The 72,089-nt window shown below is 39.8% G+C and overlaps 1 protein-coding gene across 1 annotated transcript; it reads right to left on the reverse strand.

The window, feature by feature from the left end:
- Window positions 1-10,194: 10,194 nt before the first annotated feature.
- LOC145073293 (endo-1,4-beta-xylanase 1-like) lies at window positions 10,195-18,385 on the reverse strand. The gene is made up of 8 exons (XM_079019843.1): window positions 18,166-18,385; window positions 17,989-18,075; window positions 15,269-15,645; window positions 14,312-14,453; window positions 13,839-14,191; window positions 13,331-13,508; window positions 12,242-12,781; window positions 10,195-11,518 (listed from the first exon to the last, which is right to left on the reverse strand). Exons 1-8 carry the CDS (start codon window positions 18,229-18,231, stop codon window positions 10,403-10,405), a joined length of 2,859 nt encoding a protein of 952 aa, XP_078875969.1. The 5' UTR covers window positions 18,232-18,385; the 3' UTR covers window positions 10,195-10,402.
- Window positions 18,386-72,089: the final 53,704 nt, after the last annotated feature.

Raw genomic sequence — 72,089 nt, forward strand, 5'->3', positions numbered from 1 at the left:
TTCGCATAGAGTTTCTCCCTTCGCAGTGTTTCTAGGACTTTTCGTAGGTGCTGACTATGCTCTTCCTCACTTCGAGAGTAGATAAGTATATCATCGATAAAGACGATGACGAACTGATCCAAGTAAGGGCGGCATACCCTATTCATTAGGTCCATAAATACTGCTGGTGCATTGGTTAATCCGAACGGCATCACTACAAATTCGTAGTGTCCATAACGAGTTCGGAAAGCTGTCTTTGGAATGTCCCCCTCTAGAACTCGTAATTGGTGATATTCGGATCGTAGGTCTATCTTTGAGAAGTAGTTCGCTCCTTGAAGTTGATCGAATAGGTCGTCAATGCGGGGTAGAGGATAGCGGTTCTTGACAGTAAGTTTGTTCAGCTCTCTGTAGTCGATGCACATACGGAACGATCCGTCTTTCTTCTTTACAAACAAGACCGGTGCTCCCCAAGGTGAGAAACTTGGTCTTATGAATCCTTTTTGAAGGAGTTCATTAAGTTGACTGGAAAGTTCCTGCATCTCTGCTGGTGCGAGACGTTAAGGCAACTTCGCTACTGGGGTAGCTCCTGGAACTAAGTCGATTCTGAACTCAACTTGGCGTTGCGGTGGTAATCCTGGTAGTTCTTCTAGAAAGATATCGGGAAAGTCACGTACTACCGAGATGCTCTTGATGTCCTTCAGTTCTTGACTTGTATCAACGATGTGCGCTAGGAATGCTCGACAATCCTTCCGCAAGCACTTTCGAGCTTGGATGCACGAAATGATGTGAAGGTTTGTACTAGATTTGTCGCCGTAGATAACTAAGGTTTCGTTGTTAGGGAGATTAAGACGGACTGCTTTCTCAAAGCACATGATGTCGGCGCGAAGAAGACTCAACCAATCCATGTCGACTATGACGTCGAAACTTTTAATTTGGACCGGCATGAGATTGATTGGGAAAGAATGGCCGTCTAAAGTTAACGTACAGCCCATGTATATGCAATTAGTGTTTTCAGTTTTTCCATTGGCCATCTCTACAGTGAATGATTTTTCTAACTTGCTAGGTTTAGGTTTAAGTAAATGAATAAAGTTTTGACTCACGAAGCTTCTCTCCGCTCCACTATCGAATAATATGCATGCGTATTAATTATCGAGAAGGAACGTACCAGCAACTATAGTTGGGTCAGCTACAGCTTCGTCGTGGCCTATTGCCAAAACTCGTCCCACACCTCCGGTGCCTACTGCCTTAGGACAGTTTCTCTTGTAGTGGCCCACCTCGCCACAACCGTAGCAAGTCTGCCCTACACCCGCACCGGGAACTTGAGTGATAGGTTTTGTAGGGTCTTTGCAGAAACGGGCTATGTGTCCCTTCCTGTTGCAGTTGGCGCACTGCATTTCCCGACAAGGTCCATGGTGGTGGTAATTGCATTTGGTACACTTTGGGAGGTTACCTACATAAGGCTTTGTTGGGTAGGTATTTGTAGGAGCTGCAGTAGGTACAGTGGCAGCATTCACTGAAACTAGTTGTTTCTTTGCGGATTCTTGGGAAGACCCACCCTTCCCTTTATTCCACACTCTCTTTCTGCCATTGTTGTTGGTGTTGTTGTTGTTGTAGTTGTTGTTGTTGTTGTTGTTTCCTTTATGTGGTGTTGGTGCAGGAGTGGTTGAGTTCTGATGACCTCCGTAGTCAATCAGAGATTGTGCCAGTTCTTTAGCACTTTCAAAGGTGTCAGGTTTAGAAGCTAACACGCTTGATCGCATTTGGGGCGTCAGTCCCCAGATGTACCTTTCTATTTTCTTGCTCTCGGGAGCAATCATATCCGGACAAAGGATTGCCAGCTCGCAGAATCTGTTGGTATAAGTAGCGATGTCGGTACCAACCATTCCGAGATTCCATAGCTCGTGTTCAAGCTTTTGAATCTCTCCCCGTGGGCAGTATTCTCTCATCATCATGGCCTTCAGGCTCTCCCAGCTTATGGAGTTTGCCACAATTAGGGTAAGTACTTTAACGTGGCCATTCCACCAAGTTAAAGCTTTATCAAGAAGGGTGAAAGTTGCAAATTTGACTTTGCTGTGCTCGGGACAGGAGCAGATTTCAAAGACTGCCTCCGTCCTTTCAATCCACTGCCTCAGGGCCATTACACCACCAGTTCCATAAAACATCCGGGGCTTGGCATTAGTGAAGTCCTTATAGGTGCATTCTCGAGGTGGTCCATGACTCTCGCCATGGTTGGATAGGTGTGTGCCAGATCCCGAGCCATTAGTACTCGAGTTATTGATCTGTGACATGGCAGCTGCCACCGCTGCGGTGACTGCTGCTTGAAACATAACAGCATCAAATTGAGGTGGTGGAGGTGGTGGTGGTACAGGTGCTTCCTCACCGTTGTTTCGCCTTGGATTCCTACGTGGAGGCATCCTTCAACTATAGGTTGAAAAGACAAGGATAAGAATTTCATAGAATAGAAAATGTATGTGTCTCATGAACTAAATCGCTATAGATCAACAACAGATGATAGTATGAGTCTTAAAATAGAAGAATGAAAGTTATTTGTAAGACTGAAGGTATGAAACAAGTATTTGGCTTCCCAAAGACGATTCAAGGTTTGAACGAAATACTTAACATAGTAGTAATAGTGTCACTTATATTAATATAAAAGTTGTTACAACAATCATGAAAATTTGACCCCTATAAGGGTCTCCGGTTACAAAGTTCGAGAAATTTAAAGACTTTTAGCCGAGGTCCTAAACTATAACAAAATTTGAGTCCTTGACAAGCACTACTTGCGTCGTAGGTTGCGCCAGGAGCTTGACTCCGCATCTGATTGCTTCGACTCCATTAGACGCCTATCAAAAGCGGCTTGTTTTTCCCTTAGTTCACCGAGGGCTGCAATCATTTGCGCTTGAAATGCTTCGGTTTGGAGTTGAGCATTGTCTTGTATCTTGTCCAGCCTACGGATGTCAGAAGTGTGAACCTGCACTTCCACGTTGACATCCCGGAGTCGACTAGCTTGAACTCCAGACTGATAGGACTGATTGGCTAACTTACCCACCATTACCGGGAGTGCTCGATCAGCTGAACCTCCGCCTCGGACATCGTAGAAGTCCCGGCACATGCCGTAGGGAGGGCGTAGGTTTTGCTGTTGGCTCCAATGGTGGAGGTGACTTCCCCAGACGGGAGTCGGTCCTTGAAAGTTCCTTACGAAGATGGGAGGTTGAATGGGTGGTGGATCGATAACTTCCGGCTCTGAGTCGGTACCGGAGTCATCACCCACTTCTATGGGTTCCTCGTCCTCTTCGGGATCATCTTCGATCCATCCTCCGTTGCCTTGGTTGGGAAAGTAGGGGTCACCAGGGTGGTGAAATCCATCCATTTGACTGTACGAGAAATAGGGTTATAAGAATGGAATAAAGTTGAAACGTGGAAAACATGTAAGTTAAACTAGTTTAGGTAGCAAATACTCCTATAGTATTTAAATTCTTGTGTTTGATTCTAGTAATGATTTGGTAAGGTTTGACTTGTTGCCTACTACGATCATTCCTCGATATACGTTGGTCCAATCTCGGGAAAATATAGTTGATCACGCTATATTTTTTCAAAATCTGATTACATATATCGAGTCTCAATCGTAGTGTCAACTTGTCTATATACTTGTATAGTTGTATAACATGAAAATAATTTGTGGTATGCATGTAATTGTACTTAAATGAAGTATCAATTTAAGTTGAACGCAAAGCTGCTTACGCGTAAAAAGAAAATTTGTTTTGTCAGAGAGTATTAGTCCCTTAAGCATTTATAGTTTGTATATCTTATGTGGTTCGATATACTTAGTTCACTATAAACATTGCTCTGATACCAATCTGTCACACCCCCAAACCTGGACAGCGGAAACGTTCGGGGGCGGATGACTTCATGTGGTAACGTAACAAATGAATACATAGTAAAGAAAGCAATACAACCATCATATATATAATTGAAAGTTTACATTTGTCAAAAGTTACATGTTCAAAACCAATTACAATATGATGTCAAAATACGAGATTAAACTGGCGTCGCGGCATCCCTTCATCAAAAGCAAAATGAATACCTGAAATTTATTGATTTCCTGGGACATACAAGTAATTTTGAAAGAGTAGATCAGCATTTAAGCTGGTGAGTTTCATAAGTATTTAAATGACAATGTTTGAATGAAATGAAATGTTTTGTCCTTGTTTGTTTGTGTTTAGAAAATCCTATATTTTCTACTAGTATAATAGTAGCCTTCACTCAAGACCAATGTTTGTTTCTAAAATGTATGTAAGTGTAAAATAACCAATGAGTTTGAAAACCTTGTAAATCAATGCATTTTTAATACCCCTTGTGAGTTTTATAACCATACTATCGACTCGGAATGCCTATACACAACGTTCTTCAGGCGTTGGAATGTTATGACGTTTGTCACCCCAAACGGTGGACTGCAGCTAACAGTCAGGGCGCGGGTTGTCAAGCCCGTATAGATCTATACACAAACACCACGCTCCCCCTCCAAGGGATTCTGGTATATAATACAAGACTTGAAATGTGTACTCGAACGTACATGAAGTTAGTGTCTCACAAAACCGTGGTATAAAAACAGATCTACTTGTTAAAATGTTACGTTTGTTCTTGTATACGAAAGTAAACTTCTTGAAATTCATGTTTCTAGTACATAAGAGTTAGAAATTTCTTCGTAAAACTATACCTATTATAGTTTTCTAAAAGTGTGTCTTGTTTGTTTAGAAATACCTAGAAAAGGAATCACTTGTTTATGAAAGCATAGATTTTTGGTGTAGAGTCTAAGATAGACAAGAATAATCTAAGAAAAGTTTAGTTTATACATGCATTACAACAAATTTATATTTCAAAAGATAGAATGCTATTTTAACATATGTTATATATATGAAAGTTCCTTAAAGGTTTATAAATCGCATGTGATTTGGATATATAACAGCATATAAAAGAGTTTCTTTATGTAACACACGATAATACTCGTGTGTTTTACTTGTAATCCCCCCCCCCCTGAAAGCATATAAAAGAATTTATAAAATATTTAAAAGGTAAATTAAGGGGAATGAACTCACTTGAAAGTTTGAAGATAGCGAGATGGAAAACCGGGCAGAGTTTCGTCTCGGGAAACGAATTTTCCTCGGGATTCTCGGGAATCTCGGGAGTAAAATCGACCCTCGGGACTTGAGAAAAAAGACCAGAGCTTCGGGTTTGAACGGGCACGGAAAAGGAGGCAAGATTGTGAGAGAGAGGAGAGAAATGAGCCCTTTTCTCGGAAGCCCTCGCATCCTATTTATAGGAAGGCTGAACTGCCTCGGTACGCGGGGCGTACGCTCGTATGCAGCGCGTACGCGTACGTCATGCATGACCGAAGCCTCGACTGCCTCGGCTTCGGATGGGACGGGTTGCTGGGGAGGCGGATCGGATGGGACGGCGGGTCGGACGGGACAGCGGGTCGGACGGGTCGGACGCTTTGGACGGGTCGGACGCCTCGGATAGGGCGACGTGGACGATCAGAGGCCAAGTCTCTCGGGTACGCAGGGCGTACAGGGGTACGCAGCGCGTACCTCGGATGAGGACGCTGACTCCTCTTCGGATAAGGTCCGATTTTTGAATTAAATAAATATATAATTTATTTAATAAACTTCAAAAATTCATATCTTCTTCATACGAACTCCGTTTTCGATGGTCTTTATATCCACGCGTAGGTGAGACTACGCTCTACAACTTTCATTTAGACTCCGTCGGCACATTCCGAAATTATTTTTTTATTATTTATTTTAAACTCATCGTGTTTAAGGAATTTCTTTGAAAATTCATAACTTCTTTATCTGATGTCGGTTTTTGCTAGACTTTTTACCGCTGGAATACCATTGTCGAGACCTTCGATTCTCGTTTTGGTCATTCCGGCCAAAAGTCGCTCGATCTCCGATTCGAGTTTTTAGATGTCTGTTGCTAAGCCGAACTTGGAAAAATCATAACTTCGCTATATGAAGTCGGATTTGGGCGTTCTTTTCACGTACGATCATGGTTCAAAGACATTTAAACATAGAAGGAAATTAAATAGAACTATTTGTACATTTTATTATGAAAGTAAATTTTATTACTCAAAAGTGGTTACAATACTTGACCCTTTTTGGTCATTACAAAGAGTTGAAATATCGGGTTGTCACAGGATTGGATGGTCATCTTCGGGCTCTTCTTCATGCCATCCAGCATTGCCGTGGGGTGGGAAGTACGGGTCGCCATGATGAAATCCAACCATGATATCTAAACGAGAAAAGAGGTATATGAATCTTATATAAATAGACGTACTATTTAAGATAATTATAAGATGATCTTTATCGGTTATGTCAATACTTCTCAGTCTATTACACCTGAATTTCATATAACCTTAGAGTATCCACTTAACGACTATTGACCTACTTGATAGAGACCTATTTAGTTCTTAGATATGTAATTATAGTAACACAAAAATACTCCTATAGTATTTTAGACTTATGTTTTGTTCTAGTGTTTTCATTGTAGTAGTGTTGGTATGTTTTTAGACTTGTTGCCATATCACAACCATTTTAGGGCATATGCTAATCACTCCTCGGACTAGCATAGTTGATCAGGCTATGCCACTCCCAGAACTAACCATACATCCCTGAGCTGACTTGTGATATTCAACAATCGTAATACTTTTGTATTTATCATCGTGACACTGATTTTAGTATGAATGCAAGCTTGTATACATAGTTAAATATTTTATTATTTAAAAGTATAGACTCTTGGTCAGAGTGTTTTAATGCCATTGGGTTTATAGTTAGTGTATCTTGTATGGGTTGATATACTCAATTCACTATGAACAATGCTCTGATACCAATCTGTCACACCCCAAAACCGAGAACGGCGAAAACGTTCTGGGGCGGAGGACGTCATGTACAGTATCACACCACAGTATAATAGTAAACAAGTAAACAACATCATTAATTGCATTAAATATATAATTTTAATACAAGTGTGTTCTGTAGTATATAAGACACCAAAATATGAATCAAAATATAAGATGAGTCTTGCATGCGCTCCATCTCTTCAAAAGATGGCATCGGTACCTATCTACTGATGACCTGAGAATACAAGTTATTTTGAAAGAGTTTATCAGCATTAAAGCTGGTGAGTTCATAAGTATTTAGTGTCTATGTTTGTATCAAAGTGTTTAAACAGTGTTTGAAGTACGAATTTGTAAACGTTTGTAGTAAAAGTATGAATATGTTTGTGAGTGTTTGTAAAAGTGTGTAACTCCTAGAAAATCCTATATTTTCTACTAAAAGCAGTCTTCTACCAAGGCACAACTATTTTCTATGCTTGTTACTTGTTAAAGTGTGTAATTTTCCCAAGTGTAACTATCATTATCAAAATATAGTTTGTACAATTATGTTTAAGTGAAGTAATCACCAATTAAATGTAAAGGGTAAATTTATGTAGTATTGTAGTGTTGTATTATAGGAACAATTATAGTACTAAATACCTTAAACCGGATTTATATCAAGGTATTATGTGATTAATTGTACCATATTATCGACTATGAAACACGACAATGTAAGTCGTCAAAATGTATGACATTTGGCACCCGAAGACCTACCGGTCCCACTGTAGCTAGCAATAACGTGTAGGATAGTCAATCCAGTATAGATCTATATGCAAAGTGCACTCTCCCTCCAAGAGATTCTAGTTACACTCGGGCCATGATGATGAAGGCATGCTCCGATACAGTGGATCACATTTATGTTATAGTATACTTGTATATGTAATGTATGTACTTTTGTAATGAATGTATTGTTTCTCATCATAGTATTGTTGTATATGTTCTCATAGTAGTAAGTAATGACTCATGAATGAACTGACTCTTGTATGCTTCATTGAACTAGAAGTAGTAAGTAGTATAACCCTAAACTATACCTATTATAGTTTATTAGAAGACTTGTTTGTATGACTGAATGTATTGCACTGAGATAAAAGTCTTTATATCCATACATATATACATAAAATATAAATAAGGATTCAACGACACTCGGACAAACAACTGGGTACTTTAAGACCACAACCAAACAAGGACAGGAAGTAAAGTGGGTTATCAGTTCTAAGTCCTTCAAACATTATTTATATAACTATATATGTAGTAGACATGGTTTTAACAATATATAAGTTTGAAAACTATAAAAGAAAGGCTTAGTATAGAAAAGTGAAATTGATAAAGAGTTGATATGTAAAATTTGATAAGCAGTTTGAAGTCATTTGTTTGGTAAAACAGTTTAAAGTATAGAAAATCCATTTGTATGCTAGTTATTAATCATACGTGATTGATCTAATAACTAACATGATTCAACTTGTATTCCCCCCCCCCATAAAAGCTTTTAAAAACATTTAATAACATTTCAAAGGTTAATTAAGGGGTATAAACTCACCTGTAGTGAGTGGATTGTACGAAAGTGTTGAACAAGGTGCTAGGTGTCAAGTGAAGACTTGAACACACACAATGATCCTAGTTAACATATAATAAACATATATATATATATATATAATTAGTCAATTAACAACTAATTAATCAAGTTAAGACACCCTAGGACATGGAAACACTTTGATTCAAGTGCTATAGGTACCAACGGGTTGCATCTAAGGGTTGTATGGCATGACATTGGAGTTTATGGCCCAAGGACCACTCCTTATGGAGTTTACGGCCCATGACCATTTCCCCATAAGTTTATGGCCGTAAACTCATGGTATTAAGTGCCAAATTGTGTTTTGAGGTCTTACAAGTCTTGATTGAGCATCTGATGATCTAGTCCAATCCTTAGGAAATCATTAGGGGCACACTAACATTACCTTGTAGAGTTCACGGCCTAAGGACCACTTTCTTAGGTGTTTACGGCCGTAAACTCTTATGGGGACTTATTTGTATTGTTGTTTAAAGTCTTAAACACTTCTAGGAAGGATCAAGGTTGGCATCCAAGGCTTAGGAAGGAACTAGGGTCCATTTAGCCACCTTAAGAGGGGTTTACGGCCCAAGAACATCCTTGGCCATAAACTCCTTTGTTCTTATGATTCTTGTTGATTTTCAAGTGTTATCATGTTCATATTAAGCACACAAGAAGCTAGGGATAGTGTACTTACAAGATAGAAGCTCGATTGGGTGTTTAAGGTCCAAGAACACTAGTGTGTGTTCTTGGTGTTTTGAAGAACACTTGAAGATCTAGTTGAAAAGCAATAATGAATGGATGAAATGATGTATAACTACTAGATATTAGGTTATAACAACAAATCAAGTCGAGAAATACTTACGTTTTCGGAAGATCGAGTGAAGAACGAGATGATAGTTGAGAGAGAATGGGGAGTAAACTTGAGGGTGGAAGTAAGAAATGAGCAGTTTGGGGAGTAAACTCATGTCTAAGCCATGAGTTCATGGCCACATGGGAGTTTACGGCCCAAACTCTAAAAGTTTGGCCATGAACTCCTTATTAGGGTGGTATGTGTGGTTTTGCAACTCCAAGACCCGAGACGGTACTTCCTTTCCTCCGTTCGTTTGAAGAATAAATACTAAAAACACTCAAACGAACTTTAAATTGGCTAACAATTAGCAGAAATGTAATTGAATTTTAATTAAAGTGATTGACTTTAGAGTTTGTACGAATGAAATTTTGGGTTGTCATAATTGCCCAACTCCTCTACTCTTTTTCCTCAATTTTGGACAGCAGAATGTCTTCGTTTTGTCCTATTGCTTTAGCCTTCTAAATTACATACAATCTAATACTTTTAACTCCAACTATTAACATGTGATATCTACTGTGGTTTTTGGGTAATGACAACAAAAGATTGTAACTTAGTTTTGTTTCTAATTTCCTTGTTTAGTCTCTTGTTCATTTAGTAAATTTCGATGTTCACCTTAGGTACATTGTTAAGGATGCCCACAATACAAGTAGTATGGGTGATGACATGGTATGGAATTGGATGGAAGATTTCAATAATCTTTAACTATTCAATAGGGTTCGATAAAGAAAAATAAATGATTACTATTATTGAATAAGTGTTTAATGGAGTGTAGGTCTTAAAAATAAAGCTAAATATATATTTAATGGATCATGTAACAAAAAGATGACTATCTATTGAACTCTATAGAGTTTAGAGTTCAATGGATCGTAGATGCTATTTGGATTGAATGGAAAGATGTATAAAATTTATTCGTTTTCAAATTCCTCACTTCATATATCATATATATACATATATACTTATACAATGATAGTTTACAAGTGTTCCACTTCCACACACCAACTTGGACCAAACTTGAACTTAGAGCCTAAACACACCATGCCACGAGCCAACATATATTTCCTTCGTTTCCATAAAATATTTACTTTATCAATTAAAATTCTATTGGCACCACCAATGAAAGATCGCCCTTTTCAACAACAAACTTCTTCACAATTTTCTTGGAGCCAGTAACAACCACCACCTCATAAGTCCCCGGAAAACCTCGAAACCCAAACTCACTGACATCATCAACATGTCCATGAGCATGTGACAACCATTCTTTCTTGAGCTCAAGAAACCGATTCCCGGCTTCATTAATCTCACCTTCTGCATTCACCAAATGTGAGTTTTCACGGCTCATAAACAACTCCCAAAATCCCCAAATCATAATCCCCTCAACAGCAGGATGAGCTAAAGCTTCCCGAAACATAACCTCCAAATCATCTGCTCTAACATACTCATTAACCGAAGAAGCATCAAGTTCTGTAAACCAGATGGGAAGTCCAAGGGTCCCGAGTCTGTCGAGAGCCGAACAGACAACGGGACCCACTGGACTGTCTATATGTCCTTGAATCCCTATCCCACCAACCGGTGCGCCTTGTTGTACAAGATCAAGAATTTGTGTCATGTATTTCTCCGGGGAAGATCTCGGATCGCACCCATCCTCGATGTGGTAATCGTTAACGAACATTGTAGCAGACGGGTCCAGCTGGTTCGCGGTTTTGAACATATCCGCTCGTGAACCCGGACCTAACCGGTCAGGGTAAAAAGATCCATGAAGCATTTCGTTGTTCACATCATAATGCTTGAACCGACCTTTGTATTGGTTCAACAAACCAGTTAACCGATTTTGTATAGCCGTGGTTAGGTCTTGTTTGTTGAGCTTCTTGACCCAATCTTGAACCGTCGATTCCACATCCCAAAAGATACAGTGTCCGCGAACCATGATGTTGTTATCGTTACATAATTTTAGAAGCTCGTCGGCATCTTTGTAGTTTAGGTTTCCTTGTTGTGGTTCAGTCCAATACCATTTTAGTTCATTTCCAAAAACAGCCCAATTAAAGTTCTTAATAAAAAATGAGACGAAATCTTCGTTGTCAATATTGGAGCGACTAATGCATGATCCGATCGGGAAACTGTTTTGGGTTTGTTTGACGATTACTGTTGCACCGTGGATACTACTCGAGTCCGAGGTGGAAAATTTTAGTGTGACATCTCGTTTACGAATCTGGAGAGTAATGAGAATTCAAAAAACATACGTTATTTCTTTTTTTCCATTTTGAGTATTCTATAAGTAAAATGTTGAATACATAAATAATGTGTTTTCAGAACATATTTCAGCAGCACATACAAAGATTATTTTTTATTTTTATTTTTTTGGACTAAATGAACCATCTATGTATTTTTAATTAAAATCAATGAAATCCTGATTTAGAAAAATAAACAAAATTGTAACTTAACTAAATTTTAATGGTGAAATGTCTTAAAAATTCAGTGTGTTAGATTTAAATTATTGAAAAAAAAATCCATGAAAAGATCGAGGAATCATAATTAACCGGAAGAATCGCATTCCTTTAACAATGATCTGTTCTTTTCTACCCAGCAAAATAAATAGTATTTTTTTCCTATTCTATTCATTGGCTCAAATGATGTCCGTATTGAAGAAATGTTGTATGTCTAAGACTTTTATATTTTAAATCGAATGAACCGTTTCAATGAACATGAACACAAAAGGTGACACACAGTACAGTTCATTCAACACAAGAAAAGAAACCGGTTTTGTTCATACACAGCACTTGTTTCAAACACTTGATTATATATATATATATATATATATATATATATATATATATATATATATATATATATATATATATATATATATATATATATATATATATATATATATACCCGAAACAACGAAACAAACCCTGAGCCAAGAATATATTACCTTATCCGTCTGACGTTTCAAATGTCGGAATCTGGCCTGCCGGTCCACTGCAAAGATCTGAAGTCCAGCCAACATGAAACTAATTCCGGCAGCCGGGCCTTGAATATAAACCATGACTTTAGCAGGCTGTTTCTCAACTCTAAAAGATCCACAAACCTCATGCCACCTGTCAGCATCATTGAGCTCCACCTGACCACCATTGACCCACTGGCTATCAACCCCGAGAGCAATGTTTACATTCTGTGGACCGGTGGCTCCAGGACCGAGTCGAACCCAAGCAGAAACCTGGTAAGTTACAAAGAGTTTGACTTTATCTGTTATCATCTGAGCCGGACCCATCCACGTCTGGGTGCGGTTAGTGGTGTGTATACAACGGCCACTTAGTGGCTCATGGGGGCCGAGGGTGTCTCTTGCCGCCGGTGGGAGTATACGAGGTGAACCAGTCACGACATTTAATGTGCAATTACCGAGGGGAAACCACCCGTTTGTCCCATCGCTAAGATTGCTATTCGCAATAATGTTAACTCCATATTCTGGATTCTGTAGATTAAAAACAAAAACTTACGGTAAATGTAACAAATAACAACATATTTTTATTGATTTGTTTTTACTTTAATTTTTTCCTATTACAACGTCAACATCGTATTTTGAAAAATCTACTTAATTATTGTGTAAATCCAGTTACAAAACAATTTCATTGCTATAAATAATTGGGTTGATTTTTCAAAGTATGGTAATGTAATGAGCAAAAAATAAACTATAATGCTATAAATGGTTAAATCTTTCAAAATACTATGATATTTTAATAGAAAGAGTTGAAAACTACAATATTGCATCAGAACTATGAAAGTGAGATATTGTTATAATAAGGCTAGTTCTATCCATCATTGTACTTTCATAATCTACGCCTGACTTAATAAAAAGAAGTAAATACCAGAAATAAATAAAAGTAGGATCCTATAATACATAAATAATGAAACTATCCTGTAAACTCTTGCATTTAGCCAAAACAATTAAAGTAATTTAATCGAATACCAAGTTATTACTCAATTAAGCTGAAAAGAGAAATTTTAAAGTTTAGCGAAGAACCTCAATAACAGGTCGAGGCGAGGGAGGTATTTTCTCGGCATGCTTAACCATTAAGCCGTCAAGGAGAATATCAGTACCCGGAGGCGGACCTTCTAAATAAATCACTACTTTTGAAGGCGAACCGTTTAAAAGAAACTTCCCTTGCAGTTGTACCCAATCTGAATCCGTTGCTTGTGAGCTTCAATCCCAAAGAAACAAAGATAAGCAAAATTATAAATTCACACCTAGGGGATAGTACAACTTATAGTGCATTAGACTAGGATGGGTGTAAATGGGATAAAATATGTAATTTTTCATCTCATCCAATTTGGTAAAACAGGGACACCTATGCACCCTTTGTTTGTACAAAATACATAAATAATGCCTGCCTATATATCCTCGGCATTAAAATTGAAATAGCCTAAAAATGTTTGCCCAACCAAGTACAGTATCATGTCCATGATACGACAAGATAGGACGAGACATGTAACAAACACAGTTTTAAGAGAGATTGAGAGAAGAAACCAACTTAGCAATGCCTATGTATTGTTCATGGGAATCGGGGCCTTGGACCCACAACGTAGCTCGGACACTGGAGCTAGTAACATTATTGCCAAAGATTCTAACAAAGGCGGTAACTTGGTAAGCAAGCTTTCGTTGAATTTTTCCACTAATATCTTGTTGAATCCCATTCCAATATTGAGTTCGTTCTGTTGCAGATGCAAAGAACTTTCCAGATTTAGGAAGGACTTTGCCATCTCCCATGGAGTCATGTAATGCAATCTTGCACCCTCTTCCGGACCAGTTATTAACTCCATCCTCAAACTCAGGGTTCAATATGATATTTCCTTCTTGATTATATACACATGGTGCAATTTCCCCCTATATATAATTACAAGACCACAATATCAAAAGTGAAGACATGTATTCATATATGAAAATTGTTACTTTAGAAATGTTAGATATTACAAAAATTGGAACGTAGAAAAAAGGTAGACTTACATCACCAAAGATTGAGACCGATTCTATGAGAAGGTTTACACCAGGAGCCGGTCCTTCTATGTAAAACACAACACGGTCAGGTTTGTCCGACAATACAAATGTACCTTCCAAATCCTCCCATTTTTCTTTTGAAACAGTAGTCCTGCAACAACACCTCGCAAAGGAAATAAAAACAAATGCGAAAAGGAAGCGATAGAAATGCATCTACTTTCATTCATTTATGTATCATAACATCTTACTACATTTATTTCTATTACAACATTAAACTTTTATTTTATTTTATTTTTTCTTTTTAAGGTAATTTTACCGCCATTATAATGTTGTTCTTTCATTTTTTTCTTATTAAGTCAGTATATTTTGTTAAATTTACCTTATTAAACAAATGATTTTTTTTTGTTTTTTTGTTTTTTTTTTTTTTTTTTTTGCATTTGAATGAAATTTCTAGATTTAGGTAGAATTTTCAAAGGAGAAATTCTTAACAGAAAGAAATGTAGGTAAGATCAAATCAATAAAACTAAGTTGTTATTTCTCACATTTAACCCAAAACCGATTAAAGCAATAGCAACATAGGTTCATTGATTTGTTTATTATGATATCTTACTTTCATTTTACAACATCCTACTATGATCGAATCTACACATTATAGTCTTGTCATCTTAGTACAAAGCAATTTTCATTGTTATAGTTATGTAAATTTTTCAGAATATAATGTCTAGATAAGAAAAGAAAATATGAAGATATAATGCTACAATCCGGTAGATAGATTTTTCAAAGTACAATGTCTTAAGAAGAAAAAAACAAGGAAAAACAAAAGTCTTTTTTTGGAAAGATGAAAGTAGAATGTTGTAACACAAAGAAATGAAAGTAGGATGCATAATAAACAAAATCAAAAATGAAAGTAAGTTGCAATTTATTACATTTATCCAAAAATGAATAGGGGAAAGGGAAAGAACGTACTTTGTGATGAACAAATACTTGGTTTCTGATTGTTGATATTCAAGTTTAAGGGTCGCAATGACATTAGCCTCCTTTTCAAGATGCATACCAGAAACTCCAACACGAGCAAAAACTGTGTAAGTGGAACCTGAAGAAACTCTGGTTGTGATGTCTTGTTCCAAGCCTTGCCAATGTTGGTTTCTGTTTGTAATGACTGCATGATGCTTCTTCTTACATGGGTTTTGTGTGTGATCATCAAAAGTCTCAACCGAAGGTGAAACTAGGAAGACATCACAACAGTTTGCATGCCACGAATGCAAACCGTTAGAGAAGTTGTGGTTATGTATGATGTTACAAGTAAGTTTGCTCTTTGATATGTTTAAGTCATCGGGTGGTATCTGTAAGGGAAACAGTTAATACAGCCGAAAACATTAAGACAATGTTTGATGTGATGAATCTTAGAAATTGGCATGAAAAAAGAAAATGTTTGTTTGTTTTGTACGATGGAATGAGATGAATTGAAGAAATATGATTCCTTCTATTTTGTTAATTTTTGTTTCTTACACATGGTTGTGTTCTTTTTTTCCTTCAAATTTGAATTAAAAATTGTAACATGATTGCCATTAATGTAATTTTACATGACGCAAAACTTTTTTAAAAAATTCACGATTTTAGTTAAATTACAATTTATATTCTAAATACTAGAAAGTAAAATATACTTTTATTATATTGCTGTTTTGTGCTTTCATCAGTCTTTATTACGTGTAATTTTTTTTTTAAGTTTATTAATTATAACTAACGAATGTAAGTAGTAGAGTTAAAACTATATATTATATATATACAAGTAATTATTACTCATTTAATTACATTGTGTATTCTCTCCATTTTATTCGTTGGTTATGGTCATGACCCTAGCTCATTCAGTTCCATTATTTTAAGTTTTTATTATGCATAGAAGAAGAGAAGATCGATGTTGACTGGATTCTGTTTGGTGGGGATTTGGCGCCATTCCAAAGAAGGGAGTATTTGACTTTTTTCAGGTCAACCAGATTAATTTTCATCTTTACAAGTAATGTGGCTTGTAAATCTTTCAATCATAAGGCTCAAAGGAGTGGTGCGTTTTTACCGCACTTTTTGCCACATAGGCAAGGCAACACCACCCTCTCTATGCGGTTTTGAGTGCGGTTAGGCCGCACCTCATCCATTTTTAGCGGTGTATTCTAATTGGTTAATGGTAAATGATGACCGTTGAACGGTCAAATATGTTACGATTTATTTTATTTTTCTTTCTTTCATATAAATTAAACAATCTAATTCATTTGTTCAAACTAAAGCCAAACTTTTACACTTCTCTATTGTTTGTGTTTTTTTTAAGTTATTTTAACGTTTGATGTGTGTTTTTCAAGTTTGTAGGTTTATTTTAATGTCATATGTGTTTTTTTTAAATAATTCAATGTAATGTTTTTTTTTTATTTTGAAGTAATGAAATATTATATTTTTTTATTAAAAAAGAAGTTTTATTAAATTAAATTATTAAAAAAAAATGTGGCACCATTCTTTAGGTGTGACATGAAATCACACTTCCTGAAGGTTTTTTTTGCCATATGTCATCTTCTCTTTCATTTTGACATTTGTCATTTTATGAGAATTTTAGAAATTTTATTTTCCACTTGTCATTTTTTAGGGATTTCTATTTTCTTAAAACAAAATCCCATAAAATTGTAATGAGTTTTATATGGAAATAAAATCATCCTATTAATTTGGTAATAAATTTTCATAAATACTTCAAATAATTTAATTTATTTTGCAAATTTTCAAAAGATTACGTTTTGTTATATAAAGTATTACATTATAAAATATTTCGTATTTATATATTGATATTAAATTTTTATTTTTACTAAACCCGTGTATTACACGGGTCACACACCTAGTGTGTAATAAAAAGTGATGCGGCGCATATGTGAAATTGAAAAGAATGCGGTTTCAAAGAGGCCACTCCCTTCGGCCTAACTTGATAAGTACGAAAATATGACAAATGTTGGTGATTAATCAGTGAAAACCCAACGAAAAGTAATACACAATTTAAAAAATCTGTTGCGGCAAAAGTCCTAAGAGTCCACTTAAAATTTGAAAGTTAAACTAGGAAACTTTTAAATCTTCAGTTGTGTGATACTTTAGTTTATAGTCAACTAGGTGTGAGGCCCGTGTGTTATACGGATTTGATAAAACAAAAAATTAAATATGAAAGTTTAAACAAAAATTTATTTAAATTTAAAATTTTAGATTTGAAATTTAAAATTAAAAGGAAACATATTAAATATTATATGAGTAGTAATATTGTAATTTATTGGTGATTTTTAATTAAAGTAACTATTAATTGATGTGTAAATATGATGTGTTAATTAAGAAAATATAAAAAATAAGAAAATGACAAATGGAAAAAAACATTTAATCAAAAATACCAAAAAATAACATGTGTCAAAGTTAATGAGAGAGTGACATGTGGCAAAATTATTTTCATTTATTAGGTAGGATACAGCAAACAATTATCCTCCTAAATTGCCAAAAATTGTTAAATTTGTGAACTGCCAAAATTGAAAACTATTCATTTGACATTCTAAAGTCAAACATAGATTTGGGTTTGTACATTTTGAGCGCTAAAACTTCTCACCATTGGACTCAAATCGGAAGCCTAAAGACAGTAAAAGTAGATATCAGAGTAAACACACAAAAACAAGCACCTGAGAGTGAAAAACGTCGTTGCCATTGATCATTGACGGGAGCGGGATCTCCATTGATGATTGATTCTCCATAACTTCTTTCAATCTCTTCAACCAAAATCCATAAAATGATTTTTCAAACTTATATCATTTGAATGAATCAAACTCAAAAAATAAAAAATAAAATATTAAGAATACCTCTGAAGTATTGATCTTCTTATGACGTTTAAAGATAGTTAAGAAAAATGCAGACAGATTTCCCATTTATATGTAAAGATTGATCAGTGATTGTTAAGAAAACCCCCAACAACCAATCAAACTGATCTACGCATCTAGCAAATTTCCTTAAAACCCGTCGTGGGTAATGATTAGAGTTGAGAATACAACCTTAAATTGTTTATGTGTTTCCTTTGTCTTACAGTTAGGGTTATTGGGTTCAACTAGCTGACATTATTATGTATGCTTGAATTGGAATTAAAGATTTGGTTTTTAATAGGGGCGTTCTTTTTCTTTCTTGTGGGATTGCTTTACTTTAATTCGATTCTTTCGGACTTGGTTTACAAGCCAACCATAGCAATTTTATCAATTAGATGAACAATGGCTTTCTATACAGAGTAGTCTGGCTTTCGTGTGGATCAAAGTGATTTTTATCTTTATGAAATGGAATATATTTTCTAATATCAATTTTTGTATTTATAATTCGAATTGTTATTAATCTATATAATTAATTTGGTAAAACAATGATTAAACTAATAACAAATTTGGTAAAACAATGAATAAACTAATGGAGTAACAAATTAAACAACTTGTAAACTGATAGACAATACAACTTTATTTACATGGTTAATGTTGTAGATGTGATGCAACGATGTCAACAAATATTTAAGATGACTTTATGTGGCAAAATGCAATATATGGCGGACATTTATTTTTAAGATTATTATAAAATTCATTTAGATTTCAAAAACAATCACAAAAGAAATCAAATTTCTAAAAATCTTAAGCATGTTAAAGGTTTTTGGTCAAATTTGTTCAAAATGTTTTACTATGAAAAAGTGAATTGGCTTTAATCACATTGGATATGACCAGGATTTACCTAAAATCATTTTTTTATAATAAGTTTGTGATGGTAAAATCAGATCAAAATCAAAGATTCTATCAAACAGAGATAGATATTAGTTTAAAGCTAAAAAAAAAAAGTTATATAAGTTTAAAGCTAAAAAAAAGTTATTTCATACTTACCTCTTCATAACTTATATCAAAATTTGAAACAACAAACTTAAGCTTTTTCTACAATAAAAAGAAAAATAAAACGCATAAAAAAAAACTTAAATTTTCGACAACCATAAAATGATGGCAGGGGCGGAACGTCTCTATGGCCAGGGGGGGCCATGGCCCCCCTGATTTTTTTACTTGCTATTTGTACTGTATACATATGGATTTGATCTTATTTCTTTAAACTATCTTTTGGCCCTCACGTTTATGATGCAAGGTCATGAAAAAAAATATAGACCGATTAACTCCAAAAAAACACAAAATCTTATTTTTATAAATTATTTGATTCATCACAAAATCTTATTTTTATTAATTATTTGATTCATCGTCTAACTACTAAATTAGTAAACTAAATAAAGTTATAATCCAAAGGATCAATGAAAAATAATCATGTTACACTAAATTAGTAAACTAAATAAACTATAATCCAAATCAATGAAAAATAATCAAAACCAATCCTCGTAAATCTCGGATGCCAACAGAGGAAAACTTAAAGAGCTATAAAAAATCAAAAAACTATTTTAAAGTACAAGCTCTTGACCCAATCTTTGAAAAAAATACAAAACCCTAAAAAAAGGAAGCATCGTTGCTGCCGGAAAAAAGAACTGCCCATCGGAGATATCGCATGCACCATAGTGCTTACCTCAGCCAGATTTCTCACCAGAAATATATTATCGTTGGCCGACTGCTGCTTCTTAGCCTTCTCCTCTGTTCACCGATTACTCCTCCTTGGTCACTGTCTCTTAACTATTTTCTGATCAGTCCTCTCTATGGTTCTTTGACTGATACTCCGACATAAACCTTCGTTGGCGGTGCTTCCTTCCGGCATCTTCTCTCCTTCAAACCTTTGTGATCTTTATCTCTTATTTCTGGTCTTCCCTTCACTGTCTCTTATTTCTAGATTAGAATGACATATTATTAGGATAGCTATACTAGGATACTTGTTAAAACATTAAAAAAGACTACAACTTTTATTTACTGTTTCTAATTTATGAGTTCTTATTTAGAATGTTACAATAATCCTTTAAAGTGTACTTATAAATTATTATTTTTATTTTATTATCTGCTAAATACCAGTATTAGTTAAAATGGTGGTATGTAGTGTATAGTAAAATGGAAAAAACAAATCAATTATTAAGCTTTAATTTATATAGATTTTGGTTATGGTCACCCCATTTTTTATAGTCATGTTCCGCCCCTGAATGATGGAGTAAATAAACAATATTGTGAGGCTATATAAAATCATGGAGTAAATAAATAAAGACCTCCATATTGGGAGTTATGCGATATGCGATGTTCACTTTCCAATTTAAGGGACGATTTTTTAGGCCAGATTTTGAATGGGAAAAACAAACTTCTAAGATTATGTGTTGGCTTTATGGAACTAAAACGTGAAATTAATTTTTCATTGTTAGGAATGACTTTAAAGTTTATAGGTTTACATAGATACCGAAAACCCAAAAACAAAAGGATGAGATCGGATTGTTATTCAATCTTACAATCATACATATAGTTCTACTATCTTATATATGATTTGGCAACAAAATCGATCATTTTGTGATCCAAATCATTTTTGACGTGTAGAATCATAGGCAAACAATATTAATTTAATAGTTGGGTTTATGATAACGTCTAACATCAAAAAATTTATTTTTGATTAAGGTAAAACTTCATATATTTAGAATCCAAGTTATGAAAAACCCTTTGTTCTAAAGTACATTGTTTAAAAATCAGAGCAATATAGTAAACACGGAATCTTCATTGTTGATGTTAAATGTGTACACCCTCCCACGATAATCGATGACACCTGAAAAACAATAACAGTTAGGTAAGCATGAAGCTTAGTGAGTTCCCCCAAAATACCACACACCACAATGCACATACAATGCATGCACACCAGGCCCACAGTCAAAAAGACTGGATTGCATTGGGTATGTTGGCATGCTGCCTCAACCCAACTGCTCCTCCAGAGCCTTTGTGACTACAACTTAAAGTCGGCGTGCATCTGGTATCTTGGCCTACAACACGAACCAGGACCTCCTCAACCTAACCCCCACAATATGTTGACATATAATCAAACATGAAATAAAGTGCACACATAAGAACATGCAACTACGAATCTACCTGTCGAACAGTTCACTACCGACTACTAGGCCCCACACAGCACACTGCTCTACTACCGACAAATCTCCAAAGAAGGCATAGCATGTGTACCCAAATGTGAGATAGACACTCGAGCAGATGATTCTACTATAGAGCCACAACCAAACAAGAAACATGCAAGAAAGCATAGATCAAGAGTTCTTAGGCTAACCTACATGACTACATGCAGCCCCTAGGGCGCTCCACTAGACGATAACCACTCTACTGGTACTCTAATTAACATACCACTACTCCTACATCCTAACACACGAGGATATATATATATATATATATATATATATATATATATATATATAGCACAACAACATCCTATACACAAGGATACATAAAAAAATCTAGTGGGCCGACATTAGTACCTTCAACCCATGGAACTGTGAGGAAACTCACCCGAATTGGAGAACCCAAAAACATTGCAACACGCTCCCTTTCTGCTCTGACTGTTCCCATGAACCTTTTAGCACCAAGACATGGTAGAACCTTAATTAACAACCCAAAACCTTCAAGTTTGACCCAAGGTCAAACTGGTCAAAGTCAACGGTCAACGACTCTTCACAATGTGACAATCTCTTGGTCACATCATGTACCTTCATAAGGACAAAATAGTCACAAGTCTTCAATCTTCATGGCGTGATAGGTTGTAACAGCTCGGATTCCAGGTATCCTTTGTTGTTTTGATTTTTTTGGTGTTTTGAGAGGGGACTCGGCGAGTTAGAGCTCAGACTCGCCGAGTAGGGTCGCGATTCTGGACGCGGGATTCGTCTGGACTCGGCGAGTCCAGGATATGGACTCGGCGAGTCCGCGCTGTTTAATGAAACCCTAATTTCTCGGGTTTGGGACCTATTTAAAGGGCCTTATGGCCATCATTTGCACCCAACAGTCCATAGAGAGAAACCCTAGAGTGCTTTGGCGATTTGAGAGAGAGAGGAAGCATTTATTGACCTTTGTGTGTTGTTTAGCAAAGAAGAGGGAGGTTCTAGCCAAGAAGAGGCAAAGGAGGTTGCTATTCTGTGGGTTTGAAGCTTAGATCTTCGATCTAAAGGTATGATTTCGGCTCATCTTCTGTTTTGTGAAGTATGTTGGGTTTTAGGGTTTCTTGTGGCCTTTGTTGAGTTGATTTGATGGCCAAATAGTCCCTTGCTAGTGATGAGGCTTTGGATCTGGATCCATAGAGGTCCAGAGAGCCTCATTCATCAAGCTTTATGAAGAGTAATGGAGGTTATGACCTTGGGTAGTGATATTTGTTGATATTCCTTCATATATGGTCATATAGAGGTTGTATGTGCACCAAGTTTGGGGCTTTACGTGGTGAATCAGTCTAGAAAGGCCAGATCTATGAATTGTCGGAACAGATATGACCTTAGAAGCGAGTTTGAGTGATTGGCATGGACTCGCCGAGTCCGATGAGCAGACTCGGCGAGTAGCTTGAAGATTGCCTTGGACCGGCCAGTGAGTGGTCCAGTCGAGTCATGGGTTGGCTCAGTGAGTCAGGGCGAGTTAGAGAGGGTTGACAGGTGGACTGAGTCGAGCTGGGACTCGCCGAGTTGTTCTTGAAACTCGGCGAGTTGAGTCGGGGTGGCCCCGCGATTCTGCCAGATGGAACTCGTCGAGTCAGGGGGAGTACTCGACGTGTAAAAAGGGAATCCTAGAGAGTTGGTGAAAACGTCTAGACTCGCCGAGTTGCCCTTGTGCACTCGCCGAGTCCGGTCAAAATTGACCGTTGACCGTTGACCAGAGTTGACCTGTGTTGACTTCTTAGGGATAGTCAACCTTAGAGATAAAAAAGTGTTAATTAGAGACATGTGATGTTATAGGAGGATTAGAGCTCGGAGGATCGAGCACAAGGGTTTTCCAGGATTCGTGAGATACCGAGATACGCGAGGTGAGTCTTCTCACTATACTTTACCTTGAGTAGGTAATCAGAGCTATGTGTTAGTGTATGTATGTTATGTGTATGCTATGTTATACTGCATTATTTCTATGTGATTTATGTTGTGCATGATTACAGAGTTAGAACCGGAAGGTTCCTAGAGTTAGAACCTGAGGGTTCACAGAGTTTGGGTGCACGGACCCATAGAGTTATAGCCTCGAGTGGCCAATATGTGTTTTATGTGTGGTATTTTGGGGAACTCACTAAGCTTCGTGCTTACAGTGTTAGTGTTGTTGTTTCAGGTACTAGCGATGACCATGGGAAGGCGCCGGCTTGATCCGTACACACTCAGGGGACTTTTGATATATATTTATGTGATCTTGGGATTTGTATGACACGAATTGGAATTTTAAACTTAACGTTTTATGAAATTAAATGAGAAATGTTTTTATATTTGCGAAAAATTATTTTGAAAATTCACGGTGTTACAAGTTGGTATCAGAGCCTTGGTTTGAGGGACTCAAGTACACCTTCGGGCGTATTTGAACTCAAACTGAGGATTTGAGATGTATTTTCGAAAAAGAGTAAAAGATTTTTGAAAAACGCAGAGCAAGAGATGTGTGTACGATCAGTCAGCGCCCGAACGGTGATTTCCCAAAATACCTTTATATTATGTGATATTGATATTGATATGATGTATCTGCATGCTAGAGTAGGCGAGGTATTACTATTAGGATTAGAGTGGCCTGATTTGTGATGCCTTAGCCTAGGGAGAGGTGAGCTGCTACGAGATGCTTGAGAGTGAGTAGGTAGCAGTGAGGGGCTTATGAGAGACCTATTAGAGAGTGGTTTACGCATGATAGAGTACTTGGGACTTGGGATCCGAAGAGGGGGACTTGGAGTGTATTCTGGTGCGGTGCGGACAGTAGTATTGGGCCCGTACTACTGGAAGCACCGGAGCGGTGTGCAGCCCAAGTAAGAATCTTTGGAATGCCAAGAATCAAGGAGGGAAGATTTGATGAGTGTGAGTATGCTCGTGTGGATTCTAATTTATCGTATGTCGTATTTCAGAGGTAGATCATGGTGAGGACATGTTTGATGCCCGAGAGCAGTGGTACCAGTGAGGAGGAGATCCGCCGGATCATTCAGGAGGAGGTGGCTGCGGCCATCAGGGCAGAGATACCGGAGATGTTTGGGTCTATAAAGACCACATTGATCGAGACGTTTGATGAGCGTTATGCCGCTCTTTCTGAGGCTGCTGCTGCAGCGGCTACCGCAGCTATTGCTGCTGCGAGGCCGCAGGGTGGTGCTGCGTTGCTGTTCCGCGAGTTCAGCAACACAAAACCACCAGAGTTTGATGGGACTCAGGATCCGGTGGCAGCTATGAGGTGGATATCTGATATTGAGGGGTGTTTCTTCACTTGCTCGTCTCTTGAGCATTTGAAGGTTCGGTTCGCGCTGAACCAGCTTCGCTTGGGAGCGAAGGACTGGTGGAAGTTTGTGACGGCGCATTATACGCCTGCTGAGCTTTCGGCAGTGACCTGGGAGAGGTTCACTACTATGTTTCGGGAAGAGTACGTTCCCCAGGTGGAGAGGGAGCGTTTGGTACAGGAGTTTCTGACCCTCAAGCAGGGTAGTGAGTCAGTTACAGCGATCACGAGGATGTTCCATGACAGGGCGATGTTCTGCCCTGAGCACGTGTCCACTGAGCAGGCACGTATGAGCCGCTACTTGAGCATTCTGAGGCGGGATATTCGGGAGTTCACTGCGAACTCCTCGTACCAGACATTTGCTGAGCTTCAGGCAAATTCCCGGAAGAGGGAGCTTGAGCTTGAGACTCAGGCCAGGGAGGAGGCGGAGTCTCAGGGGAGGGATCGGCGACCGGCACAGTCTCAGCCGGCAGCCAAGCGGGCCAAGCCTGCTGATCCCAAACCAAGGAGCCAGAAGGGCCGCACTTGCGGGAAGTGCGGCAAGGGTCATGACGGAGTTTGTCGAGCGGGGTCTTGCTACAAATGTGGTAAGGAGGGGCACATGGCCAAGGACTACCCCAAGGGGTTTGCAGTGTGTTTTCACTGCAACCAGACCGGACACCGGAAGGCCGAGTGTCCGCAGTTGCACGGAGCATCTCAAGGATCTGCTCCTGCCTCCATCAGAGCTACAGAGAGTCGGCCTGTGAAGGCCGAGGCACCGAGAGCTCGAGAGAGAGCCTTCCAGCTGACTGCAGAGGAGGTCTGCGCTGCGCCCGATGTTGTGGCTGGTATGTTTCCTTTCATGTATTTATGTTGATGTTGAGATATTATGCTTATATTATGTTATGCGTAGGTACTTTCCTTGTGAGCTTTGTACCTACTTTAGTGTTATTTGACTCGAGTGCGAGTCGATCTTTTGTATCTTTGGCCTTTAGTCAGCATATCAATGTTAGTCGTGAGGCATTGAGTCGACCTCTGAGAGTTTCCATAGCTGACGATAGAGTGATTTGTGCCACGGAGGTTCTCCGGGGATGTGTATTAGAGATTTTCGGGGTTGAGTTTCCGATTGATCTGATTCCTATTGTGATGGGTGATGTTTGTGTCATTGTGGGCATGGACTGGTTGAGCCGATTCGGCATGGTTATCGACTGTGAGCATCAGCTGGTGACCATACAAAACCCTAGTGGAGGAGTTCTTTCAGTGTACGGCGAGGGTACACATTCAGGATCAGCTTTTTGTTCGGCCGCTAGGGCGAGGCAGTGTCTACAGCAGGGCTGTAAGGGTTTTGTGGCGTATGTGATGGATACGCGAGCGACTTCCGAGAGACCGAGTTCAGTTGAGGAGGTACCGGTGGTGCGTGAGTTTCCAGATGTTTTTCCCGAGGAGTTGCCGGGTGTGCCTCCTGTGAGGCAAGTGGAGTTTGGTATTGATTTGGTTCCGGGGGCCGCGCCTATTGCTAAGGTGCCTTATCGTCTTGCACCGTCAGAGATGCAAGAGTTATCCTCCCAGCTTCAGGAGTTGCTGGGGAAGGGATTTATTCGGTCGAGCAGCTCACTGTGGGGAGCACCTATTCTGTTCGTCAAGAAGAAGGATGGTTCACACCGGATGTGCATTGACTACCGGGAGTTAAACAAGCTGACGGTCAAGAACCGTTACCCGTTGTCGAGGATCGATGATTTATTCGATCAGTTGCAGGGAGCATCTTGGTTTTCCAAGATCGATTTGAGTTCGGGATATCATCAAGTGAGAGTGCGGGATGAGGACGTCCAGAAGACAGCGTTCAGGACGCGTTATGGGCATTATGAGTTTGTGGTGATGCCTTTTGAGCTCACCAATGCCCCGGCTGTGTTCATGGATCTCATGAACAAGGTATGCAGGCCGATGTTGGATCGGTCGGTGATTGTATTTATCGATGATATTCTGGTATATTCGAGATCTAGAGAGCAGCATGAGGAGCATTTGAGGGAGGTCCTTGGGGTTTTGAGATCGGAGAAGCTTTTTGAAAAGTTCTCCAAGTGTGATTTCTGGTTGCGGGAGGTTCAGTTCCTTGGACATCTCGTTAATCAGGATGGGATATTGGTCGATCCGGCCAAGGTTGAGGTGGTGATGAGTTGGGAGGTGCCAAAGTCACCCTCTGAGATCAGGAGTTTCCTTGGTTTGCCAGGGTATTATCGGAGATTTATCAAGGATTTCTTCAAGATCTCAGTGCCACTCACCAGATTGACCCGAAAGGGTGTTGCATTTTCATGGGGTCCCGAGCAGCAGACCTCCTTTGAGACCCTTCGCCAAAGGGTGTGCGAAGCCCCGATATTAGCTCTCCCAGAAGGGATGGAGGATTTTGTAGTATATTGTGATGCATCGATTTTGGGGCTGGGTGCGGTGTTGATGCAGAGGGGACATGTGATAGCATATGCATCGAGGCAGCTGAAGCCTCATGAGACGAGATATCCCACGCATGATCTAGAGTTGGGGGCAGTGGTGTTCGCCCTCAAAATTTGGCGTCACTACTTATATGGGGTTCGGTGTACGATATACACGGACCATAAGAGTTTGAAGTACTTGATGGATCAGCCCAACCTAAATATGCGGCAGAGGAGGTGGTTAGATGTGGTCAAGGATTATGATTGTGAGATCCTGTATCACCCTGGCAAGGCCAATGTGGTGGCTGATGCGTTGAGCCGCAGGGCGGAGAGCACTCCACTGCGAGATTTATGTTTGAGATTGACCGTGATAGCTCCGGTATTGGATGCCATTCGTGGGGCACATGCCGAGGCTGTGCAACCGGAGATGCAAAAGAGGGAACGGGTCGTTGGTTTGGTTTCAGAGTTCATTACGGATGGTCGAGGGCTTATGACTTTTCAGGGTCGGATTTGGGTACCGTTTATGGGCGGTACGCGTACTAATTTGATGGAAGAGGCTCATCGGTCGAAATTTTCGATCCATCCGGGGGCTACGAAGATGTATTTGGATTTGAGGAGAGAGTATTGGTGGCCCTGTATGAAGAGGGACGTCGCCTGGTTTATTGAGAGGTGCTTGACCTGCCGCAGGGTTAAGGCCGAGCACCAGAGACCGCATGGCAAGTTGCAGCCATTGGAGGTTCCCGAGTGGAAGTGGGAACAGATCACTATGGATTTCATCACCAAATTGCCGAGAACTGCCAGAGGAGTTGATGCAATTTGGGTGATTGTGGATAGGTTGACGAAGAGCGCTCACTTCCTTGCCATCAGTGAGAGTTCTTCAGCGGAGTAGTTGGCGGAGATATATGTGAGAGAAGTGGTATCTCGACATGGGGTGCCGATCTCGATCGTTTCGAACCGTGATGTGCGTTTCACTTCCAGGTTCTGGAAGAAATTTCATGAGGAGTTGGGTACTAGATTGCATTTTAGTACCGCATATCATCCCCAGACAGACGGTCAGAGTGAGCGGACGATTCAGACGCTTGAGGACATGCTTCGAGCATGTGTGTTGGATTTCGGGGGTAGCCGGGATGCGTATTTACCCTTGGCAGAGTTTTCCTACAACAACAGCCATCATTCGAGCATTGGTATGCCACCCTTTGAGCTGTTGTATGGTAGGAGGTGTCGGACCCCCATTTGCTGGGGAGAGGTTGGGCAGAGAGTGATGGGCAGTACAAGGATCGTGCTTCAGACGACAGAGCAGATTCAGCAGGTCAGGCAGAGGTTATTGACCGCCCAGAGCCGACAAAAGAGTTATGCAGACAGACGCCGGTCCGAGCTTGAGTTTCAGGTCAGCGACTTCGTTCTCCTGAAGGTCTCTCCTTGGAAGGGAGTGATTCGATTCAGGAAGAGAGGCAAGTTGGGGCCCCGGTATATTAGGCCATTTCGTGTGATTGCGAGGGTAGGCCGGGTAGCCTATCGTTTGGAATTGCTAGCAGAGTTGGGGCAAATCCACGACACTTTTCATGTGTCGCAATTGAGGAAGTGTATAGCCGATGAGTCGGCAGTGGTTCCATTAGAGGATATTCAGGTGGATGCGAGCCTGAATTATGCCAAGAGGCCAGTGGCCATCAGGGATCGGAAGATCAAGATTCTGAGGAACAAGGAGGTACCTCTGGTGTTGGTTCAGTGGCAACACCGGAAGGGATCGGAGATGACCTGGGAGCCGGAGCGCGAGATGCGGGAGCAGTATCCGAAGCTATTTTCAGAGTGAGACTTCGAGGGCGAAGTATAGTTCTAGTGGGGGAGAGTTGTAACAGCCCGAATTCTAGGTATCCTTTATTGTTTTGATTTTTTTGGTGTTTTGAGAGGGGACTCGGCGAGTTAGAGCTCAGACTCGCCGAGTAGGGTCGCGATTCTGGACGCGGGATTCGTCTGGACTCGGCGAGTCCAGGATATGGACTCGGCGAGTCCGCGCTGTTTAATGAAACCCTAATTTCTCGGGTTTGGGACCTATATAAAGGGCCTTATGGCCGTCATTTGCACCCAACAGTCCATAGAGAGAAACCCTAGAGTGCTTTGGCGACTTGAGAGAGAGACAGGAAGCATTTCTTGACCTTTGTGTGTTGTTTAGCAAAGAAGAGGGAGGTTCTAGCCAAGAGGAGGCCAAGGAGGTTGCTATTCTGTGGGTTTGAAGCTTAGATCTTCGATCTAAAGGTATGATTTCGGCTCATCTTCTGTTTTGTGAAGTATGTTGGGTTTTAGGGTTTCTTGTGGCCTTTGTTGAGTTGATTTGATGGCCAAATAGTCCCTTGCTAGTGATGAGGCTTTGGATCTGGATCCATAGAGGTCTAGAGAGCCTCATTCATCAAGCTTTATGAAGAGTAATGGAGGTTATGACCTTGGGTAGTGATATTTGTTGATATTCCTTCATATATGGTCATATAGAGGTTGTATGTGCACCAAGTTTGGGGCTTTACGTGGTGAATCAGTCTAGAAAGGCCAGATCTATGAATTGTTGGAACAGATCTGACCTTAGAAGCGAGTTTTAGTGACTGCATGGCATGGACTCGCCGAGTCCGATGAGCAGACTCGGCGAGTAGCTTGAAGATTGCCTTAGACCGGCCAGTGAGTGGTCCAGTCGAGTCATGGGTTGACTCAGTGAGTCAGGGCGAGTTAGAGAGGGTTGACAGGTGGACTGAGTCGAGCTGGGACTCGCCGAGTTGTTCTTGAAACTCGGCGAGTTGAGTCGGGGTGGCCCCGCGATTCTGCCAGATGGAACTCGTCGAGTCAGGGGGAGTACTCGACGTGTAAAAAGGGAATCCTAGAGAGTTGGTGAAAACGTCTAGACTCGCCGAGTTGCCCTTGTGCACTCGTCGAGTCCGGTCAAAGTTGACCTTTGACCGTTGACCATAGTTGACCTGTGTTGACTTCTTAGGGATAGTCAACCTTAGAGATAAAAATTTTTAATTAGAGACATGTGATGTTATAGGAGGATTAGAGCTCGGAGGATCGAGCACAAGGGTTTTCCAGGATTCGTGAGATACCGAGATACGCGAGGTGAGTCTTCTCACTATACTTTACCTTGAGTAGGTAATCAGAGCTATGTGTTAGTGTATGTATGTTATGTGTATGCTATGTTGTACTGCATTATTTCTATGTGATTTATGCTGTGCATGATTACAGAGTTTGAACCGGAAGGTTCCTAGAGTTAGAACCTGAGGGTTCACAGAGTTTGGGTGCACGGACCCATAGAGTTATAGCCTCGAGTGGCTAATATGTGTTTTATGTGTGGTATTTTGGGAACTCACTAAGCTTCGTGCTTACAGTGTTAGTGTTGTTGTTTCAGGTACTAGCGATGACCGTGGGAAGGCGTCGGCTTGATCCGTACACACTCAGGGGACTTTTGATATATATTTATGTGATCTTGGGATTTGTATGACACGAATTGGAATTTTAAACTTAACGTTTTATGAAATTAAATGAGAAATGTTTTTATATTTGCGAAAAATTATTTTGAAAATTCACGGTGTTACATAGGTACCTTGTCACGTTGTGAGAACCAACAATTGGGCAACTTAATGGATTAAACCCTTAATCCATTAAGCCACAAACTCATCTCCTCCAAAAGGCTTCCTTACATCCCACAAGCCATTAAATCGGTGCTTTAAGGTCTTCAATGGCCCATGCAAGTCTCGAGCTCAAATTAGGAAACTTATGAAGAGAAAGGAGGTCAAAACCTCAAGCATGAGCCTAAACTTTTCCAAACTTCAGATCTAGCATATCTAGCCACTAAAGGACTCGACCGAGAAAGCGACCAACTTTATGGTATCCCAACAGTCTATCTAACCTAAACATGGATAATCATGCATAAAAGTATAGATCTAGCAATAAGAAACCATAAAGTTTGAAGCTTGAATACTCATAAAGCTCCAGGGGTTGCTAGAAGATGGTAATAAGGCTTGCAAGCTGAGTCTATGCTCCAAAGATTATCCCTTCACCTTCAAGTCACCAAGACATCACTAAAGGCTCAAGAATCGGGCTAAGGTTTTGTTTGTAATGAGTGGTGGCTGAAGAAGATACCCTAGGTCATGAGTTAAGATCCTTAAATATAGAGAGAACCCTAAATGTTTTTGGGTTGGGCTACAACCACTCTCACGACATGACCATCCTCTTTTCACGTCATTACAAGCCCTCCTGGATACACATTTCATTTTCAATGTGTCATGTCGTGACCTCCATATGGTGACGTCGTGACACCCGGTTTTACCAAAAAAACCATGCATTTGACTCCTTGATGCCCTAAACCGATGCGTTCTGTAACTTGGATTTGTAATTCTCCCCTACTTAAATTTAATTCCGACCTCGAAATTTGTTCTCGCTTCGACTTTGGAAGTAACCCCTTTAGGGTCCTTCAAACCTGACTCCTTCAATGATGTAGGCTGAGATCTCTTGAATGCAAATGTATCCATCGCCAACAATGTGTGACAACCCAAAAATTTCCGTTAGTTTTAACGTCGAAGTTAACGTCGAAATTAGTCACGTCAAAAATTAGCCAAATTTATCCCGAAAATATTTTTAAACAGAATTAAACCCATTGGAATATTTTAAATAATATTCGTCAAGCGAACAAAAATTAAGGCGGTATAATTTTAAAATTTGTCGTGATTAAGGAAGTGGTGAAAAACCCGTTCACGGTTGGTGTCAGGAGAACCCCAGCCAGGCCATAAGCTCCACCCTATATAAGGGAGGAGTGGGTTTCACTCCCACCTTTTTCCCACCTTAGACTCTCTCTCTCTCTCTCTCTCTCTACAAACGGGTTTTGGTCAAAAATCGCCCATTCAAGCTCCAAATCGGTAAGTTAACCTTCCTAGCTTGTTATCTAACTTACCTAGCTTGCAAATGTTGGATAAGGTGTCTAAGTCCATAACTATTTCGGGCTTGTACTTGACCCGACCCGGCATGGTCCATTTGGGTTGCATGGCACCATGCAATTGGATAGACTAAATGAGAGAAATAACACTTGGAGATTATTAATATATTATAAGTTCTAATATATTAATAATATTATTTAATTAGTTGATCAAAGAATTAATTTGGAATTAATTAAGTGATCAAAGGATAACTAATTAAATATATGGGTTGGTTATGTAAATCATCCATATCTTGTATAGTGGGCTAAGAGGCTCCATGGATTATCAAGTTGGGTTCTACCCATAGGATGCTCCATGGATGCTCCATGGGAGTTACAAACCCATGGGTCATGGAAATGAGGAGTCATGACACATTAGGGTTTACATGGTGTAACCCTAGATGTGTCAACACTATATAAGAGTCCCATTCTCCACAAAATTGGCGACACAAGTTGAACACTAAGAAACTAGAGGGCTTGGCCGAATTTGAGAAGTGTGTGTTATCTCAAGAGTCTTTCCAAGAGCATTTGGTGCTGTGTGAAGCATTTGAGGCATCACACTTGGGGTGCTAGGCTCACAAGGTTTCAAGGAACACAAGCAACAACAAGGTAAGTTATTCTATCTATGATTCAAGTTAAAATTGTTCCCCATGTATGCTAGATAGGAATATAACCTTGGAATTCAACTTTGCATGATAATTAGACAAACATAGATCCAAGGTTATTAGGGTTGCATGTACACTTAGGAAGTGTTAGAATGCTCAAAACCCATCAGTGGTATCAGAGCCTAGGCTTGTTTGTTTGTTATTTGTGCTTAAAAGTTGAAGAAAGTCGAAAATTCTGCTGTCTGACTGATGGACTCGGCGAGTCCATGGGGAGGACTCGTCGAGTTCATGTGTATCTTCAACCTACTCGGCGAGTAGGTTTATGCACTCGGCGAGTAGGGTCGACAGAGTGCAGAATTTCGACTTGAGTTGCTGGAAATGGATTAGAATCATTACCCTAAAATTGTTTTGGTACTTGGAAACTTGTTTTAGAAGGTGTAATGTCTTTTCTAACTCATTTACAACAACTAGTTATCAAAATTACAAAGATTAAATGTGATTTTGATTCTTGAAAGTGTTCATATTCATATTCTTGTTCTTATGATGTTTAGATGATCATAGGAATTATTTGTAACCTATGTGGTAGATTAATTCATGATCATAATGTGTTTTAATGGAGTCCATAACTTTTCCTCAAGTTATGGAAAACCAAAAGTCTCTTGGATTAAAAACCATTAAAAGAACACAAGAGTTAGGAAAAATGAAAAGTCCTCATTTTATTACTCTATTAAACTCATAAGTTACAAGAAATGAAAAGTTTTGAAAGTTTACAAAACTTGCCCTCAAGTTTTGAAACAAGTAAAGTTAAGTTAAAACTTTAGTTCCAACCCCTAGAATTTTAAAAGTTAAAATTCAACCCTTATACTTATATTATTATGATTTAATAATTATATATATATATATATATATATATATATATATATATATATATGTATAAGAACAAAGTCGTCTTACCGCTAGTACGCCTCATTCACGAAGCCGGTCTATAAGGTGGGTATAAGGTTGTTGCCTATAAAATGGTGACTTAATGGGTGTCCACTCTCACCCACCGCTTGCTTGATCGGTGGAGGGTCGTTAGCCGAACGGGTAAGACAAGGACTTATTAATTCTCATTCAAAGTATGATGAGTATTATAAAGTAACTAAATGTTTTATTAAATTCCCAATCTTTGTTACTTTAGGAAAAATGTGAATAAGGTGCTATTCCATGAAATTACACTTTACACTTTGATTAAGTCGTTGGTGGAGCGTGTGTGGTTAACCGGCACACTAACTTGGACTTAACAAGGTAGGTAAAGGGTGACTTAGGGTTTATTATAGTATCGATGGAGCGTGTGTGGTTTACCGGCACATCGATTGAGTGATAAACTTTAAGGGTACCAAGTGATTTGCATGGTTACTTCACACCTCGTTTTGTGATCCTCGGTATCCCAGTCACAAAACTTGGAGGGCACACTCGAGATTGAAACATGCCTTTGAAAAGTTCATTGAATCTCAAAGAATCTAGGAATTTCTAAGAACCATTCAAAACCTAATACTAAAATATTGCGGTTTTCGTGGTGGAAATTGGTGAATCGTCATTCACCTACCTTTCAAATATGATATAGCTTAGATTACGGCATACCTCTTCTAAGTTATATTATATTGTGATTGGATCCTAGCCTTAATATTACATTTGGGTGTTTTATTAAGGACTCTCTTATATCTAAACTAATCTTGTCCTCTTTCCTTCAGATGTCTTTCAACAATGCTTCTGGCTCTAATCCTAATGGCTCCTTTACCCTTATGAACTTGTGTGGGAAAGTCACCTTTGATGGATCCAACTTCAATGAGTGGATCAGAAACATCAGGATGATTACCCGCTACGAGGACAAAGAATATGTCCTTGACAAGGAGCTTAAGGAGATTGATGAGTCCACTGCAACTCCTCAGGAGATCGCTGAATTTCGGGCACATGAAAGGGATGCTACGAAAGTGGCTTGCATCATGATGGCCACGATGACAGCGGAACTCCAAAAGTCTTATGAGGATTTCTACCCTTATGACATGCACCAAGATTTGATGGAAAGATACCATCAAAGTGCAAGACAAGAGAGGTATGAAATCATCTGCTCCATGATAACAACCATGATGAAGGACGGGGAATCCGTCACGAGCCACATGCAGAAAATGCAAAGGTATGTGGATCGTTTGCTGAAGCTTAATGTGAACTTCCCGGAGGATCTTGCAATAGATATTATTTTGCATTCCTTACCATCGTGCTATGATCAATTCCGCATGACATATCACATGAACAAGGAAGAAGTCACCCTCAGCAAACTTCAGGGACTTCTCAAGACCGCAGAATCAGGTCTTAAGGGGAAGTCGGTTGCTATCACTCCTACTCAAAACTCTACTCCGGTTTTGGCAATCGGGAAAAGTCGAGGGAGGAAGAGAAAGAGCTCTTCTAAGGGTACCAAGGCTCGGACCCTTGATGGCTCTTCTTCAAGTGGAACCAAGAAAGGTTTCATTACTCCTTCTTCTGACCCAAAAGAGGCTGAATGCTTCTATTGCCATGAAAAATCTCATTGGAAGCGGAACTGCCCAAAATACCAGCAAGATGTGAAGGATGGGAAAGTTAAACCCAACCATGCAGGTATTTACACTATCATTTCTAATAACTCACCCCATTCTAATTCTTGGGTCCTTGATACCGGGTGTGGTATTCATATTTGTTGTGACTTGCAGGGACTAAGAAGAAGTGAGAATGTGGAGCAAGGAAGAATAAACTTGATCATGGGGAATAGGAAAGCTTTACCTGTTACCAAGATTGGAGTTTATACTTTATCGCTAAGTAGTGGGTTTAGTTTAGATTTGAATAAGTGTTGTTATTCGCCAGGAATGGCAAGAAATATTATTTCCTTTCATGCTTTGTACAAACAAGGGTTTACCTTTTCATTTAATAATGAAGTTGGTTCTATTGATGCTTTCTTTAATAATGTTCTTTATTTTAAAGCATTACCTTGTGATGGTGTGTATGAAGCTGTATCTGTGGTAGATAACTTAGGAAATAATGTTTTGTGTATTGATTCTACTAATAATAACTTGGATAAAGCATCTTTATGGCATTGTCGTCTTGGACATATAAGCAAGAAACGCATAGGCCAACTCCAAAAGGATGGAGTCTTGGAGTCGTTTGACCTAAAGTCAGATGATAGTTGCGAATCATGCTTACTTGGAAAAATGACAAAGTCACCCTTCACAGGTTCGTGTGAGAGGGGTGAAGGTTTGTTGGACCTTATACACACGGATGTGTGTGGACCATTCAAACATGCCACAAGGGATGCTAATCGTTATTATTTGACTTTTACTGATGATTATAGTAGATATGGATATGTCTACTTGATCAAGCATAAGTCAGAGACTTTCGAGAGGTTTAAGGAATTTAAACAGGAAGTCGAGAATCAATTGGGCAGGAACATTAAGATGCTTCGATCCGATCGTGGTGGTGAGTATCTTAGTTCAGAGTTCCTCGACTATCTAAGGGAATGTGGGATAGTCTCACAATTGACACCTCCCAGGACACCACAGTTGAATGGTGTGGCTGAGAGGCGCAATCAAACCTTGTTGGATATGGTTCGTTCCATGATGAGTCAAGCTACGCTACCAATCTCATTCTGGGGGTATGCCTTAGAGACTGCCGCCCATATTCTTAATCTAGTCCCTACAAAGAAAGTTGCCAAAACTCCTCACGAGATGTGGACTGGTAAAGTACCTAAACTAGACCACATCAAGATTTGGGGTTGCGAGGCTTTCGTGAGACGCGAGACTCATGATAAGCTCGAACCTCGAAGCGAGAGGTGTATTTTCATCGGTTACTCACAGCGATCCTTTGGTTACCTCTTCTACAGACCTAGTAACAATGTGGTCTTTGTAGCAAGAAGAGGAGTCTTTCGAGAAAGAGAGTTTATAAGCCAAGGAGACAGTGGGAGGCAAATTGATCTTGAAGAAATTCAAGAATCAAGCGGTGAAGGAACTTCAAACTCTAGCCCTCAACTTGAGGAGGAAACTCCTGTTGAGTCAATTGACAAATCTGTACCTCTGAGACGTTCCACGAGAGTTAGGAGTGCACCTGAACATTACTATGGATTCCATATTACTGCAGAAGGTGAGACACTTATTAGTGATGGGACACTAGTAAGTCAAGATGACCCTAACAGCTACGAGGAAGCCATGGCAGGCCCCGAGTCTGCTAAATGGAAAGAGGCTATGGATAGCGAGATACAATCCATGTATGACAATCAAGTTTGGAACTTGGTTGAAAATGTACCAGGTCGTAAGACAGTAGGGTGCAAATGGGTCTTCAAGAAGAAGACCGACATGGATGGTAAAGTACACACTTATAAGGCTAGATTGGTTGCAAAGGGCTTCTCTCAAATTCCTGGAGTGGATTATGATGAGACCTTTTCTCCAGTAGCCAAGATTAAGTCTATTCAGGTTCTGTTAGCCATAGCTGCATTTCATGATTATGAAATATGGCAGATGGATGTCAAAACCGCTTTCCTTAATGGAAAGTTGGCTGAAGATGTTTACATGAGTCAGCCAGAGGGTTTTGTCAGCAACGAGTACCCTAATAGAGTGTGTAAGCTTGAGAAATCCATTTATGGATTGAAGCAAGCACCTCGCAGATGGAATCTTTGCTTTGATGAAAAGGTCAAGGAATTTGGCTTTTCTAGGAGTGAAGATGAATCTTGTGTGTATGTCAAGGCTAGTGGGAGTATAGTTAGCTTTTTGGTATTGTATGTGGATGACATACTACTCATAGGAAACGACATTCCAACCCTGCAGGAAGTAAAGTCCTGGCTTGGGAAGTGTTTTGCTATGAAGGACCTTGGTGAAGCTGCCTATATTTTAGGGATAAGGATCTTGAGAGATCGGAGTAAAAGACTAATTGGACTTAGTCAGAGTACCTACTTGGATAAGGTGCTGAAGAGATTCAGCATGCAGGATTCCAAGAAAGGAGAGTTACCCATCCAGAGTAACACCAGATTGAGTAAGACACAAAGCCCTAGCACTGAGGCTGAGATAGCAGAAATGAGTCGAACACCTTATGCTTCGGCCGTAGGATCGATCATGTATGCTATGACGTGTACTCGACCCGAAGTAGCTTTTGCCGTGAGCATGGTTAGCAGGTATCAGGCGAACCCTGGCAAGGCACACTGGACTGCGGTAAAGAATATCCTCAAGTACCTACGGAGGACTAAGGACTGGGTTCTTACCCTCGGTGGGAGTGATGACTTGAGAGTTGTAGGGTATAGTGATGCCAGCTTCCAGACTGATAGGGATAATTTTCGCTCTCAGTCGGGCTGGGTTTTTACCCTAAACGGAGGAGCAATTTCTTGGAAGAGTTCCAAGCAAGAGACAGTGGCAGATTCTACTTGTGAATCAGAGTATATTGCAGCTAGCGAAGCGGCAAAGGAGGCGATATGGCTGAAGAACTTCATTGGAGACCTTGGAGTTGTACCAGCTATTAAAGAGCCAATGGAAATTTTCTGTGATAGTGAAAGTGCTGTTGCCTTAGCCAAGGAACCAAGGGATCATGGGAGATCCAGACACATCGACAGAAAATACCATTTCATTAGACATCGGATCGAAGAAGGACACCTCGTGGCAAAGAGGGTATCATCAGATGAGAATTCGGCAGATCCCCTCACAAAGGGACTGACTCGGGTTAAGCATCTTCAGCATGCTCGGAGCATAGGGCTGAAGGATGATATTAGATTTAGTAGTTAGATAATCTCGAAATTTGTAAAGTGTAATTGACATTAGATGATGAATACAAAATGTTTTATTTATGAGTAAAGTGTTGCTATCTCCTGTCAATCGTTTACTATATTTCTTTTGCATGTTTTGACTTCCAGAATAATTTTGTTTGGTATAACATATTATTCAAACCTCCACAGTCGGTCATATGTTGGAAGTAGATATGAATCAAGACTGTCATGTTTGGTTGTAGAGGTCTTGGACAAGGCTACAACAATCATGAGTGCTCATAAGTTCTGAGCATTGGACTCAACCCACGCTCACTGGAATCACTTCATGGAATTCTATCTCGAGTGATCGTGAGACGGTAATATCATATAAGTCTTCAAACCTAGAGATTTGATTTGTTACTTACAAGTTGGTTATGCATTGACTGTACGAAACCGCATTGGTAACTCGATGTTATAAAACGTACTTTTGTGTGTAATTCAATGAGTGGTAGAACAAACATATGAGTCGAAGTTTATCTGTTCCTTCTTGGATTAGAAGCTGATATCTGGGCCCCTCGATGATTTTGTTTTGACCCATGTACCGGGCCCGGTCAGAACTAAGTTGATGTGTTCAATTAAGTTCTATGTCAAACAAATCGGAAATCGGGAAACAAATGCTGGACAATAAGCAAGACAATGTTCCATGTATTTGTCCGGCTGATATCTAGAACAGAGGATTATATGATCACTTATCTTAATGGCGTATCATCATCTTCTCAGTTCCGAGAGACCGTGAAAGAGCTACGATTGTCGGTCGGTTCCTGAAGTACTAGAGATATAGTTATTAGACTTATCCAAGTGGGAGACTGTTGGATAAGGTGTCTAAGTCCATAACTATTTCGGGCTTGTACTTAACCCGACCCGGCATGGTCCATTTGGGTTGCATGGCACCATGCAATTGGATAGACTAAATGAGAGAAATAACACTTGGAGATTATTAATATATTATAAGTTCTAATATATTAATAATATTATTTAATTAGTTGATCAAAGAATTAATTTGGAATTAATTAAGTGATCAAAGGATAACTAATTAAATATATGGGTTGGTTATGTAAATCATCCATATCTTGTATAGTGGGCTAAGAGGCTCCATGGATTATCAAGTTGGGTTCTACCCATAGGATGCTCCATGGATGCTCCATGGGAGTTACAAACCCATGGGTCATGGAAATGAAGAGTCATGACACATTAGGGTTTACATGGTGTAACCCTAGATGTGTCAACACTATATAAGAGTCCCATTCTCCACAAAATTGGCGACACAAGTTGAACACTAAGAAACTAGAGGGCTTGGCCGATTTTGAGAAGTGTGTGTTATCTCAAGAGTCTTTCCAAGAGCATTTGGTGTTGTGTGAAGCATTTGAGGCATCACACTTGGGGTGCTAGGCTCACAAGGTTTCAAGGAACACAAGCAACAACAAGGTAAGTTATTCTATCTATGATTCAAGTTAAAATTGTTCCCCATGTATGCTAGATAGGAATATAACCTTGGAATTCAACTTTGCATGATAATTAGACAAACATAGATCCAAGGTTATTAGGGTTGCATGTACACTTAGGAAGTGTTAGAATGCTCAAAACCCATCAGCAAATTCGTGACTTAATCATCCGGAAACCCCAAGAACATTAGTTTACGGTCTTGGGTGCCTCCTAAAACCGTGAACCCCTTTGGAAGTGGGTTTGATGCCCAAAAACCCTTCCAAAACACTTCTTATGCTTAGAAATGACTTAGAGGCTTACCCGAAAGGACTTAGAACGCCAAAATCGGACCAAATGGGGAGTAAACATGAGTTTACGGTCCAGGAACATCCTTAGACCGTAAACCCATGTGCATGGACCATAAACACTTGTCTAAGTGTTAAACTACCCCTCAAACACCTCTAAGAGCTTCCATGAACTTCCTTGAGTGCATACAACCTTATTTTCCTTCATTTTATGCACCAAAGCATACAAATATATGTCACACTTGAGTTTACGGCCCAAGAAGGTTCTTGGACCGTAAACACCCATTCTTAGACCATAAACACCCCCAAAGGGTGTTAAAATGCCCTTAACACTTTGTATGGCTTGGAATTGGACCTAGAACTTTGTATGCTTAACCTACAACCACAAAAACGCATGATTTAGGGACTAACATGATTTTACTGCCATAAACTCATGTGTTTAAGGTAGTAAACTCCCCAAGAACATCTTCTTAGACCGTAAACACCTTTCCAAGGTGTTTAAGTGCCCTAAACACCTTCCTATGCCTCTAAAAGCCACTAGAACCTTACATGCAAGAGTTAGAACCACCAAACAACCAAAGGAATGGAATAACATGAGTTTATGATCATAAAATCCTGTGTTTACGGCCGTAAACTCCTCAAGGAGTAAACAATGGACCGTAAAATCCCAAATGGTGTCCATTTTGAGCCCCAATCACTTCCTTAGCCCTTGATTCAACTCTAGCATGATTCCATGAGTGAGTTAAGACCTTTAAACATCCCATGACACTACTACCATGAGTTTACAGCCGTAAAATCATGGGGGAAAGGGTCTTGAAACCGTAAACACCCATAAGGGCCTTCATTTGAGGAGTAAACTCCAATGTGAGTCCATACACACCTTCTATGCAACCCGGGGCACTTCTAGCACTTGTAGCAAAGTGTCTTTATGTCATAAGACATCCTTACTTGCTTAATTAGTCATTAAATGAGTAATTAGATACTTAAAGGTATCATTACATGTTAAATAGGATTCGCGTGTGTGGTCAAGTCCTCACTTGACACTTAGCATCCTATACCGGCACCTTCACCGATCCACTAACAACAGGTGAGTTCATACCCCTGAATTAACCTTTTAAATGTTTTTACATGTTTTTATAGGGTGGAATACAAGTTAAACATGCCAGTTATCATATCAATCACATGTGATTGATAACCCACATGCACAAGGATTTATTACACTGTCAACTGTTTTACCAAGTATGATACTGTAAATGGTTTTCTAAAACGTTTTTACTTGTTCAAAGCTTTCCTCAAATTGACTCTCACGCTGAATGTTTTATCAAAGTTTCATTTACAACTCGTTTACGAAAGGTTTTCAAACTTATTTTACAAAAGAATACCAAGTCGTGATTTTCTTAAGTATAAAGGTTTTCCAAAGTTGTCATCAAAGTTTTCTTCCATGTTTTTATACTCCTACTTGGTTAAGATACTAATGCTTCACTTCTACTTAGTTAATGCTCCTACTTGATAACGCTTCCTCTTTGTGATACACTTATACTTGTTAACGCTTCCACTTCGTGATACGCTTATACTTGATAACGCTTCTACTTCACTTATACTTTGTTAACGCTTCCACTTCGTGATACACTTATACTTGTTAACGCTTCTACTTCACTTATACTTGTTAACGCTTCCACTTAGTTAAATGTATGCATGTACTTGTATAGTTATATAAATAATGATTAAAGGACTTAGGAAGGCTAGTTCGCCCTATTTCCTTTTCTTCGTTGAGATGTGGTCTGGTGGGATCGGATATCCATCCGAAGGTTGTTTGATCATTAATTATATATCGTGTATACATGTATAGCATAAGGGTTTACATCGATTGGTTCAGTTATGAGTCTCTAGTACTAGTCCAACACTTACATCAGAATTCACAGTTTGAGATACATCTTCAGGACATGGCCTTCTCCGTTGTCTAGTTGGTAACCAGAGTCTCTTGTAGGGAGAGCAGACATTGTGTGTATAAATCTATACGAGATTGACACCCCCGCACCCTGACTGCAAGCTACAGTCCACGGCCTACCAAGCCAAGGGGTGACAAATGTCATATTCACACCGACGCTTGCAGGGCGTCAAGTACTCTAGTGTCGATTAGTATGGTTACGAGTATCTACATGTTACCTTAATTCATGGCCTTAAGGTAACGACGTTTAACACTGTATGCTGGAAATACACACCTCGAATATACACACCTAGAATTACACTGTTTTAGACCTTGCTAGACGTATCATTCAATTGATACTGTCTAGGCTCTGTATCTAGTGTTTTAGACCTTGTTAGCTGTATCTTTCATTTGATACTGTTTGGGGTCTGTCTTCACTATTTTGGACCTTGCTAGCTGTATCTTTCATTTGATACTGTCTGGGTTCTGTGTCTCTCTGTTTTAGACCTTACTAGACGTATCATTCATTTGATACCGTCCGGGGTCTGTATCTCCTCTTGTTAGACTGAGCCAGGCGTGTCGTTCATTCGACACTCTCCTGGAGTCTGTGATCTCTTTCGCCTTAGTCAGCAGTCTTCACTGCTGAGGCATACGTTATTTTCCCTCATATTCTCCTACATTCTTTAAAAATCAAACACCGTAATTTGGTAATAATAATGTTTAAGGGAAAACTACTTTTACAACATAACTTTGACAAGTCTTGGTAGAAGACTGCTTTTAATCAGAAAATATAATATTTTCTAGAAAGGACTCTAATTCACTATAGACTCTAAACTACGACTTTTATAAAGTTATTTTGAACTTACACAAATGACACTAAAGACTTATGAACTCACCAGCATTTATAAAAATGTTGATACTTGCTTTCAAAATAACTTGTATTCTCAAGTCAGCAATAGACAGGTACATCTCAGGCGCTTTTGGTGAAGACCGTTTAGTACCAAGCTGCACCTACATTATTACTTGTATTATTTTAATGATTCTATACAATGTAAACCATGTAAAACTATTACTATTAATGCAATGGTTGTTGTACTTTGATTACTATATTGCATATGTTGTGATACTTGACATGACGTCATCCACCCCAGAACGTTTCCGTCGTTCCGGTTTTGGGGTGTGACAGATTGGTATCAGAGCATTGTTTATAGTGAGCTCAGTATATCAATTCATAAAAGATATACAGCCTACAAATGCATAGGGATAAAACACTCTAACCAAGAATTATACTTTAAAATATAACCATATTTTACCAAAGTATAAGAACATCCCGAATCTAAACACTCGAACACAAGTATCACAAGAAGAACAAGAATAAAAGTCTTCGGATGTTGAACATTACAGTCAAACCTGGGCAGTTATGTAATCGTAAGCTGGAATAAATGTAACCTGATCAACTACATTTATTCGAGATGTGATAAACGTGTGCTTGGGAGTGATAGTGGTGTTGCGACAGGTCTGAAACTTACCAACTAGGAATGCTAGAGCCAAACATAAAGATTAAAATACTATAGGAGTATTTTGGAATACTAAAAGACTCACATTAATCCCAGAATCACATTTAGAAGATAAGAACAAACAAGAAATTAAAATACCATAAGGGTATTTTAGGATTCATAGACAACCTTGTCTGAAGAACTAACAAGATCCTTATTGATATACCTACAATTACAGAGAGTATACTCCCAAGGTTATATATAATAAGGATCCCATAGGCTAAGAATGTGTGGTTTCGCTCTACTTCCTTTTCCTTGTTTGGATGTGGATACAGAGTAGTATCACATATTCGAAGGCCTATCGGATCTAAGTTATATATGATTTGTATACCCTATGTAATCGTAGCAGGACTCGATATGGATCACCTAGTGAAATGTTAATAATCTCTTAGGATTCTTCAGACATTTCCATTCTCGCACGAACCCTGTAGAAAACCCTATCCACTTCAGTGCATGACATAAGAGTTGATTCAGACCCAGAAGAGGTTCATTGAGAAGATTTCCAGTCCGGAAATAAATGAACTAGGACGAGACTATTGAAATCACCAAGTGCCTATATCTTTTAGGGACATCGGTGAGAGATTCGGCTAAACTTCCTAGATTTCTAGTCATCCATCATGAAGTGATGACACCCAGAGTCGGATTCGGAAGTAAGGCGGAATAGAAATTCAATATCTCTTCACAAGAAAAGAACCCTAGGTAACTATCCGAAGAAAACCAACGCCGGTCCCAGTCAGGGATACGAGGTAGACAGAGGGAGCCAGTACATGGAACCCGAGTGTAACGACCGAAAAATACAACCAATTTTTAAATTTTCAAAAACATCTCGATTTCATTAAATCTTTACAAAAAGGTTTTCAATACAAAACATTTAATGTGCTCCCAGAATCACAACACTACAAAATCATGAGGGGCGGTACGATCACGCCTTCGCCTTGCCACGATCCCCTGAAGAACCTGAAAAACATAAAACCACAACTGTAAGCCCGAAAGCTTAGTGAGATATCCCCAAAATACCGACCACAAATACCATACACGCATAACATGCCATAACATATCCGATCACAGAACAGCCATGCACTTCGGGTCTACTATGTGACTGGTCCGCCGCACCGGCCTACAGTCCACCTGGTCCACCCTCTGAGTCTATCCACATACATCGAGTATGTAGTGTGATTGGTCCGCCCGCTCCCGGGCCTTCAATCCACCTAGTCCACTCTCTGAGTCTACAGTATGACTGGTCCGCCCGCATCGGGCCTTCAGTCTATCTGGTCCACTCTCCGAGTCTACAGTATGACTGGTCCGCCCGCATCGGGCCTTCAGTCTATCTGGTCCACTCTCCAAGCCTTCGGCACATCTGGTCCATCCTTTCGGGGCCTACAGCCTATCCGGACCGCTCGCTGGGCCTTCGGGACAACCGGTCCGCCCTAGGTGTCTTGGCCTACAGCACGCAGCAGGACCCGCCTCAACCCAACTCCAGTCCAAACAACCATGTGCACATATACATATAATCATATAGCAATTCACAGTCAACAAGCAGATCAAACAGATCACATAGCATATCATCATCCTACCTAGGATACCGACCTAACAGGTCACTAGCATAGCATCTCCCTATCTCTCAGGGTACCGATCTCAAACAGGTCTCTAACATATACCATCCTAGCTCTCAGGATGCAACATATCATAGCAACAACATAACAACAACAACCCGGATCTCAATCCGATAAGGGCAGGCCTTGGTGCCTTAGACCCTGTTGATATAGTGAGGATAACTCACCTCGAAACTATCGACTGAACAGATAACCCAAGCTGCTCCGATCACTGATACAATATCCACAACTGGACAACCACCAATGCACTGAACTCAAAACAATAATCAATAATTACCAAAATTCCCCTGGAAACCACTAGTCAACCCTTGGTCAAAGACAAGGTCGAATTCAACCCCTGACTGACTCTACTCGCCAAGTCAACCCGATGACTCGCCGAGTCCCCATACTCAGAACTTCCCTCAATCCGCGACCTAACTCGCCGAGTCACCTCGAGACTCGTCGAGTTCAACAACTCTGAGTCCACTCGCACACAACTCACCGAGTCATCCCTTGACTCACCGATTCTCGACTCGACCAGAAAATATTGGGACTCTTCGACAAGACTCGCCGAGCCCAAGAACAGACTCACCGAGTCTAAGGCTATCTTCAACCTACTCGCCGAGTTGTTCATACAACTGCCGAGTTCCAGGCCATCTTCATTCAACTCACCGAGTTGTTCTTCCAACTCGTCGAGTTCCAGCTCATCTTCAAGCAACTCGTCGAGTACACCCATGTGACTCGCCGAGTACCACCGGTCTGAATCCATTCAGAAGCATTCCAGGCCATGCAATTGCTCCAAAACATAGATCTAGCCTCCTACAACTCATCCATCACGTAAAGTGGCAAACTTTACGTGAATCCAAAGAGATCTATGCATTTTGCACATTAGGGCTAAGGTTTGAGACATGATAGCTTTATCCAACACTCAACACAGGGACTTTCATGCATTCCAACACTTCTCCAATCCAGATCTGAGGTAGCAACCTCAGATCTAACCTCTAAACTCCAAAACACCAAAAGATATGATCTCAACACCCCCAAAATGAAGAATCTAGACAATAGCAGCTCAAACAATGGAAAGATACCTCAAAAGGAAGCTCCAAGAGAAGATTACCTCGAATCCTTGCAAAGCCCTTTGATATAAGCCTCTTCTTCTTTAGAATCTCTTCAACAACCACCTCTCCAAGCTCTAATTTGCTCAACAATGGTGCTTCTCCATGATTTTAGGGTTTCTGGGACTCAAGGGGTGATAAAGAGGCTGGGAAGAAAACATAATGTTCTTTATATAGGGCTCAACCCCGAGAATTAGGGTTTTCTCCACTCAGCGCCTACTCGCCGAGTCCACCTCATTGACTCGCCAAGTCAGCTACTCAACACGCGACCAAATCGCGACTCTACTCGCCGAGTCCATCCATGGACTCGTCGAGTCACTCTTTCCCAATTTACTCTTTTAGCCCTTCCATTCTACTCTTGATATTTCGGGATGTTACACCGAGAAGTGTCTATTCCTCGTGATTCGTCATGCTAATACACCCATAAAATAATATAACTTAGTGAGTTAGTGATCACACTACTCACGCTATGTGTTAGGTAAAACGTCTTTTCTGTGACAACCCAAAGTTTATTCTGTTATATTAACCCGTTTCCGCTAACAGAATATGTTATTTTATAAAAGTTCCGTTAATTTGGGGTCGTTAAATAAATAAATGTTTTATTTATTTATATTTTATGTTGTTATCGCCGTGATAAAATAAATAAAAACACGTAATTTACATCTCCATTTAATTGGAAAAAGTTATTTTTATTACGACCATTTAACCGGGTAAAAGTTTAAACCTCATTAAATATTAGTATCGGGTAGAAGTATACCGGGTATAACACCCAAGCCTTATATAAAGGAGGATGGGCATCCTTAGAAACCTTTTACCACTCTAGACCCACTTTCTCTCTCTACTCTCTCACTTCAAGTTCGATTTCCGCCTCAAAACCGCAAGTTTCCGCCTCCAAAACGTAAGACCTCTTACCCTAACTTGTTCTAAACATCATTACTTAGTGTTTTAACTTGAAATTCGTGGATGAAAGCTGAAAATAAGGAGTTTACGGCCTAAGAACACGCTTAGGCCGTAAACCCCCAAAATGAGGCCAAAAATCCCACACTTCTTCCATCTAAGCTTAGAAACTAGTTTTGGACTTAACCTAGAAGTGTTTGTACCCCAAATCATTATGTTTTAGAGCTTAACAGAGACTTTACGGTCTAAGAACATGCTTAGACCGTAAACACCCTCTAGCCTTGCAAACCAAGCCCAAAACACTTCGAACTCACGTTTAGGCTTAAGATATGGCTTAGGGACTTGCTATTTCGGACTTGGAACACCTAAACATCAACAAATGAGGGGCAATCTAGAGTTTACGGCCCAAGCATATGCTTAGACTGTAAACTCCCCCAAACCATGTCAAATGAGGGTTTAAGTCCCCTAAATGATCTTATACCTTCACTAGAAGTTGTTAGGATTGAGCCAAGGACTTTAAAATCGAAGATTGGACTGTAAACTCCAAGGGAGTACCCTCTTGGAACCTTAATCACCCCTATAGCCTTGTATACTACCTTAGAACCACTTCTAGAACCACATGAGGCTTGAAAGTATTCAAAAACACTCCTCCCATGAGTTTACGGCCGTATACTCATGCAGGATGTGGTCTCCCAACCATAAACTCATTTAAGGTGAGTTTTTGACGAGTAAACTCCATGGTGAGGTCTTACACTCTTTCCTTACAACCCATTAGCCTCCTAATACTCAACCACAAGATCTTTAATCACATTAGGATGACTTTATGTGTTTAATTAGAGTATAAATCACTAATTACTTATAAACATATGTCTTCATATGTTTTAGGGTCATAAAGGGTGTACAAGTCTTTATTTGACACCAAACGCTCATCCGACACTTCCACCCGATCTACTCATTTTAGGTGAGTTCATACCCCTTAATGAACCTTTTCAACTATTTTTACATGTTTTAGGGGGGAGGGATACAAGTATAAACTCTACAATTTTTAGTTGTTGAAACATATGTGATTCACAAGTTATCATCAAAAAGGGATTTTTCCACACTTTTAGTTGCTTTCCAATAAAACTGTTTTATTTGATTATCAAATGCATATTTAAAGATTAAATAGTCGTTAAATCATTTTCAAGTTATGTTTAAACTACTTTTCTTATAAAAATATGTCTACGTTAATATACTTATATAAGTAAGACTTGAAGGACTTAGGACCGATAGCTAGCCTTACTTCTTGTTCTTGTTTGATGTGGTCTTAGGGTATCTGTTCTCCGTCCGACTGTCGTTGATTTCTTAGTTATATATCATATATTGGTGTTAGATATGAAAGTCTTCATCTATTTCAATACCTTTGTTATACAAAGGCCGGAATTCACACACTCTAGTTAGCTATAATAGGTATAGCTAAGCCTACTACTCGTTGCCTCTACTACTGATATACTCACTATAACGGCTATTATTACAAGTTAATACTCGTATGAGAGAACACTCTATGAACTATACATAAGACTACTATACTACAATACAAGAGAGCACGCTAATCCAGAGTATACACACTATCTCACTATAAGACACCCTACCACGCGCATACCATGTGACCAGGGCCTTCTGGAAGGAAGGCAACACTACACGTATAGATCTATACGAGGCAGACACTACTACATCCCGACTGTTACCTACAGTCCGAGCCGACCAAGCCCAGGGGTGGCACTACTTTACTACACTACGTATGACCGGGAAGGTCATCGGGTTCTCTACTACTAAACAATTGGACACATGGAGGGTTACACCTATATTCAAATTAATACACTAAGACTAAAGTCTAAGCTAACATCCCGAAGTAAGTACGTAACTATTACTAATGGAAGTTGCACCACTACTACTGTCAATAGGCATAACTTCTCCTTATCTATATTACTTACATGGGATTTACTACTGTACATTTGCAACTAAAGATTTTCAATGATAATACTTACACTCAACTCAGAAGATTTCATTTACAATGTACTTTTCTGGAACATATAGGATTTTCTAGGGATTTCCACTACTTACAAACCTAAACTTCAGTTTTTATACTATAAGTTTGTAAAACACTTTTACACAACAACGATACTAAATACTTATGAGCTCACCAGCTTTATGCTGATACTCGTTTTCAAATAACTTGTATCCTCAGGTCAAAGATAGATAGGTACAGGTGCAGCATTTTGGAGAAGATGGAGCATACAAGACCCATCTCTTATTTTTGATATATTTTTGGTGTCTATTGAAACTTTACAGAACACGCTTGTAATTAAAGTCACTATGTAAATGAAATGGTTGTTGTCTCTTGTTTTTACTATTATGCAATTGTTATGATACTGTACATGACGTCCTCCACCCCGGAACGTATTCCGCCGTTATCGGTTTTGGGGTGTGACAGATTGGTATGGGAGCATTGTTTATAGTGAATCAAGTATATGAACCTATAAAAGATATACGAACTATAAACACTTCGGGACTAAAACACTCTGACCAGGAATATATACATCTAAATACTAAAAGATTTAATTAAGTATATATACACACTCACTACTACGAAAGGGTCAGTATCATACTAGAACAAAACAAAAGTATTAAGATTGCTGGACAGCACAATTAAGTTTAGAGACATATAGTCACATCTGGGGGGATGTAGCCTGATCAACTACATTTATCCAAGAGTGACTAGCATGTGCCTAAGAGTGATTGTGGTGTTGCAACAAGTCTAAAAACTTACCAACACTACCACAAGAACGTTAGAACATGAATACTATAGGAGTATTCTGTATACTACTAACTACATATGTGATAACTAAAAGGGCCGTTATCGGTAGGACAATAGTTGCTAAGTGGATACACCACGATTACATGTGACTAGGGTGTTATAGACTCAGAATCTGTGGCCTTTGCTTCATTTCCTGTTCTTCTTTGATTGGGAATCTGAAGTTAGGGTTGCTTATTCGAAGGACTATCTTGCTTCAGTTACATGTAATTGGTATGCACTACGCAAGTGTTGGGTCAACTAATAACGATTCATCTTATAAGTATCCTAGATTAGTACGCCTATTAACCTTTCTCTTCCCCTTTTCTCGCATAGATAGCATGGCTGGCTTCCACCATCCCGGCGATCCGTATTATCCAAACCAGGGCAATGGAGGATGGCTTGATGAGGAGTTAGACGATGATCACCCGATCCCTTTGGATGATCATCGTGCTGAAGGCTTTTCGGACAGCTCCAGCTCTGAGCCAGAAGTTAACAACCTACCCCCTGAAGCTTCGAACCCCAACCCCTGTCCAACATTTCAGGGTCCTACTCCCATGTGGATCATATCCTTGAACCGATGGAGCGAGAACCAGGGCCAGCCTTTACCTTACAATGGAGACCGAAGCTTCTACAACATAAGCGAGGGAGGATCAGCAGACCGAGTTCTGCCCATCATGGTCCGAAGGATTGCCAAGAATGTCGAGCAGGGTCAAGCAGCCATTGGCTGAGTTGTAGAGGTGGATGCCAACTCAAATCTGAACACTGTTCGCATTCGCCAACTTGAAGAAGCTATGGATAGGACAAGGAGGACCAATGAGGCTCTGCAGCAACAACTAGCTGCATCCCAAGCCGAAGTTAGGGAACTCCTAGCACGTCAAAGGGCTCATGAACGACATCTTCAGGAAGTTATGCGTCAACCAGCTGATATGAGGGTTCGCCCAACGAGTGCCCGTCGCCCGTAGAAGATGTCTAATCATCTGACTCTTTTGTTTAAGGACTAGCCTTTCCTTTCTATGCTCAATAGAGCACTTGTCTGTAAACATTCCTAGCTTTGAAAGTACTCTAATTAGGCCTCTAGACTGCCAACATTTTCCTTATGTTTTGATGTAAGACCTACTGTTAGGTCACTTTTCACGAAATTGTATTACATCATTAATACCAGTAAATTGGCAGTTAACTACTCTATTGCTATGACTCTCTTTCTGATCTTTGGACTATGATGAGTTAGTCCATAAAACACTCTTATCATATTAGCAATAGACTCTTACTATTTCTATCATTGCTATGAACTTTCAGTAAAAGATACCTCCTCGCAAGCGTCCAAACAGAGGCAGACCAGCAACTCAAACCCCTCCTCCACCACCTCCTCCTCCGCAGTTCGATCCAGTGTTGTTTCAAATAGCTGTGACGGAAGCCATGGCTCAAATGAACTCTGTAGATGCGAGCTGTGGCAACTCTAGATTTGGTGAACTCCATCAAAGAGTGCAGGGATGCACTTATTAGGACTTCATGAACTGCAAACCTACCTTCTTCGATGGTACCGGAGGAATCCTAGCATTGTCTCAGTGGATCGAAAGAACTGAGGCTGTCTTTGAAATGTGCTCTAGTCCGGAGGAGAGCAAAATTAAGTACGCTACTGCCACCCTCACTAACAGGGCCCTGACATGGTGGAACGGCCATGTCAATGCACTCTCTTTGGTAACAGCCAACGCCATGGGCTGGGACACACTGAAAGACCTCATGAGAGGGGAGTACTTCCCTAGGGGCGAAATTCAGAAACTTGAGGAGGAACTCTGGCACCTCAAGATGAAAGGGACCGACATAACAGCTTACACAGCCAGGTTCTGCGACTTGGCGGCTATGTGTCCCAACATGATCCCTTCGGAGAGCAAGAAGATTGAACGATACATTTGGGGTTTAATGCCCCCGTATCGAGGAAACGTTCTAGCCTCACGCCCTACGACCTTTGACAGCGCGAAGGAATTAGCCCAGAGTTTAATCAATCATGAGGTTTCTTCCACTCCAGCAACAACAACTACAACTGCCACTGCATCACCACAATCAACTAACAAAAAGAGGAAGCATTGGGATAAGAAGAAGGGCAAGAAAACTCAAACCTCCTCCAAGGATCAACAAATTGTGGCTGTCCATGCTGCCACCACTCCTGCTACTCCTATACCAGCAAAAGCTTACGTTGGGAACCTGCCAAGTGTCCCAAGTGCCCCTTCCACCACAACGGCCCCTGCCGTTATTTGCAATGCTCCAACTGCGGCCGGAAGGGCCATACTGCCCGGTTTTGCAGAGCCCCACCCAAACCTATCTCGCAAGTTCCTAGTTCGCGAGTGACCCAGACCTGTTATGGCTGCGGCGAAGCTGGCCATTTCAAGAAAAACTGTCCGAAGGCTGGAAATGCGAGAGGAACAGGAAGACTACTTGCTATTGGCCACAACGAAGCAGTAGCAGATCCCACAGTAGTCACGGGTACGTTCCTTCTCAACAACTCTTATGCCTGTGTCTTATTCGATAATGGTGCAGAAAGAAGCTTCATAAACCAAAACTTTAAACACTTACTTAAAAAATCCCTGCAACCACTAAAAGAAACATTCGTCCTAGAAATGGCTAACGGAAAGACCGAAAGCTCTAACAAAATTTACATTGGTTGTACCCTCACGTTAGACGATCATTCATTCCCAATTGATCTCATACCAGTCTCGATCAAGAGTTTCGATGTCATTGTGGGTATGGACTGGTTGTAACAACCCGGCATTTCAGGTCCTTGAAATTCGAGTCTTGTAACCTCTTTGAAAAAGTAATTAGAATATCATCGAAAAATGAAGTATTCAAAGGCTCTATTTGGAGTACGCTATGTAATAGATATCGTCTTAAGGTTTCCAAGCATATAGAGAACACTAAAATCCGAGTTATAACGAAGAAGTTATGACCATTCTAAGTTTTCCGACAAAAACCGGCAATACGAAGTTACGTAAAAACTCGAATCGGAGATCGAGCGACTTTTGGCCGGAATGACCTAAACGAGAATCGAAGGTCTCGACAATGGTATTTCAATGGTAAAAAGTCTGGCAAAAACCGACGTCAGATAAAGAAGTTATGAATTTTTAAAGAAATTCCTTAATCACGTCATTTTAATAAATAAATAATAAAAATAATTTCAAAATTTTCCATCGGAGTCTAAATGAAAGTTGTAGAGCATAGTCTCACCTACGCGGGGATATAAAGACCATCGAAAACGGAGTTCGTATAAAGAAGATATGATTTTTTGAAGTTTATTAAATAAATTATATATAAATTTAATTCAAAAATCCGGTAATATCCGAAGGAGGAGTCAGCGTCCTCATCCGAGGTACGCGCCGCGTAACCCAGTACACCCCGCGTACCCGAGGGCCTTGGTCTCGGTCCGTCCACATTGCCCCTATGCGAGCCTACCCGACCCGTCCCATCCGAAGTGAAGCTGTCGAGGACTCGGTCACGGGTGACGCACGAGTATGCGCTGCGTACGAGCATACGCCCCGTGTACCGAGGCCTATAAAAGGGATGCGAGGGTTTCCGGAAAACTTGCTCATTTCTTCTCATTTCTCTTGCGTTTTGCCTTGTTTTCCGTGCCCGTTCAAACCCGAAGCCCTGGTCATTTTGCTCAAGTCCCGAAGGTCGATTTTACTCCCGAGATTCCCGAGAATCCTGAGAAAAATCCGTTTCCCGAGACGAAACTCTGCTCGGTTTTCCATCTCGCTATCTTCAAACTTTCAAGTGAGTTCATACCCCTACAAACACACTTTAAATACGTTTTTAAATGCTTTTTATACTCTTTTAGGGGGGAATACAAGTAAACACACGACTAAAATCGTGTGAAACATCGTTCTGTTGATATACTTTTCATACTGTTCTTTTAACTATCTTATGAAGTTATTATCATGCAAAACACCTCACAACACAGCTTTACCCTCTTGGGATACAATATGTTTTATAAATAGAAATAATGTTTTATTTATACTTTTACATACAAATACATCATATCAAGGGTAACATTCTTTACTAAACCGTTTTATACATTCAAAGAACTTATGATCTATGCTTTGTCAAACATTGTACTTTAATACAGACTTAGTTGAGAATCCGTGAGACGTGTACATCTTCAAATACTGCCTTTTGTTAGAAGGTATCGCTACAAGTTCTGTCTATAACCAGATTCTCCCGTTCGAAGAACGTGTCAAATGTGTATAGAACTATACGGGAAGTCATGATCCCGCGCCCTGACTGTTAGCTACAGTTCGTCCTTTGGGGTGACAGTTTGTCATAACGCTACGACGCCTGAAGAACGTCGCTACAGGCATATTATGTTTAGTATGGTTATAAAACTCACCGGATATACAATTATTATGGTATTATGCTTTTATGAATGAGTAGCTATTAAAACTATTCTTCATCTAACAAGTGCGATCTTCGTATAGCTTTATTATATAAAACTATGACACAACTTTTAAGCACGTCGGTTGCTTGCGATTTTCGGTCTTAAGTGCTGCCAGTTATGTTAGGAAAATAAGGGTTTTTCCTGGATATAAACCAAACAACTAATAGGAAAATAAGGGATTTTCCTGGTGCAATTACTTACAACTTATAACACGATCATTAATATGCATTTCATACTTTTATAAGAAAATAAGGGTTTTTCTTGGAAAACACAACAATTCATATCTCAACCATTAGGGAAAATATGGGATTTTCTGGATCTAATACATTCATTTTCAACACAACAAATCATAACTCTTTACATTTGAAACACTGCGTTTTCTGGAAAACATACACGAACTTTCGAATGGCGTACATTTTCTCAAAACACTACTCATGAACTCACCAACTTAATTGTTGACACTTTTTCTTTGAAATAACTTGTATTCTCAGGGAACCGCTAAGCAGATTTGGAAATCAACTTTTGGATATTAACGTGCTGACGTTAATTACTTCTTTTGAAAGATGTTTATGTATTTAACTTTTGAACATGTAACGAATACAATTATGTAAACATTTTGGAAACTTTAATATATATGGTGGTGTGTACTTTCCTTTCTATGAACTGTTATGATACTGAATATCATGTCCTCCACCCCCGAACGTTTCCGCCGTTCTGGTTTGGGGGTGTGACAGATTGGTATCAGAGCATTGTTTATAGTGAATTAAGTATATCAAAACCATTTTGGTATACAACTATAAACACAACTGGGCAAAAACACTCTGAGTAAGAGTCATACTTTTAAAGTTAAATTTATTTAATTTCTGTAAAGTAGGCATGCATTCATTTCATATTAATAACATGGTCAGTATCATAATTAAAACAATATAGAAGTATTATAAATAAGTTGTGCAGTGCAGGTATTCCTTGGGACATGTAATCGGAATTGGGAAGAATATAGCCTGATCAACTATATTTGTCCGAGAGCCGACTAACGTATGCCAAGGAGTGTCTGCAATGGACAACAAATTTAAAACTTACCAAAAGCATATCGTTAAAGAATACTAAGGGAGTATTCGAGTGCCTTCAACCCTTAAACTTAAAGAGTAAATTCCATGTGCTTTAGCTTATAGTCAATTCTTAACCCTATTCTCGTATAGACTCAAATGGTTGGATTCTATCACCTCAGTGACCCCTACTACCCCAACCAAGGTAATGGAGAAGGCATAGAGAATGATCCTGAAGAAGGAATGCAAGAAGAATCAGACTCAGATCCCGAGAACAATAACCTACCCTTAACGGCTCCAAGTCAAAATCCTAATCCTCGACCAGAATTTCATGGCTCGACGCCCCTTTGGGCAACTTACCTGGATAGGTGGAGCCGCGAACAGGATCAACCCCTTCCATTCAACGGAGACCGAAGCTTCTACAACCTAAGCGAAGGAGGCTCAGCAGACAGAGCCCTTCCTATATTGGTTCGTCGGATTTCTCGCATTGGTGAGCAAGGACGGTCGACCATCCATCGAACTGAGGAAAATGATGCGAACACTGGAGTCAATATAGTTCGCATCCGACAGTTAGGATTAGCTCACAGGAGAATCGTAAATCGAACTGAAGCGTTATAGAGAGAGCTAACAGCAACTCAAACCGAAGTGATAGAACTTCGGGCACGCCAGGCAAGACATGAACTACGTATGCTCAAGATGGAGCGTCAGTTGGCAGAATCTAAGGCCCATGTAGCCAGCTCGCGTAACAAATAATACCTGTCTGACTTCCAAAATTTTGTCATAGCATAAGACCTCGGATAAAGTCCTTACTTTTCTTAACCTTGTAACCGGAGACCTTTAGATAGGTCAAAATTTTCCTAACTACAAAATGTAACGCACCATGTTTTATAATATATGATGTATTTCCTTTATTTAAACCCTTTGCATACCCCTCAAATTCATGAGTTTATCTACTCTCCTCATGAGTCGAACTCAAAACCCTATTCAGGGGTAAGCCAAACGTCTGATATAGCAAATCACTAATGCGCGACTTTCGAATCATTAAAACTTATAGTTTTTCATGTTATTTCCTTATCAGAACAATGTCTCCTCGTAGATCAGCACGTAGAAACGCAACCCCACCACAACCTCCTCAATATGACCCCAACATAGTGCAATCTGTTATCGCTGCGGTAGTAACAGCTGCACTGTCTCAAGCAAACTTTAGTGGCACAGCAAGGGCCGGAAATAATCAACTTACCAACGCAACCCCATTCCTATATTTGGACACCGCCACTTTGCAAGCTACAGTTATAGCCACAGTGACAGCCATTATAGCGTACGATAACTCTGTCAACTCAAGCAGGGAAGGAAACGATATCAAAAACCCTAATCAAAGAAACAATCGAAGCCACCTACCAGTAGCTACCTATAAGAATACTGCAAGGTGCGAACACAAGAACATGAAACGAAAACCCTGGAGCAAGAGGGGAGGCAAATCAACTCAAAGAAACGCCAAAAATCTATCAACAAACCATACCCCTACACCCAAAAGGTCGTACAACGGCAACCAGCCTAAGTGCAACCGATGCAACTTTCATCATCACGAATCCTGCCGTGAAATGTATTGCCTTAGGTGCAATAGAAAGGAACACACAGTCCGCTACTGCAGAGAACTAGCCCCACCAACTGCTCTAGCCACAAATGTAGGAGTAGACTGCGCTTGTTATGAGTGCGGAGTATCGGGACACTTTCGAAGGGACTGCCTGGAGTCAAGCATCATGAATGCTGGTGGAGAAGGCCAAGTATTCGCAATGGGCCAAGAGGAGGCTATTGCAGACCCCACGGTTATTATGGGTACATTTCTCCTTGATAACTTATTTACATACATTCCATTGATAGTAGGAACGCAGAAGAGTTCCGTGAGTCACAAGTTGAAAAATCTACTCGAACAAACACCCTAATCATTAAACAAAACTTTCATTGTAGTAATAATGGAGATAGACTAAAAAGCACTAAAAACACATACGTAGAATGCCCTATCCCATTAACGAACGTCTTACAATGAGAAGTACCGACATTGGCATTCGACGTGGATTGGTGTTGCCCTACCCATACCAGTTCCATGTGTTATAAAGGACCCTTTCACTTTAACCATCGACTAACGAAACTTGATCGATTTATAATGACAAACCCCACACAAACCCCAATTGGTTTCTAGTTTCAAAACCCCGAAGTACTCATATGAGGAATCTTTACAACTTTCCCGTAGTATCCCCAACAAATCATTTAGAAATACCACGCATGCAACAAGTCAAATCCAAGCCCATAAACTAGTAGTGAATTCAACCATGAACTTCAAAACGTAGCTACCCTAATGCATCGAGTGAATATGCTAACATTTAGAAGAACATAAGTAATTAAACCCAAAACCACACGATCCCGATCAGTCGAAGTGATAGGCGGAGTAATGAAGGTCCACTGAAACACGCACATTAGGATCTAGATTCATAAAGGAACAAGTGGCAACTCCTGCAGAACGCCTTAGGAAGCAATTTCCAAGGTGGGGTATTGAGGAAGGCACTCGTGTCCACTTAACACTAGCTAAACACCTCACTCCCGCCACTAAGGCTAGCACTAGCCCGTCATGCCGCCAAGGCGAGAAGATAAGGGCACCTCAAGAAGGATTGCCCTATCACAAAGAATTTTGGCATAGACGTTAGGATTCTTAGGACCACAGTTACGGGAGAACCTACTCCGAACCCACATTAATATTATTTAGGCATTTCGTTGTAACAGACTTGTAAACCATCCAAAACTAGAGCAACCAGAGCCTTGTCTTTTGCGGGATCCCGTCGGTATAGGGATGCTCATGCTGCGTATACTTGCCTTTGTAGTATACCTTATTCGCAGCAATAGTCTCGTAGTAGTCGAAAGTACTGTAACTCTATTGATGGTTGCACGGTTGTGTTTTGTCGGTAAACATCTTATGTTCAAATCTAATGTCTTTAAGTTTCCTTATGATTCCAACATTATCATATGACTCGATTCAATTTGATTATCAAAAAAACAGTTTCATACGTACATCTCTTTCTTCGAAATCGCCTTTCCAGCGAAACCGTCATATCAGAACACCAATTACTCATGAATGGAGTACCTCATAATTCTTTTCCTTTCCGAATAAGCCCCTGAAGTGTCACTCGTACAGTACGTCAAGTTCAAATCCAAAGATCCATACGGTTGATCTGTCACTGATGAATGTATACGTAGGGGTGATATATAATCAAGGTTCTACAGGTTTAGAATTGACGATTCCACTTTAACTTCTTTTTTTTCCTCGATGGGATGTGATCTTAAAGAAGAATCGGTTATTCGACTACCTTTTCAATCTTAATTATATACAACTCGTATACACGAGATTATGATCGTTGAACCATGTATGAATTTCTAATATGAACTTCAGGATGGAGACTACCTAAGACTACGAGTGATCGTGCTGCCATACAAATAAACATAGAAGCGCAACACATGCCCCTTTCTGTCGATTGGTTCAAGAGAGACAGATAGAACAAAAATACCCATCCTTTTCCTTAGTTCGGGAATAATTATACTTTCTTTTAGATCTTCATGACATCTAATCCACTTCCAAGATTTTGACATCATAATCAGTATGAATTGGTTGTGTTCTCATGCAAAAGGAAAGGTCACTGCCTATACCTCAAGACAGCTTAAGACACAGGAAGTTAACTATACAACACATGATCTTGAGTCAGGAGCATCGGTAATTACTTCGAAGATCTGGAGACACTACTCGTAGGGTACAAGATGTAATACTCTCACAGTCCACAAAAAACATTCAACATACGTTCGACCAAGAAGGGTTATCATGCCAGTGAAGTCAAACGAAGGAAGCAAAGTCGTATCCCGATAGTGAAAGGTTCATTGGAATACCAAGCGAGGAACCGAGTTCAATTAAGAACATGAGGAGCAAAAAAAACTTCTATCCATAGCATAAACTCTAATTTCGGGACGAAATTCCCTCTAACGGGGGGATGATGTAACAACCCGGCATTTCAGGTCCTTGAAATTCGAGTCTTATAACCTCTTTGAAAAAGTAATTAGAATATCATCGAAAAATGAAGTATTCAAAGGCTCTATTTCGAGTACGCTATGTAATAGATATCGTCTTAAGGTTTCCAAGCATATAGAGAACACTAAAATCCGAGTTATAACGAAGAAGTTATGACCATTCTAAGTTTTCCGACAAAAACCGGCAATACGAAGTTACGTAAAAACTCGAATCGGAGATCGAGCGACTTTTGGCCGGAATGACCTAAACGAGAATCGAAGGTCTCGACAATGGTATTTCAACGGTAAAAAGTCTGGCAAAAACCGACGTCAGATAAAGAAGTTATGAATTTTTAAAGAAATTCCTTAATCACGTCATTTTAATAAATAAATAATAAAAATAATTTCAAAATTTGTCATCGGAGTCTAAATGAAAGTTGTAGAGCATAGTCTCACCTATGCGGAGATATAAAGACCATTGAAAACGGAGTTCGTATGAAGAAGATATGATATTTTGAAGTTTATTAAATACATTATATATAAATTTAATTCAAAAATCCGGTAATATCCGAAGGAGGAGTCAGCGTCCTCATCCGAGGTACGCGCCGCGTAACCCAGTACGCCCCGTGTACCCGAGGGCCTTGGTCTCGGTCCGTCCACGTCGCCCCTATGCGAGCCTACCCGACCCGTCCCATCCGAACTAAAGCAATCGAGGACTCGGTCACGGGTGACGCACGAGTACGCGCTGCGTACGAGCGTACGCCCCGCGTACCGAGGCCTCTCAGCCCCTATAAAAGGGATGCGAGGGTTTCCGGAAAACTTGCTCATTTCTTCTCATTTCTCTTGCGTTTTGCCTCGTTTTCCGTGCCCGTTCAAACCCGAAGCCCTGGTCATTTTGCTCAAGTCCCGAAGGTCGATTTTACTCCCGAGATTCCCGAGAATCCCGAGAAAAATCCGTTTCCCGAGACGAAACTCTGCCCGGTTTTCCATCTCGCTATCTTCAAACTTTCAAGTGAGTTCATACCCCTACAAACACACTTTAAATACGTTTTTAAATGCTTTTTATAATCTTTTAGGGGGGAATACAAGTAAACACACGACTAAAATCGTGTGAAACATCGATCTTTTGATATACTTTTCATACTGTTGTTTTAACTATCTTATGAAGTTATTATCATGCAAAACACCTCACAACACAGCTTTACCCTCTTGGGATACAATATGTTTTATAAATAGAAATAATGTTTTATTTATACGTTTACATACAAATACATCATATCAAGGGTAACATTCTTTACTAAACCGTTTTATACATTCAAAGAACTTATGATTTATGCTTTATCAAACATCGTGAAAAAGGATAAACTTTGCATACAAAAATACTACTTTAATACAGACTTAGTTGAGAATCCGTGAGACGTGTACATCTTCAAATACTGCCTTTTGTTAGAAGGTATCGCTACAAGTCCTGTCTATAACCAGAGTCTCCCGTTCGGAGAACGTGTCAAATGTGTATAGATCTATACGAGAAGTCATGATCCCGCGCCCTGACTGTTAGCTACAGTCCGTCCTTTGGGGTGACAGTTTGTCATAACGCTACGATGCCTGAAGAATGTCGCTACAGGCATATTATGTTTAGTATGGTTATAAAAACTCACCGGATATACAATTATTATGGTATTATGCTTTTATGAATGAGTAGCTATTAAAACTATTCTTCATCTAACAAGTGCGATCTTCGTATAGCTTTATTATATAAAACTATGCCACAACTTTTAAGCACGTCGGTTGCTTGCGATTTTCGGTCTTAAGTGCTGCCAGTTATGTTAGGAAAATAAGGGTTTTTCCTGGATATAAACCAAACAACTAATAGGAAAATAAGGGATTTCCTGGTGCAATTACTTACAACTTATAACACGAACATTCATATGCATTTCATACTTGTATAAGAAAATAAGGGTTTTTCTTGGAAAACACAACAATTCATATCTCAACCATTAGGGAAAATATGGGATTTTCTGGATCTAATACATTTATTTTCAACACAACAAATCATAACTCTTTACATTTGAAACACTGCGTTTTCTGGAAAACATACACGAACTTTCGAATGGCGTACATTTTCTCAAAACACTACTCATGAACTCACCAACTTAATTGTTGACACTTTTTCTTTGAAATAACTTGTATTCACAGGGAACCGCTAAGCAGATTTGGAAATCAACTTTTGGAGATTAACGTGCTGACGTTAATTACTTCTTTTGAAAGATGTTTATGTATTTAACTTTTGAACATGTAACGAATACAATTATGTAAACATTTTGGAAACTTTAATATATATGGTGGTGTGCACTTTCCTTTCTATGAACTGTTATGATACTGAATATGACGTCCTCCGCCCCCGAACGTTTCCGCCGTTCTGGTTTGGGGGTGTGACACTGGTTGAGTCTTCATCGCGCTAATATTCTATGTTTCGACAAAGCCATTCTCCTAAGTCCACCGAATCACGAAACTCTGTTGATCTATGGAGACAAACCCGATACGAGCCTTCGTATCATCTCAAGTATTCAAGCCCAGAAATACTTGCGTAAAGAATATCACGCCTTCCTTGCACACGTTGTTAACACAAACCAGAAATCGAGAAATCCAAAATACATCCCCGGTGTATGCGATTTCCTTGACGTCTTCCCAGAGGACCTTCCAGGTTTACCCCCCAAACATTAGGTTGAGTTTAGAATCGACCTAGTCCCAGGAGCTACCCCTGTGGCTAAGTCGCCCTATCGTTTAGCACTTACTGAGTGCAAGAACTATCCGGTCAACTTAACGAGCTGCTCAGCAAGGGCTTTATAAGACCAAGTTTCTCACCCTGGGGAGCTCCGATCTTGTTCGTGAAGAAGAAGGAAGAATCATTTTGTATGTGCATCGATTATAGGGAACTCAACAAACTCACGGTCAAAAATTGCTACCCTCTTCCCCATATCGACGACCTATTCGACCAACTGCAAGGGGTGAGTTACTTCTCCAAGATTGATATTAGGTCCGGGTATCACCAGTTACGAGTGCTTGAGGAGGATGTTCCGAAGACAGCCTTCCGAACTCGTTAAGGGCACTATGAGTTCGTACTTATGCCCTTTGGACTGACCAACGCGCCCGCAGTGTTCATGGACTTGTGAATAGGGTGTGTCGTCCATACTTAGATCAGTTCCTTATCGTCTTTATTGATGATATACTCATCTACTCTCTGAGCGAGGAAGAACACAGGGATCATTTACGACGAGTCCTAGAAACCATGCGATCGGAGAAGTTATACGCGAAGTTCTCTAAGTGCGAATTTTTGATCTGAAGAGTTGAATTCTTAGGACACGTGGTTAGTGAAGAAGGAATCCATGTGGACCCATCCAAGATTAAAGCTATCGAGAACTGGTCAGCACCGAAGACGCCTACAAAAATACGTTAATTTCTTGGTCTCGCTGGCTACTACCGCAGATTCATTCAAAACTTCTCTCGGATTGCGAAACGTCTCACCACGTTAACACAGAAAGGCGTAACATTTGACTGGGAAGAGAAACAGGAGAAAGCATTCCAAACCCTGAAGCGAGCCCTATGCACCGCACCGGTACTATCTCTTCTCGAGGGGACAGAAGATTTTGTGGTATTCTGTGATGCCTCGAATCAAGGGCTCGGTTGTGTCTTGATGCAACGAGGCAAGGTCATCGCCTATGCCTCAAGACAGCTGAAGACACACGAGGTTAACTACACCACTCACGACCTTGAGTTAGGGGCGTTCGTCTTTGCTCTGAAGATCTGGAGACATTACCTGTATGGAACGAGGAGCATCATATACACTGATCATAAAAGCCTCCAACACATACTGGACCAGAAAGAGCTCAACATGAGACAACGATGATGGGTTGAACTACTCAACGATTACGACTGTGAAATTCGTTACCACCCAGGGTAAGCCAACGTGGTAGCAGACACCCTAAGTAGAAAAGAGTATTCTGGTCGAAGAACCAAGTCATTGAAAATGACTATCCATTCGCATCTATCCGCACAGATCAAGGAGGCTCAGCTCGAAGCCTTAAAGCCTGAGAATGTGACGGGAGAATCCCTGCGTGGAATGGATAAGAAGTCAAGGGTGACGGAGCCTATTATCTGATGGACCGAATCTGGACTCCGCGCCACGGAGGTTTCAGAGACTTGGTCATGAAGGAAGCACACATCACTCGATACTCCGTTCACCCAGGTTCAGATAAGATGTATCTGGATCTCAAAAAGCTATACTGGTGGCCTAATATGAAAGCAGAGATTGCTACCTTCGTGAGTAAATGCCTTACTTGTGCAATGGTCAAGGTTGAATACCAGAAGCCATCAGGTCTTCTCCAACAACCGGAGATACCTGAATGGAAGTGGGAGCGGAGCATGATGGATTTCATAACCAAGCTACCCAAGACAACGGGTGGGTTGGATACCATATGGGTCATCGTCGACAGATTGACCAAGTCCGTGCACTTCCTACCCATCAAAGAAACAAACAAAATGGAGAAACTCACAAGAACATACATTAAGGAGATAGTACGTCTGCATGGTGTCCCTGTATCTATTATCTCGGATAGAGATTGTAGGTTTACTTCAAGATTTTGGCAATCACTACAAAAAGCATTAGGGACGAGGCTGGACATGAGTACAACCTATCACCCGCAGACTGACGGACAATGTGAGAGGACGATCCAAACCCTAGAGGATATGCTACGAGCCTGTGTGATTGACTTTGGTAAACCGTGGGATACACACTTACCCCTTGTGGAGTTTTCCTACAAGAATAGTTATCATACGAGCATCAAGGTAGCCCCATTTGAAGCCCTCTATGGTCGAAAGTGCAGATCCCCTCTGTGCTGAGCTGAGGTGGGTGACACTCAGTTAGCTAAAGGACGAGTTCCTGACCGCACTCTCACGGGTCCGGAAATCATTCAAGAAATGATCGAGAAGATTGTACAGATTTGTGAACAATTAAAAGCCGCTAGGGATCGACAGAAAAGCTACGCAGACAAACGAAGAAAACCTTTGGAATTCCAGGTGGGAGACTGAGTCCTTTTGAAAGTCAAACCCTGGAAGGGCTCGATACGCTTCGGGAAGCGTGGAAAGCTGAACCCAAGGTACATAGGGCCTTTTGAGATTCTCGCTAGAATCGGCCCTGTAGCTTATAAACTTAACCTACCCTATGAGCTAAGTAACATACACCCTACCTTCCACGTCTCAAACTTGAAGAAATTCCTGTCCGACGAGACTCTCGTAATTCCATTTGACGAGATCGAAGTCAACAAGAGCCTCAACTTCGTGGAAGAGCCTGCGGAGATTATGGACCGAGAAGTAAAAACGAACGAAACAAAGTCGCATCCCAATTGTGAAGGTTCGATGCAATGCCAAACGAGGACCGGAATTCACATAGGAGCGCGAGGATCAAATGAAACTCAAATATCCCCACCTCTTTGCGTAGTAGCACTGTAATAACTTAACTATGTGAATTCTAAATTTCGGGATGAAATTTCCTTAACGGGGGGATGATGTGACAACCCAAAGTTTATTCTATTATATTAACCTGTTTCCGCTAACGGAATATGTTATTTTATAAAAGTTCCGTTAATTTGGGGTCGTTAAATAAATAAATTTTTTATTTGTCTATATTTCATGTTGTTATCGCCGTGATAAAATAAATAAAAACACGTAATTTGCATCTCCATTTAATTGGAAAAAGTTATTTTTATTACGACCATTTAACCGGGTAAAAGTTTAAACCTCGTTAAATATTAGTATCGGGTAGAAGTATATCGGGTACAACACCCAAGCCTTATATAAAGGAGGATGGGCATCCTTAGAAACCTTTTACCACTCTAGAGCCACTTTCTCTCTCTACTATCTCACTTCAAGTTCGATTTCCGCCTCAAAACCACAAGTTTCTGCCTCCAAAACGTAATACCTCTTACCCTAACTTGTTCTAAACATCATTTCTTAGTGTTTTAACTTGAAATTCGTGGATGAAAGCTGAAAAGAAGGAGTTTATGGCCTAAGAACATGCTTAGGCCGTAAACCCCAAAAATGAGGCCAAAAATCCCACATTTCTTCCATCTAAGCTTAGAAACTAGGTTTGGACTTAACCTAGAAGTGTTTGAACCCCAAATCATTATTTTTTAGAGCTTAACAGAGAGTTTACGGTCCAAGCACATTCTTAGACCGTAAACACCCTCTAGCCTTGCAAACCAAGCCCAAAACACTTCCAACACACGTTTAGGCTTAAGATATGGCTTAGGGACTTGCTATTTCGGACTTGGAACACCTAAACATCAACAAATGAGGGGCAAACTAGAGCTTATGGCCCAAGAATATGCTTAGACTGTAAACTCCCCTAAACCATGTCAAATGAGGGTTTAAGTCCCCTAAATGGCCTTATACCTTCACTAGAAGTTGTTAGGATTGAGCCAAGGACTTTAAAATCAAAGATTGGAGGGTGCACAAGACTTCATGGTCTAAGCCATGGGGCTTACGGCTGTAAACTCACAAAGAGTGGTCTTTGGACTGTTAACTCCAAGGGAGTACCCTCTTGGAACCCTAATCACCCATATAGCCTTGTATACTACCTTAGAACCACTTCTATAACCACATGAGGCTTGAAAGCATTCAAAAACACTCCTCCCATGAGTTTACGGCCGTAAACTCATGGGGGATGTGGTCTCCCAACCGTAAACTCATTTAAGGTGAGTTTTTGAAGAGTAAACTCCATGGTGAGGTCTTACACTCTTTCCTTACAACCCATTAGCCTCCTAATACTCAACCACAAGATCTTTAATCACATTAGGATGACTTTATGTGTTTAATTAGAGTATAAATCACTAATTACTTGTAAACATATGTCTTCATATGTTCTAGGGTCATAAAGGGTGTACAAGTCTTTACTTGACACCAAACGCTCATCCGACACTTCCACTCGATCTACTCATTTCAGGTGAGTTCATACCCCCTTAATGAACCTTTTCAACTTTTTTTACATATTTTAGGGGGGGATACAAGTATAAACTCTACAAGTTTTTGCTATTGAAACATATGTGATTCACAAGTTATCATCAAAAAGGGATTTTTCCACACTTTTAGCTGTTTTCCAATAAAACTGTTTTATTTGATTATCAAATGCATATTTAAAGATTAAATAGTTGTTAAATCATTTTCAAGTTATGTTTAAACTACTTTTCTTATAAAAATATGTCTACGTTAATATATTTATATAAGTAAGACTTGAAGGACTTAGGACCGATAGCTAGCCTTACTTCCTGTTCTTGTTTGATTTGGTCTTAGGGTATCTGTTATCCGTCCGCCTGTCATTGGTTTCTTAGTTATATATCATATATTGGTGTTAGATATGAAAGTCTTCATCTATTTCTATACCTTTGTTATACAAAGGCCGGAATTCACACACTCTAGTTAGCTATAATAGGTATAGCTAAGCCTACTACTTGTTGCCTCTACTACTGATATACTCACTATAACGGCTATTATTAAGTTAATACTCGTATGAGAGAACACTCTATGAACTATACATAAGACTACTATACTACAATACAAGAGAACACACTAATCCAGAGTATACACACTATCTCACTATAAGACACCCTACCGCGCGCATACCATGTGACCAGGGCCTTCCGGAAGGAAGGCAACACTACACGTATAGATCTATACGGGGCAGACACGACTACATCCCGACTGTTACCTACAGACCGAGCCGACCAAGCCCAGGTGTGGCACTACTTTACTACACTACGTATGACCGGGAAGGTCATCGGGTTCTCTACTACTAAACAATTGGACACATGGAGGGTTACACCTATATTCAAATTAATACACTAAGACTAAAGTCTAAGCTAACATCCCGAAGTAAGTACGTAACTATTACTAATGGAAGTTGCACCACTACTACTGTCAACAGGCATAACTTCTCCTAATCTATATTAGTTACATAGGATTTACTACTGTACATTTCAACTCAGAAGATTTCACTTACAATGTACTTTTCTGGAAAATATAGGATTTTCTAGGGATTTCCACTACTTACAAACCTAAACTTCAGTTTTTATACTATAATTATTTAAAACACTTTTACACAACAGCGACACTAAATACTTATGAACTCACCAGCTTTATGTTGATACTCGTTTTCAAATAACTTGTATCCTCAGGTCAAAGATAGACAGGTACAGGTGCAGCATTTTGGAGAAGATGGAGCATACAAGACCCATCTCTTATTTTTGATATATTATTGGTGTCTATTGAAACTTTATAGAACACGCTTGTAATTAAACTCACTATGTAAATGAAATGGTTGTTGTCTCTTGTTTTTACTATTATGCAATTGTTATGATACTGTACATGACGTCCTCCACACCGGAACGTATTCCGCCGTTATCGGTTTTGGGGTGTGACAGATTGGTATCCGAGCATTGTTTATAGTGAATCAAGTATATCAACTGTCACAACTAGAAATTTTTGTGCCTTGTAACTACAACACTTATGTCAATTATGAATCAAAAACATGAAAGCATGTATCATGCTTACTCTATGACTACAAAATTTCGATCAAACACTTCATACACGCACTACAAATAGTCAAAAAACAATTAGAAACCTTAGAAATCCTTGTTTCAGTCCATTTTGGATTAGGATTTCCTTATTGGGCCCAATGGACCAATAAGCTTCCAATTGGACTATCTTGGGCTTAGAATTCTTGAATGGGCTCTAATTGGACCCACTTCCATTTATTTCAATATTTTGGGCCATATTGGGCCTAGAATGAAATAAATTATTTAAATGAACCATATTGGGCCATAATTAACCTAATTTAGCCCTAATAGGTCATAAAAATCACATTTATAATTATTTGGACCAAAAATCACTCAACATAACCATGAAAATTAGGCTTAAGCATTTATGGCCCAAAACTCTCTTCTCTTTCCTCCAAATCTCGGCCCAAGCCCAACCAAAGAAGGAAGAGTTGACTTGTGAGGTTGCCACCTCATATATACATCACATACCTCCATGCATGGACCAACATGCATCTAAGTTAGTCACTTCAACTCTCTCTCTCTCTCTTCTTCTTCTTGATTCTCGGCCGAGAGCCTCCCAAACATACACACTTCATCCAATTTTCTTAAACAAACTCTCTCAAGGAATATCCTCACTTTTCTTCATCAAATTTTCGAGAATCAAGAGCTTTTCAAAAAGACTTTCCTCAAAAATCATCATCCAAGGTAAGTTTATATTTAGATTTATGATCTAGATTATTTGTTTTATCAAACATCTCATCTTAACTCATGCAAATTCATGATCTAACTCCCTAGAACCATCTAAGTTCGTAAACTTCCTCAAAAAGTTGCTAGGGCCGAAATCTTCTCTCAAATCTTCATCAAAACCAAATCCAAACCACAAGGTGAGTTTCATACCCCCTTCTTTTCGGTTTTTATGAGTTTTTCTGGGGGAGAATACAAGTAAATGTGTAGATCTATGTGTAAATGTATGCTATGTGTGATTTGATGCATGTATGTGTGTGATATCATGTGTTTGTGATGTATATGTTATCCAAAAAGTGTGTAAAAACCAAGATCTAAAGCATGGGGAAGGAAATAAACATAACTTAAACTATTTTACACTAATCAAGTCAAGAAAATAGTTTATATGGTTAGGATGAACATACTTGAACATAAAACTCATTTTTGGGCTTAAATTGTCAAAAATACAAAACTTGGGGTCCAAACCGACAAATTATAAATTCTGGAGTATCAAAAGGGTCCAAACAGTTTCAATGTTAATTTTTCTGGACAACAACATTTTTGAGGGGCTTGAAATGTAAATTTTGGATTTAATGGGCTAAATTTGGGCTTTTCGGCCCAATAAGCTTCAAATTTGCGAGATTTCTAAATTTGAGGGGCTGAAAATGAAATTTTCTGTAAAGCAGGGGATTTGAAGTGTATAAAAACTATTCCAATGGTCATAAATGCTTTTCAAATTAAAAAAGGATCAAAAATGTAAAAATTCTCTATTTTGGGCCAAAACTGTAAAAGTTGCGAAATTGGGAGTTTTAACCGAGAAAACATTATTCTGGAAGGACTAAAGCTGTTTACAAAACAAAATTGGGTTAAAAATGTCTTTTCAACAAGTTTATGATACAAAAGTGTCAAAATAATGTTTTAAGGACTAAAATGAAATTCTTTTATATAAAGGACTAAAAGTGCTACTTTTATAAAAGAAAGGTTGTGAAAAGGTAAAAATCTTACTTTTAAACAAATTAATTCATTAAGACAAAATACAAGATCTACGAACTACCGACGAAACGTAAAAGCAGATACAATCTCAATAACAAATATCGTTACAAAAAGAATTGATCCGGTCTCGAATCAATAACAAAACAAAAAAATCAATAAACCAAAGTATTTCAATAAACACGCGATAACTATGAGGAGCCAATAAACAAACTTTGGGCTTGAAAGTTTCAAATCGTGCTTGTGCCTTGCTAGCCCAATAACATGATCTTTGGGCCCGAAGGGAATACACTTACGTGTTAATGGGCTTTCTATGACCCAATTCCATGTAAAAGGACTTCAATAGCTCTAATGTGTTATTGGGCCCTAATGGTCCATTAGTACTGCTAGTGAGGTCGAGAAGTCAAATGCGAGTTGGGCCAAGTGCTTTTCGCATTCCCGATAGCCTTGATTAACTTATGGAAATAAAGGGGGCTTCGTACCCTCCTTTCTCCTCGATTGACCGGCTTATGAGAATTCGAGTAAACAGATTCGTGACGTTAAACAAGAGAAGTCACGGTGGCTGGATTATGTGAGTATTATGGACGACGCCTCAAGGATCGTTCGTAATTTGTAGTTATAAACTATTCATTTTCATTAATGCGTGATTGTAACAACTCACAAACCTTAATTAATCCAATGTCACCTGGGTATTCAAAAACAATCGTCGTATCGGTATAACAATAAACAAGTCATGTAATTTACGTATTGGGAAAACATCGGGTTTTCCCGGGAAGTTCAACATTTTCACCTATGTGATGTAAACAAAATTCAACAATTATACATGTTTTCAAAATCGACAAGCATATTTACGGATCTAAACACTTTTTATAAACAAATACTCTTTTCAGAAAATATCGAATTTTCTGGTTTTTTTTCAAACTTCACAAAAATCATTTTTCCATAACATTACTTATGAACTCACCAACATATCATATGTTGACGTTTTCCAAAATAACTTGTATTTTCAGGTACCAGGTAAGCCGAAGAATAAGTATCAAGTTATGTCATGGTGTTTTGCTTAGATTATTTATCGAACGGTTTATGTTATGAAAATTGTAATGTTTAAAACAATGTACTGAATGTAAACAATATCAGTTGTAATATTTCAATGCATGGGGATGAATGATGTTATGATTCATGTATAATCATTGTGATGGTATTCAATTTAAGTCACAAGAGCCCTCGGACGTTTCCGCCGTCCAGTTCGGGGGTGTGACAGGTTGGTATCAGAGCTCTGTTTATAGTGAACTAGCATATCTGACCACACATTGATATGCAACTATAAACCAAAAAGAGGGATTAACACAACTCTGAACAAAACAAGTAAAACATAACAATAAAAACATCCTTGCTTGTATTAGGAAAAAGAACATTATACCGAACCAAACAAGATAATGCTATTGTCTCGGTTAAGCCAGGACTGTTCTTAGTCGTATCAAGGAGTGAATGTAGCCTGATCAACTACATTTCCTCCAAGGTACAACTATCACATGTCCTGAAGAGATCGTGATAGCTAGGGAACCTAAAAATATACCCTTTTACCCCCAAGAAGGGAACCTCAACTCAATCTGTGCAATAGTTGTAGAGTCATAGGAGTAACAATAGTTTATTCATATACCTTCTCCCAGTCTTCATGGAGGGAGAGCAGCAGGGCATTCAGTTTCATCAAGTCTTAGTGGCTCACGGGATGCTTGAAGATGAACCTGAAGGGAATCAAGGGGAAGCACACGACGTCGGGCCTGATGAGTAAACGGACACCAACTATGAGTTCGAGGAGGCCGATGATGACGTGGAGGAAGAACAAGACTCGAGCAAAGATCACGCCACGTCATTTGTTAGCGAGTCGCAATAGGACCACCCCGCCCCACCAGTGAACCCCGCAAGGGAGAATCGCTCCCCCGAAGCTGAGATTGCCGCCCTGCGGCAGCAGCTGTTCGCCATGGAAGCACGTGCAGTGCAAGCTGAGTATGAGAGGGATGAGGTCATTGGAGACATGACTGAGATGGATCAATTGTTGTCTCAACACTTCGGCATATGATCTTACCCCTATCTTAGGACACTCCATGGAGTACTAGGGATAGCCGTAACAATTTTTAGTGCTATGTCATTCGGATCCATGCTATGTACCC

This window comes from Lactuca serriola, chromosome 9, assembly GCF_051521515.1.
Source record: "Lactuca serriola cultivar US96UC23 chromosome 9, Lser_US96UC23_V15, whole genome shotgun sequence".
NCBI classification, from domain to species: domain Eukaryota; kingdom Viridiplantae; phylum Streptophyta; class Magnoliopsida; order Asterales; family Asteraceae; genus Lactuca; species Lactuca serriola.

Coding starts and splice junctions, on each gene's coding strand:
- LOC145073293 (XM_079019843.1), bottom strand. CDS start 18,231: ATGGGAAATCTGTCTGCATTTTTCTTAACTATCTTTAAACGTCATAAG. Junction 14,454..15,268: donor AAGTATTTGTTCATCACAAA/GTACGTTCTTTC, acceptor GTGTTGTTGCAG/GACTACTGTTTCAAAAGAAA. Junction 11,519..12,241: donor TGAAACGTCAGACGGATAAG/GTAATATATTCT, acceptor ATTACTCTCCAG/ATTCGTAAACGAGATGTCAC.